This window comes from Lepus europaeus, unplaced genomic scaffold, assembly GCF_033115175.1.
Source record: "Lepus europaeus isolate LE1 unplaced genomic scaffold, mLepTim1.pri SCAFFOLD_29, whole genome shotgun sequence".
Classification (NCBI taxonomy): Eukaryota; Metazoa; Chordata; class Mammalia; order Lagomorpha; family Leporidae; genus Lepus; species Lepus europaeus.
Window position 1 is genome coordinate 9,633,225 of NW_026909167.1, and position 72,089 is coordinate 9,705,313.

At 38.1% G+C, this 72,089-nt stretch overlaps 1 protein-coding gene and 1 long non-coding RNA gene across 2 annotated transcripts; one reads left to right on the forward strand and one right to left on the reverse strand.

Annotated features, from left to right (window-relative positions):
* Window positions 1-13,338: 13,338 nt before the first annotated feature.
* LOC133754837 (uncharacterized) lies at window positions 13,339-46,930 on the forward strand. The gene is made up of 3 exons (XR_009865302.1): window positions 13,339-13,415; window positions 37,176-37,258; window positions 46,829-46,930. It is a non-coding gene; the product is annotated as an uncharacterized LOC133754837 (long non-coding RNA).
* A 3,856-nt stretch (window positions 46,931-50,786) lies between these two features.
* On the reverse strand, window positions 50,787-60,747 carry LOC133754830 (vomeronasal type-2 receptor 116-like). Its single transcript, XM_062185218.1, is given in 9 exon segments — window positions 50,787-51,430; window positions 51,433-51,699; window positions 53,484-53,607; window positions 55,054-55,121; window positions 55,124-55,280; window positions 57,381-58,187; window positions 59,816-59,976; window positions 59,979-60,106; window positions 60,695-60,747. Coding segments are annotated over 9 exon segments (2,409 nt in total).
* Between the last annotated feature and the right edge of the window lie 11,342 nt (window positions 60,748-72,089).

Consider the following 72,089-nt stretch of genomic DNA (forward strand, 5'->3'; position numbering starts at 1 on the left):
AGTGCTTAAATGGGATGCTGGCATTTCAGGGGGTGGCCTAACCCACTGCACCACAATGCTTGCCCTTTGCTCACACATGTATATGGTTTTTAATGATCATGATTCTTTCCTGTAAGTCCACATTAATATTTTGTATTATATCCTTTCAGTCTGGTGAACTTCCTTTAGCATTTCATATGCAGGTCTACGGGTGATTAATTTAGTAGTTTGTTTTTATCAGAACATGTGTTGTTCACCTCGTGTTTCAGTGTCTATTTAAAAAGGCAGAGTCACACACACACACACACACACATAGAGAGAGGGAGAGAAAGAGAGGTGTCTTCCATCTGTTGGCTCATTCCCGAAGTCCCACAGCTGAGGCAAGCTCAGGCTTTAGCACCATGAAGCTTGACCTCAGTCTAGGTCTCCTGTGCAGGTGTCAGGGATCCAGTGCTTGAGCCCACATCTGCCACCTCTCTTTAGGCACATTAGCAGGAAGTTGCCTTAAAAGCAGAGGTAGAACTTGAACACAGACCCTCAGATAGGATAAATGGGCATTCCACTCAGCACCTGAATGCATTGTACTACAGTGCCCACTCCTGTTCACCTCACATTTTAGAATAGTTCTCCTAGATCATGAATCAGGGATTGGAGGATATTTTCATTCAAATGTCTTTCCATTGTTTCAGAGGTGAAGTCAGACATCAGCATGCCTGGTTGTTCCTGGTGTACTATGGACTATAATTTCTCTCACTCTTTTCTTGTATATGAGATTCCTCAGTTTCTGATTTTTTTAGGGTCATTTTCCTTGTACTATCCAGATTAGGGTGTCACTGAGTGTTTTCAGTCTATAAATTGATGTTTACAAATCATGGGATGTTTGGCAATGGCTAAACATACATTTTGTGATTTACTCATTCTCTTTCTATCTGTAATTCCAATTGCATGTATGAGGATATGTCAAAAAGATTGTGGAAAGTTGAAATAAAAGATAAGGTTATTTTGATGCAAAAATTTTTGTTTGAAATGCTCACACTAGGAGTTTTCAAGAAGTTCATTGAAGGGGCCAGTGTTGTGGCATAGCAGGTGAAGCCACCAACGGGCACACTGATAGTGCCAGTTCAGTTACCAGTGGCCCCAGTTCTGATTCAGCTCCCTGCAATTGGAGCTTTTCCAACCGTGTGAGAGACTTGGATAGAGTTCCTGGTCCCTGGCTTCAGCCTAGACCAATTCCAGTAGTCGCAGACATTCGGTTTTTGAACCAGTAGATGGACGAACTCTTTGTCTAGCATGCTGCCTGTAAAATAAATAGATACTTTTTTTTTTTTTTAACAAAAAGAAGTTTAGGGGTTGACATTATGGCATAGCAGGTAAAGCTGCCACCTGCAATGCCAGCATCCCATATGGTGCTGGTTTGAGTCCCTGTTGTTCCACTTCAGATCCAGCTCCCTGTTAATGTGCCTGGGGAAGCAGGGGAGGATGGCCCAAGTCCTTGGGCCCCTACACCCATGTGAGAGATCTGGGAGAAGCTCCTGGCTCCTGGCTTCAGACCAGCCCAGCTTGGCCATGGAGGCAATTTGGGGAGTGAAACATGGATGGAAGATCTCTCTTTTTCTTTGTCTCCTTATCTTTCTGTAAGCTCTGCCTTTCAAATAAATAAATAAATACGTCTTTAAAAAAAAGTTTAAAAGGTCCCATATGATTTTAAAAATGGTTTTACCAAAGTGAGCTTATGTTTACTTCTACTTTCTGCAAACTTTTTGAAGTATTTTAGCTTAGTATATTGGTTTCGTGGTTTGCTAAAGCTTTCTGCATTTTCCTTCTCTCTTTCATAAATATTAGGACATATCAGGGCTAGTGAGGTGCAATGGATTAAACCACCAACTGCAATGCTGGCATCCCATATCTGAGTGCTGATTTGGATCTGGCTACTCTTCTTCCAACCAATCTCCCTACTGATGCACTGATGCTCCATGTACTTGGGTCCAGCCATCCATGTGGAAGATCTAGATGGAGTTCTAGGCTGCTGTTCTTGTCTGGTTCAGCCCTGGCCATTGTGGCCATCTGGGGAGTAAACTGGCAGATAGTAGATCTTTCTCTCTCTCTCTGTCTCCAACTATCACTCTGCCTTTCAAAATAAATAAACATTTTTAAAAGATTAGAAAGTATGTATTTGTATATTTTGTGTTGTTATAAAAAGGTCATAAAATAGATAATTTTATAATGAAAAATTATCTCTTGTAGTCTGGAGTTAGAGAAGTCCAAGGCCAAGAAGACCCACCTGAAAAGGGCCATATTCCTGCATCCTAACATGACAGACGACATTACATGGTGAGAGAGTAAGAGAAAAATCTCATACCCTCAAACCCTTTAAAAATTGGTGTTAGTCTGTTCCTAAGAACTGAAATTATTGCCTTGGGGATCAGGTTCCTGACACATGCCTTTGGAATCAGACCATATTTCAAATTCTATTAATTTTTTGTTCCTATTCCAAACTATTTAGCCTACAAGTGGATTTTTATTATAGTTACTCTATTTTATAGCTATAGAAATTAAATTGCAGTTTTTTCCTGGGTTTCTTTTCTATGGGTAATCTTGTCTATAACCCTTTATATTATTATTATCATTTTAAAATTCATTTATTTACTTGAAAATCAGAATCACACAGAGAGAGAAGGAGAGACAGAGAGAGAGAACCAGCGGTGGACCCTGGTTCACTCCCTAGTTGGCTTCAATGGCCGTAGCTGCATCGATCCAAAACCAGGAGCCAGGAGCTTCTTCTGGGTCTCCCATATGTGTGTAGGGACCCAAGGGCTTGGGCTGTCTTCTACTGCTTTCCCAGGCCACAGCAGAGAGCTATATCAGAAGTGGAGCAGCCGGGACTTGAACTGAAGCCCTTTTGGGATGCTGGCACTGCAGGCAGTAGATTTACCTGCTATGCCACAGTGCCAGCCCCCCTTTATATTATATTTATATCGCTCTTTAAATACTGCAATATATTTAAAGATAGTTTAGGCATCTTGTAAGATAGTGTAATCAGCAAACAGATGATTTTACTGCTGTGCACTTTCATGTGGTTTTATTTCTTTTTCTTGCCTAATCATTCTAGCTAGAAATTTAAGTACTATATGCAATTGATATGATGAGAATGTATATCCTTGTCTTTTTAAGTCTTAGAGGAAAAGCTTTCAGATTTTCACTATGACTCTGGTGGTAGCTGTGGGGTTTTCATTTATGACTGTCATTGTGTTCAGGTGTGTTTCTTAGACATCTAATTTTTTTTTAAGATTTTATTTATTTATTTGAAAGGCAAAGTTACAGAGAGACAGAGGCAGAGAGAGAGAGAAAGAGAAAGAGAAAGAGAGAGAGAGAGAGAGAGATGTCTTCCATCTGGTGGTTCACTCCTTAAATAGTTCCAACAGCCAGAGCTTGGCCTATCTGAGGCCAGGAGCCAGGAGCTTCTTTCAGACTTGGGCCATCTTCCACTGCTTTCCCAGGCCATAGCAAAGGGCTGAATTGGAAGTGGAGCAGCCAGGAATCTAAAAGGCACCCATATGGGATGCCAGCACTGCAGGTGGCAGCTTTACATGCTATTCCACAGCGGTGGACCCTGGATACTTAATCTTGAGAGTCTTTTTATTCATGAAAATGTATTGAATTTCATCAAAACGCTTTTTCTCCATCTGATGTGATGATCACGTGGTTTTTTTTCCCAGCTTTATATTTTAGGATTTGATATTTTTAAATATTTTTTCTTGTTCACTTCATATGTAGATATTATTTACATACACATATATGCTTTTGTCCTTTGTTCTGTTAATGTGATGAATCATTTATTGATTTGTATATATTTAATCATGCTTCCATTTTCCCACTCAATTGTGGTAAATGATCTTTTTGGTTTTGTGTATATAATGTTATGTTTTCAGCAAACAGAAAATTTCATCTCTTCATTTCTATTTCCATGTCTTTATATCTTTTTCTTCCCTAACTGCTTGGACTGGAGGTCATGTAACTAGATGCAGTAGAAGTGGTGAGAGTGGGTATCTTTATCTTGTTTTTGAATTTTGAGAAAGTTTTTAACTTTTCACTGACCATGGTGTTAGCATTGAGCTTGTTAATGGCATTTATTGTGTTGAGATATACTTCTTCTATAGCAAAATCTTGAAAGTTTTTTTATCATTAGTATGTGTTTGAACTTCACCAGATGGGTTTTCTGCATCTCAAGGATGTGCTATAGTTTTGTTCTTCATATATTATTGTGGGTCATATTTACCAGTTTGTAGACGCTGAACCATTTTTGCAACATAGGGACAAATGCCACTTAATTGCGGTAAACAATCCCTTTAATGTGCTCTTGAATACTGTTTGCTAGTATTTTCCTGAGTGATTTTCCATCTGTTTATCTGAGATATTGGCCTGTCATTTTCCTTTCTTTTAGTGTCAGGGTGATGATAGCCCTATAAAGTGAGTACAGAGGTATCGTTCCCTCAAGTGTTAGAAGAGTTGCTGGATTAGTATCATGACGTTGTTCAAATGTTTGGTAGACACCAGTCATACACCCCCTTGGCTATGGCTTTTTCTTTGAGGGAAAACTTTGTGTTACTGACTCAGTCTTTTTACTCATTAAGATCTGTTAGTATCTGTGATTTCTTCAACTTTCAGTCTTGGTGGGTTATACGTTTCTAGGAATTGATCCATTTCATATAGATTATCCATATTTTAAAAAATTCATTACTTTTTTTAAACATACAGTTTTTTAAGATTTATTTATTTATTTGAAAGTCAGAGTTACTCAACTCTGCAATGGCCAGAGCTGGGCTGATCCAAAGTCAGACTCCTGGAGCTTCTAGGTCTCCTACGTGGGTGCAGGGGGCCTAAGGACTTGGGCCCTCCACTGCTTTTCCAGGCCATAGCAGAGAACGTGATCAGAAGTGCAGCTGCTAGGACCCAAACTGGCACCCATATGGGAAGCTGGCACTTCAGACCAGGGCTTTAACCTGCTGCACCACAGCACCGGCCCCTAGATTATCAATTTTATTGATGCATAATTATTCATATTAGTCTGTTGTGATTCTTTGCACTGCTATCAATTATAACATTTTTTCATCTCTGGTTTTTTGTTTTTATGTTTTTTTTTTTGCAGTTTTTTTTTTTAGTTGATGTAAGAATTTGTCAGTTTTGTCAAGATTTAAAAACAAAAATGCTTCCTTTCTATTATTTTCCAATCTCTATATTTTTAATGACTGTTTTGATCTTTATCATTTCCTTTTTCTGCTAACTTTGTGTTTAGATTTTTCTTAATTTATTGAGTTATAGATACCATCAGGCTATTAGATTATTTCAGATATTTTTATTTTATTTTATTTTTTAAGATTTTATTTATTTGAGAAATGGAGTTACAGACAGAGAGAGGGAGACACAGAGAGTAAGGTCTCACATCCACTGGTTCACTCCCCAAATGGCTACAATAGCCATCGCTGGGCTGATCTGAATCCAAGAGCCAGGAGCCAGAAACCAGGAGCTTCCTCAGGGTCTCCCACATGAGTGCAGGGGCCCAAGCACGTGGGCCATCTCCTACTGCTTTCCCAGGCCATAGCAGAGAGATGGATTGGAAGAGAATCAGCCAAGACTCGAACTGGTACCCATATGGAATGCTGGCACTACAGGCAGAAGCTTAGATCTGGCCTCCAGGTCTTTTATGTTGGAGTGATGTTGTGCTATGTTTTGCTGTGTCCTATAAGTTTTTTTAATATCATGTTTCTTTTTTATTTGCTTCAAGGTATTTTTAACTTCATTTTTAAGTTTTTTTTTTTGAACCAATAGTTGTTAAGACCATATTGTTTTATTCCCACATATTTGTAAATTTTATAATCTACCTGTATTGGTTTCTACTTTCATATCACTGTGGTTTGAAATGATATTTGACATAATACCAGTCTTATGTTTTTAAGACTAGCTTTGTGACCTAATGGATGACCACATATATTCCATGCTCTTGAATGGAGGTTTTGTATTTTTCTGTTAGACCCATTTGTTCTCATGAATTGTTCATTTCAACTGTTTCTGTCTTTTCATCTTTAATCTGCCAGTGTGCTTTAGAGTGAATGAATCTCTTGTTTCCAACTTATAATTTTGTTTTATTCATTCATCTACTCCATGGTTTTTGTTTTGAGAATTTAACTCATTTAATTTCCAAATAATTAATAGTTAGAGATCTATTACTCAGGCCAGCATTGTGGCCTGGGGGGTAAAGGTGCCACCAATGATGCCAGCATCCCCTGTGGGCACCAGTTTGTGTCCCAGCTGCTCCACTTCCTAGCCAACTCCCTGCTAATAGTCTGGGAAAAGCAGTGGAAGATGGTCCAAGTGTTTGGACTCCTGCCACCTGCATTGGAGACCTGGAAGAGGCTCCTGGATCCTGGTTTTGCCTGGCCTAGCCCTGGGCCATTGTGGCTGTCTGGAGAGTGATCCAACAGATGGGAGGCATCTCTCTCTGGTCTGTCTCTCTTTCTCTGTAGGTCTAACTTTAAAATAAATAAATCTTTAAAAAATAGAACTGTTGATTCACTAAAAAAATGGGATTTATTACTAAGATTTCACTAATGTTTTGTTTTGTAAATATATTTGACCGTTTCTTCTCATCTCTAACCTATGTCATTTGTGACTTGATTACTTTGCATAGTAGAATATTTTGAATATTTTAAAGAAGCTTTTTAAAAAAAGATTTATTAATTTATTTGAAAGGCAGAGTTACAGAGAGGCAGAGAGAGAGACAGAGACAGAGAGCGAAAGGTCTTCCATCTGCTGGTTCACACCCAAAAGGTCGCAATGGCCAGATTTGAGCCAAACTGAAACCAGGAGCCAGAAGCTTCTTCTGGATCTCCCACATGGGGTGCAGGGGCCCAAGGACTTGGGCCATTTTTACTTCTTTCTTCCTCCCTCCTTCTCCCTCTCCCTCTTTCTGTCTTTCTTTTTTTCTCTTTCAACAGAGTTACATGGAGAAATAGATCCAGAGAAATACAGAGAGAGAGAGAGAGAGATCTTCCATCTGATGGGAGCTGCACTGATCTGAAGCCAGGAGCCAGGAACTTCTTCCAGGTCTCCCACATGGGTGTAGGGTCCCAAGAACTTGGGCCATCCTGCACTGCTTTCCCAGGCCACAGCAGAGAGCTGGATCAGAAGTGGAGCAGCCAGCTCTTGAACTGGTGCTCATATGGGATGCTGGTGCTTCAGGCCAGGGTATTAACCTGCTGCACCACAACTCCAGCCCCAAGAGGAGCCAATTTTCAAACTATCTTCATAATAGGTGGCCAAATACTCAGTGAGCTGTAAAATGTGCACCTCCTCCCTGCCCTTGCAAGTCATCCCTCATCCTTTCTTCACTTGTAACACACAGCAGGAATTCTCTACCCTTTTTATGTGTGCCATAGTCCCATTGCCCTCTATAATCTTGCTCCTTGTCTCTGACTCATGGACACTCACAGACACAGTCAGGGGTTGTACCATGCCACTTGCTCATTGGAGCTGCTGAAATTCACTTCTTGCCTCAAACTGTCCTGTGCCCTCCATTGCCTTCCTTCTGTCTGCATTCCAGGGGTTGGGGGTGGTGGAACCATGTAAGTGGCCTAAGTTTCTGGAGGAATCCCTCCTTTTTCAGGACACTCTTTTCCTAAGGAAGCAAAGTGTAGGGTGAGTAGGAGGCCCAGAAGGAAAGGAGTGGGTGTAGTGGTGGTAAAAGGTGTGAGGGCACAGTGGCAGTTTTGGGAAGTTTCGTAAGTCTACACCTCCTTGCCAAGGAGGTGGGAAGTTCAGATCCAGTGCATGGGATAGGGCTAGGGTTCTCTTGGGTACCCTAGAGTCTCAACACCTGTGCTATGCCAATCACTCATGCCACCAAGTGAGGGGGGTCAACATCTCAGCATCATGCTTGTGGGAGAAAAGCCTTTGTGTTAAGCAGCTCTCTCCACAATACTGCACAATTCTCTCCAGGGTGATTATTCTCTGCCCCAACCTTCCCTGTGTCTTGGCCCATCTTCTCAATATTCCCCTTTTGTTCTCCACCCTCTTGTTTAAAAGTGACTTCCCCTATGTCCTTCACGTGGATATCATTAAGATTGTTATTGTGAGGGCCAGTGCTGTGGCATAGCAGGTAAAGTCACTGCCTGAAACATTGGCACCTCATGTGGGTGCTGGTTAGAGTCCTGGCTGCTCCACTTCCAATCCAGCTCCCTGAGAGCAGCAGAGGATGGCCCAAGTCTTTGGGTCCATGCACGCACATGGGGCACCAGATGAAACTCTTGGCTCCTAGCTTTCACCTGGCCATTGTGGCCATTTGGGGAGTGAAGCAGTGGAAGGAATATCTCTCTTTCTCTTCCTCTCTCTGTAACTCTGCCTTTCATGTAAATAAAAATAAATCTTTAAAAAAATTGTTATTGTGCAAGACTGAGTCATGTCATAATATGACTTTAATTGAGGCCCAAGTGTTGATCACAGAGTATGTAGTACACATAGAGTGGAAATCTTCAGACATCAAGTCAAACCACTGGCGACAGCAGTCTGAAGTCACTTGAAGACATCCATGGTGGCCCCTTCAGCTATCAGACAACTGGAACTGCCCTTCTATGGCTCCTTTTCGGGTGACTCAGCCTGCTTTCCTCCACATGTCTTCCAGATATATTTATGAAGTTTCAGGATCAACAGATGTATTATTGCTGATAGGGCTTAGGACATAGTACTCATAAAATATTTGTAGGCAACAAGATTATATCACCCCAAAATATAATGTTTGTCATGTTTTGTGCTGGTTATTATGAGAAACTATACAAATATACAAGGGACTCTAAATAAGTGTGCTTTTTAAATAAAAGCTTACATCTATAAAAAAATTCTACCTTAATATAATCATCTGTATTAGGAAGAAGGATGCTCTGTACCACTGTTACCACTGAAGAGGTTTTGTATCTAGTCTAAGCCTTTAACTATGAGTCAGTTGTTTGTTGTTTCCACTCAGTTTTAATTGGAATTAAACACTTCAAAACAATTTTTTTCTATATTTTGGTCGTAGACTTATGTTCTTTTATTAATATATCCTGTAAAAAAGCAAATGCCAGTTATATTTGTAAATGTGGGATGTACCAAGGGTTATGTTACATATAATGAAGCTTTAATATAGTCTGTTGCTTTTTTAATATAGAGAGAATTTTCAAGGGGCTCCTATTCAAGGTCTTAAGCACTGAACAGCATTAAGTTCAAGACTGAAGTTCTGTGTTTGACTTCCTGTAGGAGGCCTGCTATGGATCTGTGTTTCAAAAGAGCAAAATACATTAAACAATGAAGTGCACACACTTTGAATAGTCCTCACTTAAGCCATAGTCACACTCTTTGTATTTCCTTTAAAAGGAAGATAAATATCAAGAATTTAATTGTTGTAAAGCATTGTCTAATCCTAGTAATATTTGCTGTGAACCTCTGTTAACCTGTTGAGTAATTCTGTGGAAAGTTTTATATTTATAGGAAATTACATCATAATGTATAGTTTTTTTTAAAAAGATTTATTTGTTTGTTTGAAAGTCAGAGTTACACAGAGAGAGGAGGAGAGGCAGAGAGGTCTTCCATCCACTGGTTCATTTCCCAGGTGGCTGCAATGGCTGGGACTGCACCGATCTGAAGCCAGGAGCCTGGAGCTTCTTCTGAGTCTCCCACATGGATGCAGGGGCCAAAGGACTTGGGCCATCTTCTACTGCTTTCCCAGGCCATAGCAGAGAGCTGTATTAGAAGTGAAGCAGCTGGGAATCGAACCGGTGACCGTATGGGATGCCGGACTGCAGGCAGTGGCTTTACTGGCTATGCCACAGCACCGGTCCCCATAATGTATAGTTTTATATATACTTACATACAAACACTTAGCTTCCCACTTAGCTCTTGTTTCAAAACTCAATATTCTGCTATGTTAAGATGATAGACACTGTTTAACCTGAAGTTGTTCTAGTTTTGAGTAGTTTATGCAAAAAATTTGTCTTTTCATAATTCTGTTTGATGAGACCATGTGCATATACATATGTTTTCAATGCATTTTTTACTTTCAACTGGTTAACTTAAAGATTTCTAGTTACTTCTTGGAAGAATTATGCAGTTCTGTTCTTTCATTGCTGCTCCCTGGACTGTTGGGTGGTCCTGGGCCCTTCGGTCTTAGCAATGTGAAGAGAACCAAAGTATCCCCTTCCTCTAGAACTCTGGATGCCTCTTAACTGAAGTCTTCCATTCACCCAGTGGGAAGCTTCTGTCAGTATTGCGCTCACCCATGTTGTCTATCAGTGATCACCCTAAAGTGCTTTATTGTGGGGCATTCTCTTTGGTACTTCCCTCTCACTGTGGAAATGCAATAAGGCAGTGAATACCTTACTAAAGCGACAGACCTCAGATGTATAAGGCAGGGGACTTTGCAGTCAGGTAGTCAGATAGGCTGACTGATAGAATGAAATTAATGTAAATATTGAAATCTATTATTGGATTTGAGAATTTTTAAGATTTATTTATTTGAGAGGCAGAAATATATGTATATATATACATATATATGTATATATGTGTATGTATGTATATGTATATATGTATGTGTATATGTGTATATATGTATGTATATATATATATATATTTGAGAGGCAGAAATATATGTGTATATATATATATATATATATGTATGAGAGATCAATATTCCATCTACTGGTTCACTTCCAAAATGGCTGCAGCGACCAGGGCTGGGCCAGGCTGAAGATAGGAGCCAAGAGCTTCTTCATATACACGCAGGGGTACAAGTACTTGCCATCTTCCACTACTTTCTCAAGTGCATTAGCAGGGAGCTGGATCAGAAGTGGAGCAGCCAGGACTTGAACTGTCACCCATATGGGATGCTGGCACTTCAGGAGGAGGCTTTCTCCATTATGCCACAGTACTGGTCCCTCGTTTTGGATTTTTAAACAAATTTATTCTATCTAAGTCTAATTCTACAGTTCTACCTTAAAAATATGTATTATTTAGAAAAATAAAATGTGATGGCTAGCTCAGGAATGGCTGTTTTACCTCAATTGTTTGGATGGGAAGACTTTGTTACTAACTGGAGCACATCTACTTTGTTTTCCATTATCTACAGGGGTGCTGGAGCAGGTGACATAACAAATGTCAATACCTTGCATGTTTACTTCAAAACTATTGTTTTTGGATGACAGTTCTCTGGGCATGTTTATTCCCTATCCCCACCCTTTTTTCTTTTACATATATATTCCAGGCAGATTATGTTTTGAAGACAATCCTACCAATTATTTTTTTCTAGTCAGGAAAATTTGTCATGCTTAATCCTTTTTAATAGTTTTAAACACTTTGGAGGGGAGAGTGAACCAAAATGATGGCATTAAGTGCTGCTCAAAGACCATGCAATAAAGCGATTGGGTGCTATTTTGAACACTTGGTACATACTAAGAGTTAGTAAAGGAACAGAGGGGCTGGTGTTGTGACACAGTATACTAAGCTGCTGTGCCAGGGCAGTTTTAAGCTGATGGCCAGGAGGGGTTGGGTGCAACCATACAAAGAAATTGGAAAGCCCTATCTATAACTGTTGACCCAGACAAGGGGATATTGGTCATTAAACTACTCACTTAAAATGAATTGTTCTGGCCCAGGTGGGTTGCTTTTAATAGGTGATCAAAATTCCATCAACTTTGGAGTTAATTGGTTGCACCCAATGACTTGAGAGATTTTGACACATAAGTTAAAATATAATTATACTATTTGTAAAAAATACTATATAAATACTTTAATACAAGTTCAATTTCCATCTAAGCATTTATGGAAAATATACATTTTTGAAGTAAACTTTTGAAGCCCCTATTTATATCAGTTGATATTGAAAAAAAAATGCTGTTGGGGTTGGTGCTGTGGTGCTAGCATCCTATATGGGTGCTAGTTCAAGTCCTGGTTGCTCCACTTCCAATGCAGCTCTCTGCTATGGCCTGGGAAAGCAGTGGAAGATGGCCAAGTCTTGGGAACCTGCACTCACATGGGAGACCCAGAAGAAGCTCTTGGCTCCTGGTTTTGGATCAGTTTAGCTTCCGGACATTGCAACCAGTGGATGGAAGACCTCTCTCTCTCTCTCTCTCTCTGCCTCTCTGTAATTCTTCCTTTCAATTAAATAAACAAATCTTTAAAAATATACAATTTTGAAATATAAAGGTATTATTCCTTGCTTAACTCCTTACAAGGATACACCAGATCTTTTACTTCTTTATTTCATATATGAAATTAAGAATACCACACTATCAAAATTGAGTTGTTAATAGTGAAGTTAATCATGGTGAATTTATTTTTAAGAGTTTCTCAATTTGTCTATATTTCTTATGTAAAATAGTTAATTTATTATCATGTCTTTGAAAGGCAGAGTGACAGAAAGATTTTCTAACTACTGTTTCCATCCCCAAATGCCTGCAGCTACTGTGGCTGGGTGAGGACCTAGCTAGGAGCTTGGAAGTCTATCTGGGTCTTTGACATGATTGGCAAGGGCTCAGATGCTTCAGCCAACATCTAACGTACATCAGCAGAAAGCTGAATGGGAAGCAGAGTGGCTGGAACAGGAACCACCACACTTATGTGGGATGCAGGTGCCCCAAGGGGTGGCTTAGCCCACTGTGCCACTCTGTTTGGGCCCACATTAAAATCCATTCTAGTGATAAATTATGAGTGGATTGCAGTAGTATTTGATCAGGGAAGAGTCATCAAGGCAGGAAGCAGTCTTCTATTATTATTACTATTATGCCAGCATAAGGTCCAGTTGGATTTTTTTAAACATTTATTTTATTTATTTGAAAGGCAGAGTTACATAGAGGCAGAGGCAGAGAGAGAGAGGTCTTCCTTCCACTGGTTCAGTCCCCAGAATGGCTGCATTGGGCAGAGTAGGGCCAATCCAGAGCCAGGAGCCAGGAGCTTTCTTCTGGGTCTCCCATGCAGAGAGCAGGGGCCCCAGGACTTGGGCTATCTTGTATTGCTTTGCCAGACCATAGCAGAGAGATGGATTGGCAGTGGAGCAACCAGGACTCGAACTGGTGTCCATATGGGTTGCCAGCGCTCCAGACAGTGGCTTTACCTGCCACGCCACATCGCCAGCCCCCTCCAATTGAATTTTTATCCAAAAGCCTGAGCCCCAAACAAAGAGGGACATTTTCTTATATATCATTTTAGTTTTTTTCTCCCATTTTTGGTTACACAAATACATTTCATTGGATATTCTAATGTTACATACAATATTGTACATGCATACATAGTTGCTAATATTGTTTTTTCTACACAGATACTGAATTATATGCTGTATGGCAAGAGTTAACATCATCACTTTGTGCCAGCAAGAAGAATCCTAGTTACATTGCAATCAGATGTTGATCATTCCTAGGGTAAGACTTTTTTCTATTTGCACCTCAGGAAGGCCTCTACCAAATTCCTCCTTTTAATGCTTAGGCCCCCTCAGGGTCAGAGAGCTTCATCTTGGTCTAAGGCTTATATTTTCACAGCGTCATGACATGTGTAGCTTCTTTTTCTTTGGTCTATTTAGGTTTTCTGTCTTTATGAGTCAGTTTTGGTAGGTTTTATGTGCCCTGAAATCTATGCATTTCTTCTTGATTTTCCAATTTGCTGGCATATAGCTGTTTATAGTAATTCCTGATTATTCCTTTATTTCTGTGTTATCTGTTGTAACATCTCCTTTTTTATCTCTTATTTTATTCATTTATGTCTTTATTTCTTTTGTTAGTTGCACCAATGGTACATCGTTGTTTTTTTTTTCCTTTTTCAAAATTGGTGCTTCATTTCACTGATATTTTATAGCTTTTAAATTTTATTTATTCTCTAATTTTAATTCTTTCCTCCAACTAATTTTGGATTCGGTTTGTTCTTGTTTTTCTAGGTCCTTGAGATGCATTGTTAGATCATTTTTTGATAGCTTTCTAATTTCTTATGTGAGCACTAATTTCTACAGTTTTCTCTCTTAACACTGCTTTTGCTGTATCCCATAAGGTTTGACATGTGTATCATCATCTTCAGTTATTTCTAGAATTTTTTTGATTTTCCCTTTGATTTCTTCTATGACCCCATGTTCATTCAGGAGCATGTTCTTCAGTATCCATGTTGCTGTATATTTTCTAGAATTTTTTAGGTTGTCAAATTCCAGCTTCATTCCATTGTGATTAGAAAAGATAATGCTGTGATTTCAAATATTTTTGAATTTGTTGAGACTTACTTTATGTCCTATCATATAGTCTATCTTACACAAAGTTCCATTCACTGCTGAAAAGAATGTGTATTTTGCAGCTGTGATATGAAATGTTCTGTAGATATTAATTAGGTCCTTTTGGTCCATAGTTTAGATTATCTCTGTTCCTTTGTTGATTATTTTTAGTTGATCTGTGCAGTGATGAAAGTGGGGTGTTGAAATCCTCCAATCTCATTGTACTGAACTCTGTCTCTTTTTTTTATCTATTGATATCTGTTTTGAATAGCAAGATGCCTTGGCCTTGGGTAAATATATATATACTATAGTCACATGTTCCCTTAATCATTATAAATTGTCCTTCTCTGTCTCTGTTAAAAGTTTTTGTGTTCATGTGTATTTTTTCTGAAATTAAGATGGCTACACATACTCATTTTTGCTTTCCAGTAACATGGAATATCTTTTTACATCTTTTCTCTTTCAGTATGTGTGTATCTTTGTTGATGAGGTTTTTTTGTTGTTGGGCCTTTTTCTTTTATTCCTTTCAGTCATTCTGTATCTTTTAATTGGAGAATTTAAGGCACCTACATTCAAAGTTATTATTGGTAAGTAATGACAATTCTGGCATTTTCCCATAAATATTCCAGTTGTTTTCTTTGGATTTCTTTTATACTTTTACTTGGAGATTTTCTGCCTTCACATTCTTTCATAATGATGACTGTCATTCTCTATTTCTGTGTTGAGCACATCCTTTAGTATCTTTTGTAAGGCTGGTGGGATGTTGACAAGTTCTTTCTATTTCTATTTGTTTTGGAAGGTCTTTAATTCATCTTTATTTATAAATGAGAGCATCTCATGGTACAGTATTCTGGGTTGACAGCTTTTTTTTTTTTTCCTTTTGGGACATGACCTGTGTCTCTCCATTCTCTCCTAGTTTGTGCGTTTCTGATGAGAAATGAGCTGTTAGTCTAATTGAATATTCTTGGACAGTAATCTGGCATTACTCTTGTGCACATTTTAGAATCTTTTCTGTATGTTTTACTGTTGAAAGTTTGACTACAATGTGTTGTGGTGAAAATGCTTTCAGATCATGTATAGTAGGAATTTTATATGCTTCCTGTACTGGGTGTCTCTATCTTTCTCCACATTAGGTAAATTTTGTGCTAACATTTCACTGAATAGATCTTCTAATCCATTCTCTTTCCATGCTTTCAGGAACTCCAAAGACATGTATGTTTGGTTATTTGGTAATCTCCCATAAACCTCAAACTCTGTTTTCCATTTTTCTAATTTTTTTCTTCTTTTTTTGAGTCTATTTCCAAGGATTTGTCTTCTAGCTTTGATACTCTTTCTTCTGCCTCAAAAACTCTGTTTTAAGGCTTTCCACTATATTTTCTGTTTGATCTATTGAGTTTTTCGTATCTAGCATTTCAGTCTAATTCCCTTTTTTTAAGATTTATTTATTTATTTGAAAGTCAGAGTTACACAGAGAGAAAAGAAGAGGCAGAGAGAAAGAGAGAGAGAGAGAGAGAGGTCTTCCATCCGCTGGTTCATTCCCCAGTTGGCTGCAATGGCTAGAGCTGTGCAGATCCAAGGCCAGGAGCCAAGAGCTTCTTCTGGGTCTCGCACACAAGTACAGGTTCCCAAGAGCTTGGGCCATCTTCTACTGCTTTCCCAGGCTATAGCAGAGAGCTGGATCAGAAGTGGAGTAGCTGGGTCTTGAACTGGCACCCATAAAGGATGCTGTCACTGCAGGCAGTGGCATTACCCACTATACCACAGCACCAGCCCCCTGGTTCCTTTTCAGTATCTCTATCTGCTGGCAAATTTTTCATCCTTGTTGTGTTTGGATTTCTTTATCTCATGCATTTGGTTCTGAGTTTCTCAATAATCTATGATCATTCTTTTGAAATCATTTTCAGGGATTTCATCAGTCTCTTTGTCTTCACATTCTAATATTGAAAGGTTGTGTTCCTTTTGGGGAATCGTTGTCTTCCTTGTTCTTGTTTCTTATATTTCTGCATTTATTTTTAGGCATTGTGGAGAACAAATGAGGTTTTCTTGTCTGATGCCATTTATCTTTGAAATATGCCTCTGTGGCTTATTGAAGTATCTGTTTCTTCAGTGAATATGCAGGGTCATGTGCTTGGTGGGGCCAAGGATCTCCCATCAGTGCTTGAGGGTGTCAAGAGTTGATGGTGACACCCACGTCAGGCATGGTAGATCTCTTTTGTTAGCAGGGACAGTGTATCATCATGTCAGCTGGCGTGATCACAGCCTCACTTTCTCTTTGCCAAGGTGGTCAGTGACCAGGGCTAGCCTGCACTGGTTGCGCCCTGCATGCACACAGGCACATGGACCACATAGCGGATCTCTGCAGTCCTTGGTGTGAAAACAGAATACTCTCAATGACACACCTCAGGCACTCAAGGGACTGTGAGCCTCTGAAGCCAGACACATCAACTGCTGAGACTTGTAGCTACACCCCACACATGTCACACAACCACAGCATTCCCAAAATTACAGTATGTGGGGCTTCCACAGTCACATGGAGCAGGGGATCTGTCAGCTCTGCAAGCCTGGCCATCCATGGAGAGAGCACAGGCATTCCCAGAGCCAGCTTCCTGTTGGTGCTATGCCTTGGCAGTTTGAATCTGGGCTCCTGTGATAGGTTGTGGGAAGGGGAGCATCTCGCAGTCCTAAGTGGGTGCTCTACCCCCACCAACTCTCCAGGCCAAAGTCAAAGTCAGTGAGGAATAGATTTACCCCTTCAATAAAATCTTGTACTTGTGCACAAGTTATCACAGCATCCACTCATTTATTTATTTATTTTTAAGATTTGTTTTTTATTTATTTGAAAGAGAGTTACAGAGAGACCTAGAGACAGAGAGAGATGTCTTCTATCTGCTGGTTCACTCCCTATGTGGCTGCAACTTCAGGAGCTGCGCTGCTCCTAAGCTAGGAGCCAGGAGCTTCTTCTGGGTCTCCCACATGGGAACAGGGACCCAAGGACTTAGGTGATTTTCTGCTGCTATCCTAGGCCATAGCAGAGAGCTGGTTTGGAAGTGGAGCAACCGGAACCAGAATAGGCCAGGGCTTTAATCCACTGCTCCACAGCATTGGCCCCTCTACTCATATTTTTTTTTTTTTTGACAGGCAGAGTGGACAGTGAGAGAGAGCGACAGAGAGAAAGGTCTTCCTTTTGCCGTTGGTTCACTCTCCAATGGCCGCCACGGTTGGCACGCTGCGGCCGGTGCACTGCGCTGATCCGATGGCAGGAGCCAGGTGCTTATCCTGGTCTCCCATAGGGTGCAGGGCCCAAGCACTTGGGCCATCCTCCACTGCCTTCCCAGGCCATAGCAGAGAGCTGGCCTGGAAGAGGGGCAACTGGGATAGAATCCAGCGCCCCAACCGGGACTAGAACCTGGTGTGCCGGCGCCACAAGGCAGAGGATTAGCCTGTTAAGCCACGGCACCGGCCCACTAATAATTTCTTCTGCAACATCTAATTTGTCTTTATTAATACACATTGTACATTTCTTTTCAGACATAGTTTTCATCTCTAGAAAGTTATATGATGCCTTGTTTCTAATTTACCTACTGCCATTTAAGAGGTTCTGCTTATCTCCTTGAATGGAGTAAATAATTAAATTACTGTCTTTGTAATTTCTGAGTGATTTTCAAAGAGTTGATTTGTCTCCTTATTTTTAGCTATATTTGTATCTTTATATAAGAACATTATTTGTTGTTTTTTAAAAATATTTAATTTATTTGTTTGAAAACAGTTATAGAGAGAGAGGAGGACAGACAGAAAGAGAGATCTTCCGTCTACTTGCTTACTCCCCAGATGGCCACAACTGTCAGGACTGAGTCAGGCTGAAGCCAGAAGCCAGAGACCAGGAGCTTCTTCTGGGTCTCCCACATGCATCCAGGGGTCCAAGCATTTGAGTCATCTTTTGCTGCTTTCCCAGGTGCAGTAGCTAGAGTCTGGATTGGAAGTGGAGCATCAGCATCACAGGCAGTGGCTTAGCCCACTGTACCACACACTGGCCCTGGGAAATTACTCTTTCTGTGCTACAGATTTTACTATACTTATAAATGTTCTTGTGGTTCTCCTGTTTCAAAGTGTATTTGGGATACTTAGAATTAATTCGATCCTTTCAGATCTTGCTTTTAAGACTTGTTCAGTGATGCTAAATCAGTATTTTGGAACTATTTTCCCTCTCTGGTAGAGACCTTCTAACTATGCTAATCAAAGCCTCTTGAATTATTGGTTTTCTACTCTGGTTCTTGTCAACAGGAATTATTTCTCACCTTATCAAGCCTTGGCCACTGCTCTACCTTGCTATTTTCAGTGCTATATACCGCTGCCTGTGTTAGTTTCCTGAAACACACGGACTGATAACCCTTGACAGGGACCTTTTGCTGATCTCCAGAATTCAGTCTGCACTTTTTCCTCTGTCATTCTGTGTTGTGAGTTTTAGTTGACTTAGCTCCCCTGAGTCCTAACTCTACCTTCTAGTCAGAGAGACAACTGGAGTATGTCTGGGCCCCTCATTCTGGAATTGAGGCCAACTGTATGTCTTGCTTCATCTGTTTCCCGGATTACTTTCAGTGTCAGTGTACAATGATTTGAGAACTGTTGTTTACTGCATGTTGTCTGAAGTTCTTTCAGGTAGAAGAAATTCAGTTCCTGCTATTATCTCAATTGGAAGTGGACTAGATATGTTTTGAAAGAACATTCTTACAGATTTTTGAATTACTGTAAAAATTACAATATTTTTAATTAATTAATTTGAAAAATATAAATGTTTACAGGATTTATTAACATTGTAAAACTTGTATCTAAATATTCTTGATACTTATTCTAAAGGAAGAAAGACTATCTTCACAAGTAGCTATCTTTTCCCTGATCTTAAATCTCCAAGACCTGTGTACTATGATACTCTTTTTTAAAATTAATGTATTTACTTAATTTTCAAGTTGAACAAATTCAGTGTACATAATATATACAGACTTAGGTACATAGTTGTACTTCCCACTCTACCCTCCCTCCTGCACATACTGCCACCCTCCCTCCTCCTCCTTCTTTTTATTCTTTTAATTTTTACTGTGATCTACTTTTAACATTTTCAATTCTGAATGAAGTTGTCAGTGTTTGAAAGAAAACTAGAGAGGAATCAGAAGAGAAAGAGGGAGACCAAATGAAAGAAACTGAATTTTCTCTTTATCTACAATATTTTTAATTAATTAATTTGAAAGGTAGAGTGACAGAGACAGACAGAAAGATAGAGAGTGAGGGTGAGGATGAGAGAGATCTTTCATCCCCAATGCCGGGAAGAATCAGAACTGAGACAGGCTGAATCTGTGAGCCAGGAACTCCATCTGGGTCTCCCACATAGGTGGCAAGCAACCCAAGTACTTGGGCCACGATGTGCTGTCCCACATGAATATTTGCAGAAAACTAGATTGGAGGAAGAGGACCCAGGACATGAACTGATGTTTTGGTATAGGATGTGGGCATCCCAAGCAATGTCTTAATCTGCCACGGCCCTCTTTATCTACATTTTGTTTGCTGAATTATGAAAGGTACATATTATTGCAATGAAAATTTTAGAGTAATTTATTTAGAAGTCCTATTACCAGGCTAGGCCAGCACAGCAACTATTGATAAAGCCCATGCCCTTTAACAAGTGTAATTCTCATCTACAAAAAGATATTTCAGGGGCCAGCTCTGTGGCTTAATGGGCAAAGCTGCTGCCTGCAGTGCCGACATCCCATATGGGCTCTGATTCAAGTCCTGTCTGCTCCATTTCCAATCTAGCTCACAGCTATGGCCTAGGAAAGTAGTAGAGAGGTTCTTGGGCCCTTGCATCTGTGTGGGAGACCCAGAAGAAGCTCCTGGTTCCTGGCTTCAGATTGACCCAACTCCAGCCATTGTGGCCATTTGGGGAGTGAACCAGAGAATGGAAGACCTCTTTCTCTCTATTAAAAGAGATCCTTAAAAATAATAGAGATCAGGCATCCTGCAAACATGGGACAGAACATTGAGCCAGAGAAACAGTTTTTGGTTGCTTTAATGCTAGCTTATATTAACCTCAGGGACTTGTGGCTTGGGTAGACACAAGGTGATGACAAACTCTATTTTTAATGTTTACTAATGTATTTCATAGGTATAGTTCTAGAATATAACCATACTTCCCTCCCTCCATCCCTCAGTTCCTCCTCTTTCCATTCTTTCTTTTGTTCCTTTAATTTTTGCAATAACATTCTCAATTTACTTTATAATTACAGGCTCCATGCACTACTAACTATAATGTTCAACAAGTAAAAAGTAGAAAGACCAGTATTCCATAGGAACATATCAAGAGCTATAAACAATAATAAAATCATAATTTGTTAGTTTCACTCTTATACTCTTTTGTATTCTATATTAACTATTGCATATCAGAGAAAGCATGTGTTTGTTTTTTGTGACAGGCTTATTTCACTAAGTATAATGGTCTCTAGTTGTATCCATTTTAATGCAAAATGCAGTATTTCTTTATTATGACTGAGTAGTATTCCATAGTGTGCGTATACACACACACACACACACACACATATATATATACATATATATATGTATATATATACATATATACAGTCATCAGCTAATGGACATTTGGGTTGATTCCATATCTTGGCTATTGTGAACTGAGCTGCTATAAAAGGGGATCCAAATAATTCAGGCTGATTTCTTAGTATTTACTATCATTAATTTTACCTGAGTATTTACCAGATCAGTTAGGAAAATGAAAAACAATATATGGTTTCTGGCAAAAGAACTGCCATAGGTAGGGACAGATGGACTGTAAATTCAAAAAGCCTAGAGCCAGCATTGTAGTGTGTTAAGCTGTGGCCTGTGACACCAGCATCCCATATGGATACCAAGATACCAAGTAAAATCCTGGATGTTCCACTTGTGATCCAGCTCCCTGCTAATGGGCCTTGGAAGATTTCCCAAGTACTTGGACATTGCCACTCACATGGGACCCAGATGAAGCCCCTGGATCCTGGTTTTAGCCTGGTCCAGCCTTGGTCATTGTAGCCATTTGGGTAGTGAACCGTTGGATGGAAGATTTCTCCCTCTCTCTCTCTCAATCTGCCTTTCAGATAAATAAATCAATCTTTAAAATTAATGAAGCTTAACCTCTAGGCTTGTCCCTTGCCTTTGGCACCTTACAAGTCTCACCATGCTTGTCTCAGGTGGCACAGCATCAGTCACCTACTAGGGATCCCCTTGATACTCTGATCTTTGGATTGAGAGCAGGATGGTGGGTAGCCAGAATTATTTCCAAATTGCCCTGTGCCCTGGAATACAGATGCCATCATTGATTCCAAGAGAAGGATCTGAGACAGTCTGCTTTGCTCCTTGCCTGGAACACATACAATAACATAGGCTCTTAGTTTATCAATGGGTGGGTTGGGAAATTCCTTTGTTCAGGTGGATCAAAGAAAGAGGTTTCCCAAAGGCTTACATGGGCTGAACAGAGAAAAAAACGGTATGCGAGTTGCAGGTGTGGCAATACCAATAATTAATATAAAGCTGAAAGAAACTAAATCATCAATAATAAAAGCCAAATTTCCACCAACCTTTTTATAGGAGAATCTGATTATCTTTCTATATTATATTTAGAAAATGGCTTTACACAGTTGTTAACGTGAAAAGAAGATCAATAAATATGTAGCTAATATAAAGAAAAAAAGTATTGCAGATATCCATGAGACAGTTTCATAATAGTAATGCCATTTTCTGTATTTTATAATAACCATATTTACAGTATTTGCTTTTTCTCTTCACATTCAAAGTCAGTCTTAAATTTCTTACTTGATTTTCTATTTCTTTTCTTAATGGGCAATTTCCAATTTGTATGTTTTAATTCTCACAAAAGCTCTAACTTTGATCACAGACAAAACTTGCAGTAACTAAATACTAAAACTTCTCTGCATGTGTTTCTTCATCCTTTAAAATGAAGATGGGTAGGTGAGGTGATATCTAAGATTTTTTTTAAATGTTAAAATATGTAAGAAAAAAGAAAAAAAATATTAAAATATGTAATTATCAGCATTAGATTAATTTACCACATGATAGAGTGTTTAATAGGTAAGAGAGACAAAGCTGATATATAGAATCTGAATAAAATGATTCAGAAATGAAGATAGAAGATAAAACATTAATGATTACATAATAGATATCCAGAAATTACATCTTTTTAATATATTAAAATTGGATGTGGCCATGTATGTGTTATATAAAGTAATTTTAGGTCTAAACCTCACTGGTACTCTTTTTACAGGAATTTCAGTTATATTATGTGATTACTCATAATCCTCAATTACATAGCTTTTTTTTTTTAAAAAAGGACATTTTTAAAAAAGATTTATTTTATTTTTTTGAAAGACAAAGTTACTGACAGAGGTAGACAGAGAGAGAGGTCTTCCATCCCCTGGTTCACTCCCCAGATGGCTGTCAACTGGAGCTGCACCAATCTGAATCAGGAGCCAGGAGCTTCTTCTGGGACTCCCAAGTGGGTACAGGGGCCCAAGGACTTGGGCCATCTTCTACTGCTATCCTGGGCCATAGCAACACTCTGCTGGATTGGAATAAGAGCAGCTGGGACTAGAACCGCCACCCAAATGGGATGCCAGTGCTTCAGGCCAGGGCTTTAACCGGCTGTGCCACAGTGCCAGCCCAATTACATAGCTTTTAAAAGACATTGACTCTTTTGAAAAATATTTGTAATTTTGGTTAGGTCTTAAATAAAACTGTTATTAGATAAACACATTAAACTGGTATTAGATAAACTGTTTCAATAGTATCATTTTCAGAATTTTAAATGTTTTGGTCACTAGTGCAAGAGAGCACAGAGGTGGAGCATAGGCTTGATTAGAGTTGGTGATCTAGTGTGTCCAGGCTGCCATAACAAAATACCACAGACTGGGCAACTTAAACATGGAAATTTATGTCACAGCAGTGAAGGTCTGATTAAGATGCCTATAGATTTGGTGTCTGCTGAGGGCCTGCTTTCTGATTCATAGATGATGTTCTTGCCATTACATGGTAGAAGGGGTGAACAAAAGCTCTAGGGCCTCTTTTCTAAGGACACTAATGCTATTCATGAGGTTCTGCCCTCATAACTTAATCATTTCTGAAAGTCTCGATTCCTAAGATCATCTCTTTTGAGTTTTTTCTTTAATATTTTAGTTATTTATTTGAGAGGTAGTTACAGATAGTGAGAAGGAGAGACAGAGAGAAAGTTCTTCCTTCCATTTTTTCACTCCCTAAATGCCCACAACGGCCAGAGCTACACCAATCCGAAGCCAGGAGCCAGGTGCTTCTTGCCCGTTTTCAATGCAGATGCAGGAGCTCAAACACTTGGGCCATCTTTTACTGTTTTACTAGGGCACAGCAGAGAGCTGGATTGAAGAGGAGCAGCTGGGACTAGAACCAGCACCCATATGGGATGCTGGCGCCACAGGCAGAGGATTAACCTACTGTGCCACAGTGCCTCCCTGGAGTTTGGGTTTTAACATGGACAATCACTGTTGGGCAAATCCTGAATCCTATTGTGTGCCCACACTGTGCTGAGTGCCAGCCAAATAAAGAAACATAAGAGACAGATCTTGTCTTCTAGTCTAGTAGAGGAGATGGTCATTTGTTGTGAAAATATGATATTCTGATGTCTGCAAAAACTGAAGAAAAAATAAACAAAAAGATAATTGAGTAGTATAAGAATAATTTAAATAATGACATAAATTTATAAAACAAATATACACATTTAAGGAAGTATAGTCTTATTGTGATAGACTACAAGGGAGCTATCGGTCAATGTTTAAAATAAAAAGGCCAACCAAATGCAACAGAGATGGAGATTTTTGTCAGCACTGGAGTGGAGGATTAAATAGGATACAGAGTCAGATAATACAGAAGAGCTGAACATGGCAGCAGGAGAAAATGGAATATCTTGAGTGTTCTCTCGTGTCATTACTTGACTAATAATACAAAATAACATCTTATACATGGTATTATCATCATGTTTCAAAGAAGCAAGTCCCATATCTTCTAGACATCATGCACAGATCTGTCACTTTACTTTTAGCTCCTTCTCTGATCCATGGATATGGCTGAAAGAGAGCCTCATTTAAAACAATTCATTTGAAAGAGAGTTAGAGTTAGAGTTTTAGAGTTAGAGTTAGAGTTAGTTAGAGTTAGAGAGTTGGAGTTGGAGTTGGAGTTAAAAAGAGAGGGAGAGAGAGACATATCTTGTACCTGCTGTTTCACTCACCAGATGGCTGCAATGGCCAGGGCTGGGCTAGGCTGAAGCCAGAATCCAGGAACTTTTTCCGGGTTTCCCACATGGGTGACAGGGGCCCAAGTACTTGAGCCATCTTGTGCTGCTTTTCTGAGGCCATTAGAAGGGAGCTAGATTGGAAATGCCCGTATGGGATGCCAGCCCCAAGATCCTCATTATTAAAGGAAGAAATTAAATGCCTTTAAGGGTAGCCATTCATACCTATATTCTTTACTAGAAGCTAGTACCTTCCTGTTAAAAGCAGCTTTTGTAACTTTAATCCCATAGAGATTCCTAGATGAAGTGTTTGACCTTGATCCAAGAGAGTCTGCTAGGGCATGGACCTGTCTGCCTGGGAGCACTAGGTCATCCCATCCTCATCTGTTCTTTAGTGAGCCCATTGACGGGAAACTCTAATAAAAATGTTTTCTCATTTATCGCAATTATCTATTCTTATAGATGGAATTATCTTATTCTTATCTATTCTTATCTTATGCAATTGACAAGGAAGTGCAAGTGATGAGAACATGTAATTAATAAAATGAAAAATATATTGTATGTAGTTCATGAAACAACCAAGTTTATATGTTCATTAGCTGAAAATTAACTTAAGAGAAATCTGGTATATTGGTAAACAGTTAAAGATTTTGAAAACTGAAGTTGTTAAAAGTTCTATCACAAGACCACATATATGCCACAGTCTGACACAGTAGAGCAATCCATGTGTGAATCTATATGGTTGTACCATATATCTAAGACACCATTACTAAGATAACAGATGTTGGAGTCAAAGACTGTAGAAGACATCACCAAATCTGATTTATACTTCTATTGTCACACAAACATGACAAAAGTGACACTTTTTCAAAAGCTACAGATGCTTTAATTTGTTTTAAAATCATGAAACAATGAACTATAAACCTGTGAGGGAACTGATAGGTCTCTGAATCAGATGTGTAATTGACATGACTGATTATTCTTTACATATAAGGGTTATTAAAGTTTCTACATCAAGGAGTACTTGCATGGATGGCTCATGCTTTACTTGCAGCACTGTTCAAGCACATTGTACCCAATAATTCAAGATTTGATTTAACAAAGTAGCTGAAATGAGAGCAACAGTGCTATTTCACAAGGAGGACATATTTCTAATCTTCCAGAGTTTATTAAAATAAAATTAATATGTTTTATTTTAGTTTTATTTTGAGTAATTGAAAATGAATCCCAATTATAAACTTGTTAGGGGTAAAGATTTTCCCACAGAACTGAACATATCCCTTATGTAAAACTGTGACTATGAAAAAACCTATATCTACAAAATTAACCTTATAAAATTTAACCAGTATAAAACTATGTATGTACCCAAATACTTACATTACCAATGAAATTCTCAGCATATTATGTTGCTTGTTAGTTCACAAAATGGTTGCTATATTTATGTTTTTTAATACTGTTCTAATTTTAAAAACCACTGTCAGTTAAGCGGGGGGGCAGAGCCAAGATGGCGGATAGTGAGGACGTGTGCCTTAGTTTGGGAAAATAAACTTTCATAAAAGTGGAATTACTGTAGCCTCAGGAAAAGACTCAAGAAAAAAAACTGCAGAGGAAACGCTTCCGGATTTTGTGGATGAGACACAGAGGACTTACAGGGAACCCACCGAGTGGAAAACCAACCGAGACGAGCCGAGCGGCAGTGGCGGGAGAGGAGCCAGAGCCACAGAATCTCGCCAGCGCGGGAACGGAGGAGGGTAAGACCTGAGAAGTCTGAGACATTGGGGGGAGGGGGAACAGAGGCCTCTCCCTTCACTCACCAAGCAAAACAAAGAGCACCGCGATTTTACATATGTAAAGCTCAGCCAAACTCAGTATCTTTAGTGAAACTGGAGAACACATTGAGGGCTGCATAAACTCTGTGTATGGTCCCAGGGGTAGATCAAACGAATACTCACAGAGGCCAGATTTCAACTACCCTCATCTCCACTCCCAACTGAGTCAAAAAAAAAAAAAAAAAAAAGAGAGAGAGAGAGAGAGCGTCCCAGCAAGGAGCAAGTAATCTGGGAGAGTCGCTCTTTACACAGCCTTAAACCTCAAGAAACAAGAAAAGCTCTCTGGCCACACCCATCACAGCCCCTAAGGCTCCAACAAAACAGACAGCTCATTTAGAGGCATAGTATAACGAGAGAAAAAAACAAAAACAAAAACACCACAAATTATCTCTAACATGCCAAGCAAGAAACATAGAAGCGGAGGTACCAAGAACAAGGAAGGCACTATGACGCCCCCAAGTGAACAAGACACGCCAATGCAAGATTATGAAGATGAAGACATAGAGCAAATGCAAGAAGCAGATTTCAAAAAATTCATAAGAACATTAAGAAGTTCTCAAAAACAAATTCTTGAACTACAGAAATCCTTAATGGACAAGATAGAAAATCTCTCCCGTGAAAATGAAATATTAAGGAGGAATCAAAATGAAATGAAAAAACTAGTGGAACAGGAAACTGCGATAATGACAAAAAACCTCAATGAAATGAAGAACTCAATAGATCAAATGGCAAACACATTAGAGAGCCTTAAAAACAGAATGGGTGAAGCAGAAGAGAGAATATTGGAATTAGAAGACAGAGAACAGGAAATGAAACAGTCAAATCAAAGAAAAGAAGAAGAAATCAGAAATCTAAAAAATACTGTCAGAAATCTACAGGATACTATTAAAAAACCCAACATTCGGGTTCTAGGAGTTCCTGAAGGCATGGAGAGGGAGAAAGGATTAGAAGGCCTTTTTAGTGAAATACTAGCAGAAAATTTCCCAGGTTTGGAGAAGGACAGAGACATCCTAGTACAGGAAGCACAGAGAACCCCTAATAAACATGATCAAAAGAGATCCTCACCACGACACGTCGTAATCAAACTCACCACAGTGAAACACAAAGAAAAGATCCTAAAATGTGCAAGAGAGAAACGCCAGATTACTCTCAGAGGATCTCCAATTAGACTTACAGCTGATTTCTCATCAGAAACCCTACAAGCCAGGAGAGAATGGCGAGATATAGCCCAGGTACTAAGAGAGAAAAACTGCCAGCCCAGAATACTATATCTTGCAAAGCTCTCATTTGTGAATGAAGGTGAAATTAAGACCTTTCACAGCAAACAGAAATTGAAAGAATTTGTCGCCACTCGTCCAGCCCTGCAAAAGATGCTTAAAGATGTGTTACATACAGAAACACAGAAACACGGTCACCAATATGAAAGAAGGTAAAGGAAGGAAACCTCAGAGCAAAAGATCACAGGAATCTCAAACCAGATATTAGAAAATATCTTTGGCAAATGGCAGGGCAAAGTTACTCCTTCTCAATAGTCACATTGAATGTTAATGGCTTGAACTGTCCAGTTAAAAGACACCGATTGGCTGATTGGGTTAAGGAACAAAACCCATCCTTTTGCTGCTTACAAGAAACCCATCTATCCAACAATGATCCATACAAGCTGAGAGTGAAAGGCTGGAAAAAGATATACCACGCCAACAGAAATGAAAAGAGAGCGGGCGTAGCCATCTTAATATCGGACAACATAAACTTTACCACAAAAACTGTTAGGAGAGACAAAGAGGGGCACTATATAATGATTAAGGGATCCATTCAACAGGAAGATATAACGATTATCAACGTATATGCACCTAATTACAGGGCACCAGCTTATTTAAAAGACTTGTTAAGGGACTTAAAGGGAGACTTAGACCCCAATACAATAGTACTGGGGGACTTCAATACTCCACTCTCAGAGATAGACAGATCAACAGGACAGAAGATCAACAAGGAGACAGTAGATTTAAATGACACTATAGCCCAAATGGATCTAACAGACATCTACAGAACATTTCATCCTACATCTAAGGACTTTACATTCTTCTCAGCAGTACATGGAACCCTCTCTAGGATTGACCACATACTAGGCCATAAAGCAAGTCTCAGCAAATTCAAAAGAATTAGAATCATACCATGCAGCTTCTCAGACCACAAAGGAATGAAATTGGAAACTGGCAACTCAGGAATCCCTAGAGCACGTGCAAACACATGGAGCTTGAACAACATGCTCCTGAATGAACAATGGGTCATAGAAGAAATTAAAAGAGAAATAAAAAATTTTCTGGAAGTTAATGAGGATAACAGCACAACATACCAAAACCTATGGGATACAACAAAAGCAGTGTTAAGAGGAAAGTTTATATCAATAGGTGCCTACATCAAGAAATTGGAAAGGCACCAAATAGATTAGCTTTCAAGTCATCTCAAGGATCTAGAAAATCGGCAGCAAACCAAACCCAAACCCAGTAGGAGAAGAGAAATAATTAAAATCAAAGAAGAAATCAACAGGATTGAATCCAAAAAAAACATTACAAAAAATCAGCTAAATGAGGAGCTGGTTTTTTGAAAAAATAAACAAAATTGACACCCCATTGGCCCAACTAACTAAAAAAAGAAGAGAAAAGACCCAAATCAATAGGATCAGAGATGAAATGGGAAACGTAACAACAGATGCCACAGAAATAAAAAGAATCATCAGAAATTACTACAAGGACTTGTATGCCAGCAAACCGGGAAATCTATCAGAAATGGACAGATTCTTAGACACATACAACCTCCCTAAATTGAGCCAGGAAGACATAGAAAACCTAAACAGACCAATAACTGACACAGAAATTGAAACAGTAATAAAGGCCCTCCCAACAAAGAAAAGCCCAGGGCCAGATGGATTCACTGCTGAGTTCTACCAGATATTTAGAGAAGAACTAACTCCAATTCTTCTCAAACTATTCAGAGCAATCGAAAAAGAGGGAATCCTCCCAAATTCTTTCTATGAAGCCACCATCACCTTAATTCCTAAGCCAGAAAGAGACGCAACATTGAAAGAGAATTACAGACCAATATCCCTGATGAACATAGATGCAAAAATCCTCAATAAAATTCTGGCCAATAGAATGCAACAACACATCAGAAAGATCATCCACCCAGACCAAGTGGGATTCATCCCCGGTATGCAGGGATGGTTCAACATTCGCAAAACAATCAACGTAATACACTACATTAACAGACTGCAGAAGAAAAACCATATGATTCTCTCAATAGATGCAGAGAAAGCATTTGATAAAATACAACACCCTTTCATGATGAAAACTCTAAGCAAACTGGGCATGGAAGGAACATTCCTTAATACAATCAAAGCAATATATGAAAAACCCACGGCCAACATCCTATTGAATGGGGAAAAGTTGGAAGCATTTCCACTGAAATCTGGTACCAGACAGGGATGCCCTCTCTCACCACTGCTATTCAATATAGTTCTGGAAGTTTTGGCCAGAGCCATTAGGCAAGAAAAAGAAATTAAAGGGATACAAATCGGGAAGGACGAACTCAAACTATCCCTCTTTGCAGATGATATGATTCTTTATTTAGGGGACCCAAAGAACTCTACTAAGAGACTGCTGGAACTCATCGAAGAGTTTGGCAAAGCAGCAGGATATAAAATCAATCCACAAAAATCAACAGCCTTTGTATACACAGGCAATGCCACGGCTGAGGAAGAACTTCTAAAATCAATCCCATTCACAATAGCTACAAAAACAATCAAATACCTTGGAATAAACTTAACCAAAGACGTTAAAGATCTCTACGATGAAAACTACAAAACCTTACAGAAAGAAATAGAAGAGGATACCAAAAAATGGAGAAATCTTCCATGCTCAAGGATTGGAAGAATCAATATCATCAAAATGTCTATCCTCCCAAAAGCAATTTATACATTCAATGCAATACCCATCAAGATCCCGAAGAACTTCTTCTCAGATCTAGAAAAAATGATGCTGAAATTCATATGGAGACACAGAAGACCTCGAATAGCCAAAGCAATCCTGTACAACAAAAACAAAGCCGGAGGCATCACAATACCTGATTTTAGGACATACTACAGGGCAGTTGTTATCAAAACAGCATGGTACTGGTACAGAAACAGATGGATAGACCAATGGAACAGAATAGAAACACCAGAAATCAATCCAAACATCTACAGCCAACTTATATTTGACCAAAGATCCAAATCTAATCCCTGGAATAAGGACAGTCTATTCAATAAATGGTGCTGGAAAAATTGGATTTCCACATGCAGAAGCTTGAAGCAAGACCCATACCTATCACCTTACACAAAAATTCACTCAACATGGATTAAAGACTTAAATCTATGACCTGAAACCATCAAATTATTAGAGAGCATTGGAGAAACCCTGCAAGATATAGGCACAGGCAAAGACTTCCTGGAAAATACTCCAACAGCACAGGCAGTCAAAACCAAAATTAACATTTGGGATTGCATCAAATTGAGAAGTTTCTGTACTTCAAAAGAAACAGTCAGGAAAGTGAAGAGGCAACCAACAGAATGGGAAAAAATATTCGCAAACTATACTACAGATAAAGGATTGATAACCAGAATCTACAAAGGAATCAAGAGACTCCACAACATCAAAACAAACAACCCACTTAAGAGATGGGCCAAGGACCTCAATAGACATTTTTCAAAAGAGGAAATCCAAATGGCCAACAGACACATGAAAAAATGTTCAAGATCACTAGCAATCAGAGAAATGCAAATCAAAACCACAATGAGGTTCCATCTCACCCCGGTGAGAATGGCTCACATTCAGAAATCTACCAACAACAGATGCTGGAGAGGATGTGGGGAAAAAGGGACACTAACCCACTGTTGGTGGGAATGCAAACTGGTTAAGCCACTATGGAAGTCTGTCTGGAGATTCCTCAGAAACCTGAACATAACCCTACCATACAACCCAGCCATCCCACTTCTTGGAATTTACCCAAAGGAAATTAATTTGGCAAACAAAAAAGCCATCTGCACATTAAGGTTTATTGCAGCTCAATTCACAATAGCTAAGACCTGGAACGAACCCAAATGCCCATCAACAGTAGACTGGATAAAGAAATTATGGGACATGTACTCCATAGAATACTATACAGCAGTAAGAAACAACGAAACCCAGTCATTTGCAACAAGATGGAGCAATCTGGAAAACATCATGCTGAGTGAATTAAGCCAGTCCCAAAGAGAAAAATATCATTTGTTTTCCCTGATCGGTGACAACTGAGCGCCAAAGAGGAAACCTGTTAAGTGAAATGGACACTATAAGCAACAATGAACTGATCAGCTCCTGTCCTGACTTTAGATGTACAATGTAATACTTTATCCTTTTTAGTATTTGTTGTTGTTGTTGTTGTTCTAGTACTATTGGTTGAACTCAGTAATTAACACACAATTATTCTCAGGTGTTTAAATTGTAACTGAAAAGTGATCCCTGTTAAACCTAAGAGTGGAAAAAGAGAGGGAGGAGATGAACAATTTGGAACATGCTCAGTCGGACTGGCCGCAAATGGTGGAGTTAGAAATGTGCCAGGGGATTCCAACACAATTCCACCAAGATGGCATGTGCCAATGCCATCGCACTAGTCCAAGTGATCAATTTCAGCTCACAATTGATAGCTCTGATAGGTCTAAGAGTCAAAGAGATCACACAAACAAGACAAGTATCTGCTAATACTAACTGATAGAATCAAAAAGGGAGAGAAGGATCCAACATGGGAAGCAGACTCATAGGATGGCAGATGTCCTAAACAACACTCCGGCCTCAGAATCAGCCCTCAAGGCATTCAGATCTGGCTGAAGAGCCCATGAGAGTATAGCAGGCATGGAAAGCCAAGATATCATGGAAAAAAAAAAAGACCTAAATTAATTATCTCTGTGAGTGAGATCCCAGTGGAAAGAACGGGACCATCAAAGAAGGAGGTACCCTTCTCCGAAGGGAGGAGAGAACCTCCACTTTGACTAAGACCCTATCGGAATAAGATCAAAGTCAGCGAACTCTAAAGGCTTCCATAGCCCTGGCAACTCATGACTAGAGCCTAGGGAGATTACTGACGCCATGAACAGGAGTGTCAAATTGTTAAGTCAGCAACAGGAGTCACTGTGTACTTACACCCCATGTGGGATCTGTCCCTAATGTGTCATCTAAAGCCAAGTGATGCTATGACTGGTACTGAAACAGTATTTTTATACTTTGCGTTTCTGTGTGGGCGCAGACTGATGAGGTCTTTGCTAATTATATACTGAAGTGATCTTCTGTATATAAAGATAATTGGAAATGAAAAAAAAAAAAAACAACCTGGTGTTAAAATGGAAATGGCATAGAAAATTAATTGTTTTGAAAAAAAAATTATGTAGGATCTCTGTCTTTAATGTGCTGTACATTGCTATTTAATGCTATAATTAGTAATCCAATGGTAGTTTTTTCACTTGATGTTGCTATATGGGCAAAATGTTGAAATCTTTACCTAATATATACTAAACTGATCTTCTGTATACAAAGAGAATTGAAAATGAATCTTTACATGAATGGAAGGGGAAAGGGAGCGGGAAAGGGGAGGGTTGCGGGCGGGAGGGAAGTTATGGGAGGGGGGAAGCCACTGTAACCCATAAGCTATACTTTGGAAATTTATATTCATTAAATAAAAGTTTTTAAAAAAAAACACTGTCAGTTAAGCAACAAGTAATGCATAATCGAGGTCCTACTTATGAAAAGGTTATACTTGCAGTGGAAGCACAGGTGAATATAGCAACAAAAAGGAAGTGACAAGAAAAGATGACTGGTACATTCTCTGAAATGTGCTCCTGCATTTGACAAGGAAGTGCAAATGATGAGAACATGTAATTGATAAAATGAAAAATATATTGTATGTAGTTCATGAAACAGAGTCAAGTTTATATGTTCATTAGCTGAAAATTAACTTAAGAGGAAGCTGGAATATTGGTGAAGAAGTTAACAGTTAAATATTTTGAAAACTAAAGTTGTTAGAAGTTCTATCACAAGACCACATATATGCCACAGTCAGACTGACACAGTAGAGCAATCCATCTGTGAATCTATATGGTTGTACCAAAGTGTAATTGTGAAAAGACTTGACAGATTTTTCAACTGAAATTAAATCATTCTGGAAAAGGATACCCATGGGATATAGAATGTGAGGAGAATAAATATTATTAATGTTTAAAAGGACTGCATCTGTGGAATTTAAGTTAAAACACCCTTATCAGCTGTGCTCTAGAATTTCTCGATAGGAAATAGAGAGAAACTGAGTGGGAAGCAGCATTAATTGATTTCCTTGAAATGCATAGAGATTTTACTTGTTTGGAGTAACACTGGAATAGCTGATAGAACTTATTTCCAGACAGCTGCATTCAGGAATGTGGGCTGAAAGGAAAGAACTTATTTGGGTGCCACTAAAACTCCTATATTGTCGGGGCTAGTGGCCCTGGCCCAACTTGAGGTGCAGCAGGCTGAGGCTGTCCTTTATCTAATCCTGTTTCCTCTGCTTATTGTTCTGAAGCCACAAAACTTTTCGTCCCACATTCCTGCAGGCGGGATGTGACTTCTGATGAAGGTTTATGAAGTTCTTTGCTCTATCAGCAGAGCTTGTACCCTGATCTTTGCTACCTTGTAAACTTGTTTTGTTCCTGTGCTATGCATGATTGCACACAATGAATGTTATCTGTATGGGGCCTGGGGTATATATCCTTGTTCTTCTTGGTGCTCCCTGCTGGAGGCTGAAGAGTTTCCCCAGGGAGACGGCCTCCAGTCCCTCATCGCCAGGCCCCCTACTTTGGCCTGGAACGCAACCAGGCAATAAATGTGGTGATGAATTGACTGAGTGCTGCGTCTCCGTGTGGTTTGTCAGGTGGCCTCCGACACTATATGTTTAACATGTTGAAAATCAGGGAATCCTAAAGAATACAAACATCTGAAAACATCTAAAAATTCCAAATGACCAAATAAACACTACAAATAATCAACAAGGATGAGGCATCAACAACGATATCGCTATTAATATTTTCCTTAACATATAAAATGTATGGCACTTACATAATGTCCTTTTATGTTTAAAGACAATTGATGGCTAAGTGACTGAGGAGGGGTTGAGCTGGTTTGAGCAAGAATGCAAGGGGCTTGGAAGTCGCTCAGGGGTCTGGATGTGCTTTCAGTCATTTAGCAAGGAGCTAAGACTAATGCTTATGTCCTTGCTCCATTATTTGTGACTGCTGCTATTTTTAAAAAAATTCTTATTTACATAAGGTGAACACATTTCATGTATTTTATATATACAGACCCAACAGCATAGTGATACTTCCCACTGTATCCTCCCTACCACTTATAGTCCCACCCTCCCTCCTCCTACCTTTCTTAATCTTTCCTTTAATTTTTTCTTGACAGGCAGAGTTAGACAGTGAGAGAGAGAGAGAGAGAGAGAGAGAGAGAGAGAGAGAGAGAGAGAGAGAGAGAGAGAGGTCTTCCTTTTTCCGTTGGTTCAGCCCCAAGTGGCCGCTATGGCCGGTGCGAGAGAGAGAGAGAGAGAGAGAGAGAGAGGTCTTCCTTTTTCCGTTGGTTCAGCCCCAAGTGGCCGCTATGGCCGGTGCATTGCAGCCGGCACGCTGCGCCGATCCGAAGCCAGGAGCCAGGTGCTTCCTCCTGGTCTCCCATGTGGGTGCAGGGCCCAAGGACCTGGGCCATCCTCCACTGCACTCCCGGGCCACAGCAGAGAGCTGTACTGGAAGAGGAACAACCGGGACAGAATCCAGCGCCCCAACCGGGAATAGAACCTGGTGTGCTGGTGCCACAGGCCGAGGATTAACCTAGTGAGTTGCAGTGCCGGCCTCTTTCCTTTAATTTTTACAATAACATAGTTTCAGTTTATTTTATAATCATAAAAATTATTTTTTATTTAAAACAATTTTCAAACTAGACAATGGGAAAGTTTATATTGCTCTTTTACTAGAAATAATGTAAGTTCTGAAATTCTCTAATATTTTAGTACAATTCACTTTGATTAAAGGCAAATGTCAGCTAATTGTGGATGACTGACCAGAGTTACAAAATCATAGAGTAAAATTTTGGGGCTGAGCTGATTATTTTATAGAATGGTAAAATTTAACATGAACTAAAACTGCTGATGTCAGCTGACAGACATAATTTTTAATCCCACTTAACATTCTCCCCCCTTCTCAGAGGCTGTGTTAGTAGTCCAAACTTCTTCTAACAGGGGAGTGAGGGTTTTGAACATTTTTTTGGATTAAGATATTCCTCTATTTTCACCCAATCTCCTGCCTCCTCTTACTAATCATCTCTGGATGGATATTGGTTCACTTTGGATACCAGATTTATTCATACTTTTAAGAACATATATTTTTTATGGTTTTTTTTTGAGACACAAAATTGAAAATTGGCTTTGAAGTTTTCAATAAGCTAGATTGAAATACTTGTATGTTTACTTTTAATTGTTTTATTAGGTAATAAGAATTGTTTTCGATTTATGTTTCTACTTTTTTAGTATTTCATAAATGAAATTTTAGTGATGTTTTTCCAAAATAATTCCATTATCTGCTTGAAGTTCTATGACTTTTCCATGCACTTTTCCCAATGCTTCTCTTAGCAATCCAAATGTAATGTATAGCATTATATTTGAATTATTCTTTATATTTTAGTTTGTGTTTGAGTTATATTCTCTGTATAACATCAACAACTTGTCTTATGCCATCTCTAGCACAGGGAGCTTGGGCCCATTCTAGCTTGTGCTTTCATTTTGAAGTCGTCAACTACTTGTTTATTCTGGAAGTTGTCCCTGCAACTTTCCCATTCACAACTTTTCAGAAGCTACTAGGCCCTACTATCATAATGCTCATTTCCAGATGATATATACATAATATTAAATATATTAAACATGATATACAGATTATATATTGTATATAATGTATATGTTTTCCTGGTTTTCACAGAATTGAAATATTTTGTTAGATTTTTAAAATTCTCCAATTATAATTCTCTATACCATATCTCTATGCCAGTATTTTCTCCATCAAATACTGGTCCTATAATATAACCCTCTTATTCAAGGGGTTTTTTTCATTGCTGTATGCATCCCATTTGACCATTTATTTTCTCTCATTTTATTCCTCTCACTTGTTTATATCCTCAGTATCAAAGTGTGAGTTAATTCCAGCCCTACAAGCATACTGCCATTCTGGCCAGCATTTTCATTATGACATCATGAAATTGCTAAAACTTCACTAATATACCCTAGTAACGTCCATGTACATGGTCTTCAGAACCATGGTTTCTCAGAACTGTGCTGGGACACTGGACAGTTTTGTGATTTCAATGTCACATATTTTTCTAATTTCTTGGTTTTTATGAGACTTTAATGTAACCACTGGGTTTTGGAATTTTCCACACAGTAAATTGAGACACTTTGGATGTTAGAGTCAAGAGTATTGTATCAAGCACTATATGTTTCCTAGTTTAAGTTCCTCCAATTTTTCTGTATTTTTTTAGCTAGTAAATTGGGGCTATTTTCATGAACATAAATACACTTGTGATTTTAGTTTTTTCTTTTACTGACAAATTGATCATTTCTATATCCAGCAATCCAAATATCATGCATATCATAAACTGTACACATTACTATGATGTTTATTCTAATTTTGACTTTATTCCTATCACCTTAGGTTTTTTCCAATTGGCAGTGTGGCTTGTGCCAGTCTCAGCACACGTTGCCTGTGCTCCACTTGGTTTACATTCTATTTCTAAGGTAATCAAGTATATGTAAATTATAACAGTTTTCTCATAATATTCATGCCAAAAATTACATTGAATCATCTAGCATCAGTGTCATCACTCTCCTTGGCAGGTCATATGTTTTATTGTTTTGTGAACTCTGTTGAAACTCCATATTTACCTTTGATTTTGGAAATTTTCAAAAGTCAGTTATTTAAATAAGTGTTATTTCTCAAATGTATTCAGCCAAGGTACTTGAAATATTCTTGATTTAACTTGTGTTGACTTTATTATCTTGTATAACTTTATATGTGAAGGTCTATTTTCCACATAATTCCTGTATACTGTTTTGTCACTCACATTGCTTCACTTCTCCCAATAGCAAAATGCATGCCATGATAGTCCTAAAAACATTTGCTCATCCTAGCCAGCATTTTCATTTTGAAATCATAAAGTTGTTTACATTTCTCCAAGTTGTGTTACTCCTTCCATGTACATTGTTTTGTGAAATTATGTCACTAAAGTTGACACTTTCAGGTATTCATGTTAGTGTATTATCTTTGTATTTTCTTGCTTTTTTTTTTGTAGTACTCAAAATTAAATATTATCTATAAAAATTTCCTGGGTCAAGGTTTTGTATGTTAGCTAAGAGATTAAATTTTAGGCAGCATGATCTTTTCTTGCTTTAAGCTACTGAAATTTTGTTGTTAGATTTAACTGTAACTTTAAGATTTTATTCATATATACCCTTTCTGCACGATTGTGACTCTATTATTGACTCTACCAAATCACTAGTTTCCACGCCCTATAATCAAAATTAAATGCCTTAGAATTTATTACTATCACCTAAATATGTAATTAATAATCTAGATTTTTACAACCATAACACAGAAAACTATGGGTACCATGGTTTGATTTATCATTGAGTGGTCATCAACTTGCTCTAAATGGTAAAAGTTGTCCTAATGCTGTCACATTTAGTGGATTTCAGCACATTTTAGGGACAGCGCCTTCATTCTCATCAGCAAGGGATATATGGTTCATTTTTCTGGATGTTCCTGGAACTGTTAATTAACTTCTGATCTTGGAAATTTTCCAAAGCCCATTTCTCTGTCATGCTGCAATTTTTCAAGTTTATTATGGACTCTTTTTCACCAAATAACAATCTATATATTTGTCTTTTACTTACAGATCACATTAAAATACTCATTCTTTCTAACAGCAATTTAAGCAGGATTTTTTTAAAAGATTTATTTTATTTATTTGAAAGACAGAGTTACAGAGAGAGGTAGAGACAGAGAGAGAGGTCTTCTATGTGCTGGTTCACTCCCAAGATGGGCACAATGGACAGAGCTGTGCTGAACTGAAGCCAGGAGCTAGGCACTTCTTCAGGTCACCCACACGAGTGCAGAGGCCCAAGGACTTAGGACATCTTCTAGTGCTATCCCAGGCCATTGCAAAGAGCTGAATCAGAAGAGGAGCAGCTGAAACTAGAACCAGCACCCAAATGAGATGCCAGTGCTTCAGGCCAGGGCTTTTTTTTTTTTTTAAAGATTGATTTATTTATTTGAAAGTCAGAGTTACACAGAGAGAGATGCAGAGGCAGAGAGAGAGAGAAAGTCTTCCATCCACTGATTCATTCCCCAGTTGGCCGCAATGACCGGAGCTGGGCAGATCCAAAGCCAGGAAGCTTCTTCCTGGTCTCGCACGTAAGTGCAGATGAGCAAAGACTTGGGCCATCTTCTATTGCTTTCCCAGGCCATAGCAGAGACCTGGATTGGAACTGGAGCTGCCGGGACTCAAATTGACAACCATATGGTTTGCTGGCATTGCAGGCGGCAGCTTTACCCACTACGCCACAGCGCAGACCCTCAGGCTAGGGCTTTAACCCACTGCACCACAGCGCCTGCCCCTCAAGCATGATTTTACCTGCTCTGTGCGCCAGATTTCTATCTTTTTTGTTTTGTCTTTCATTTTATTAGCTTCAACTGTGTGTATCATCAATATCCATGTGGAAGCCAATCTTAGCACTGTAAACTTATGGTCATTCTTTTGGATATTTACATTATAATGTAATGAATTCACTCAAAATTTTTCACATTGTCCTAACAACCTCCATTTTTGTGGTCTATTAAAAAAATTTTAGACAGTACACACACATTACTGAGGACACACATTTGATTTACAGTTTCATTCTTTTTAGAGACTCAAAATTGATCATTCACCTTAAAATTCCCATTCATTGAATTGACAGTGCTGTCTAAGCTTTAAGATTATTAAACTGCATAAGATTTCCTTATATTTTTCCATATTTTAAAACATAATTTTATTACAATTTTAATCTCTATTACACCTCCTTGAGCTCCTATTTCTGCATCTACCAGATTTCCCATTGGTACAGCCAATAGTCAGAATAAAATGTATGAAGAGTGGCAAGATGGTGGAATAGGAAGGGAGCACACTATTAGTCCGGGGGGAGACAGGTTAATAAAAGTGGAGATACTGCGGGGTCAAGGAAGAGTAGGGGAAGAAACAGCAAAGGAAACTTTTCTGGAACTAGTGATTCACAGTGGACCTGCGTGGAGAGCGTGGGAGCTCAAGTTCGGGACACCAGCGGCAGACTCAACACACCAGCACTGGAACGCGAGGTGAGCCGAACCTCAATAGCTCAAGACACCAGCGGGCAAGTGGAAAGAGGAGACTAGAGGGAATGAGGTTTGAAACTTCGTGGGGAAAAGTTCACCAGGCTAACTAGAAGAGAGAGAGAGAGAGAGAGAGAGAGAGAGAGAGAGAGAGAGAGAAAAGTGACCGATACGGACACGAGTTTCTCTCTCTCCGCTCACCCCTCAAAGGCTAACAAGACAAAGAGCAGGCGCCATTTTGGACATACGTCATAAGCAGGGCGACCTCAGGTCTGCACTGGCCCTGAGCCTAGCAGAAAAACCTGACTCTGGGGGGAGGGGTGAAATAACAGGAGATTAGAATCTAACTTGGCAATCCAGTGGGAGACTGCAGGAGAATTGGAGCCCACACCGAGGGCAGCAGAGATTCCCTGTGTGGTCCTTGGGAAAGAGCTTCCTATCTCTGGCTCCTGTGGGTATATCATTTGCCTGCTAACTACCTCCAATTACGTTCAGCTGTGCGGAATTACTTCCCTTTTGAATCAAAAAAAGAAAGAGAGATTTACCACACCTAACTTGGGAGTGTCATCTTTGACACACCCTCATCCCTGAGGAACCAAACACAGCTCTCAGTCCATACTCATCTCAAGCCTCTAAGGCTCCACCAAAAGCAGACAGTCCATTTAATATAGAGCCATAGTGTAACAAGAAAAAACACCAGAGTGAAAAAACCAAATATCTCCAACATGCCAAACAACAAACGCAAAAACCAAGATAACAAGAACAAGGAAGACATTATGATGCCCCCAAATGAAAAAGACACCCCAATTCAAGATTATGAAGATGATGAGATAGAAGAAATGCAAGAAGCAGATCTCAAAAAATTGATAAGAACATTAAGAAGTTCTCAAAAACAAATTCTTGAACTACAGAAATCCTTAATGGACAAGATAGAAAATCTCTCTCGGGAAAATGAAATATTAAGGAGGAATCAAAATGAAATGAAACAACTAGTGGAACAAGAAACTGTGATAGTGACGAGAAATCATAATGAAATGAAGAATTCAATAGATCAAATGACAAACACATTAGAGAGCCTTAAAAACAGAATGGGCGAAGGAGAAGAGAGAATATCAGACTTAGAAGATAGAGAACAGGAAAGGAAACAGGCAAAGCAAAGACAAGAAGAGGAAATTAGAAATCTAAAAAAATATTGTCAGGAATCTACAGGATACTATTAAAAAACCCAACATTCGGGTTCTAGGAGTTCCTGAAGGCATGGAGAGGGAGAAAGGATTAGAAGGCCTTTTTAGTGAGATACTAGCAGAAAATTTCCCAGGTTTGGAGAAGGACAGAGGCATCTTAGTACAGGAAGCTCATAGAACCCCTAATAAACATGACCAAAAGAGATCCTCACCACGACATGTTGTAATCAAACTCACCACAGTGAAACATAAAGAAAAGATCCTAAAATGTGCAAGAGAGAAACGTCAGATTACTCTCAGTGGATCTCCCATTAGACTCACAGCTGACTTCTCATCAGAAACCCTACAAGCTAGAAGGGAATGGCGAGACATAGCCCAGGTACTAAGAGAGAAAAACTGCCAGCCCAGAATATTATATCCTGCAAAGCTCTCATTTGTGAATGAAGGTGAAATTAAGACTTTTCATAGCAAACAGAAACTGAAAGAATTTGTTGCCACTCATCCTGCCCTGCAAAAGATGCTTAAAGATGTGTTACACACAGAAACACAGAAACATGGTCACCAATATGAAAGAAGGTAAAGGAAGGAAACCTCACAGCAAAAGATCACAGGAAGCTCAATTTCTCTTTGACATAGAATTAAACTCTGATGCCCTGTTAAAACAATGTGTTAAAGTAATCTATTATGTTCTCTTGATGTCTGTTAAATTCTAATTGTTCAAAAACAGCTGAATTTTTATTAAGAGCTGTGGGTTATTTAAATATGTGTTTATTTTCAAAGATTTGAATAATCACCTTGTAACAATGATCAAATATGGTCTATGTTATGTCATGATTTTAAGGAATCTTATTTCAACCAGATATTTTGGATTTTGAGCCTTCTTGGCATTCTTGACAGGCATTCAAAAAATCAAAGTTCCAAACAATCTGGACTCTAAAATTTCCAGTAAATCCTGGACTTTGGTTTTTCCAGTTTGGGCCCAACTGAAAAAATCGAAGGACCTATGTCTCTCATCTTATAGAGACACCAACTAATCAGGCTATTTGGAGTATATTAGAAGTACTGTCAAGATGTGATGTGGTACCAAACTTTAAGTTTCTATAATGGAAAATGCTATTAATACAAATGTTTGAGAATTAAAAAGTCTAATGATCTTGTGTTACTAGACATGATAGTTATCTTAATGAGAAAGCCCCAGAGGCCTAAAGGGTTAAATACTTGTAAAATCCTACAGGTGCTTTCAAAAATACTGTGAAGTAAGCAAGTGCCTCTTGTTGGTTGATGAGTTTATAATTTTAAACATGGCGACTTAAAGTCTTTTGTCATCCACAGTTATATATGATCTGCTGCTCATAAAACTAAAGTGTTGCTGGTTCTGTGTTTAGCTGTCCTCCTATAGGTTCCTATGGACTTTTTCCAGCCACTTCTATTGTAGTCAGTACTTTGGGATGGCTCTGTAAACAGATGAAGCCAATAATGTATTAACAGTACCAACTGAGAGAAAGTATGGTTAACTGAGGGTACTAAAAACAAAAAGCAATTCAAATCAATTGGCAATCTACAAAAAGAGTTAAAGATTTTAAAAGCTATTATTAAAATTGCTATCTTGGTCTACTATGCTATGTTATTTGTGTGTACATATTGTATGTCCACATGGGAAAATTTTATTAAGAGTTTTATCTTAATTGTCTTATAGATAAGATTGTCCATAAATTTAAGCTGCTAAAATCAATCAGATACATTTTAATTTGTTTGACCTGAATCTCTGTATCATATGTTTTATACTTGTTGGTAGAAACTAAAAACATTTTATATGTTTGTGCTTAAGTTTAACCAATAAACAAACTACACAATGTTAGATATTTAAGAGGTGTTTTCAAATACATGATTCTTAAAATTTATAGAAGCCATTGGAGCTTCTGGTAAATGTTTTCTTAAGTTGTTATCTAATGTTTGAAACGGTGTGCTAAGTATTCATGTGATATTGCTATTGTCAGCAAGCGATCTAGGACTTGCTCCCTCATTTCTCTATTCTAAGCCCAACTTGTTCTTTCATTTCTCTACTCTTCAAGGTAGGAAACTAATTCTATTATGAAGAAATCTGTAGGATGCACAATTTAATCTTTAGACCTTATAAAAGAGATGGCTAACATTTTTCTGTAATAGCATAGCCAAAATAAGAACTTAAATAATAATCTCATAGCTAGATTCACTTCGCCATCAGTGAAGTATACAGTAAGTAGAAAAAACCTCCCTTTCAGACCAAAGGGAAAGAAAGTTTTAAAGTGAGAATATAATTTTCCTCATGAGCATTGTCTACCTTAGAGAAACTACTACAGAACATGCCTGTGACTATAGACTTGTAGTTCAGGCCACCGAAGATTAGAGATGGGACTTGGGCACTCCCTTGACTTGCATCCTCTGGTCTGCTTTAACACAAACCGGGAGGAAAAGAAAGCTAGGCATCAGGAGCAATGCGTGGCAGGCCTATTAATGGCTGATCTGTACAGTGATCTGCCCTCAAGGAGAACCAACAGGCCCGTCCACTCCAGTGCCTTTCAGTGTGTTAAGCCTGGGCTTCAGCAGAAGTCAGCTTGTGAAGAGCCCTGGCAGCTCTGCCAAGAGTTGAATCACTGGAAATGGACCTACCCTGGAGTCGAAGGATGCCCAGGTCAGAGCCACAGATCTTATTTGCTCTAAGCTGAAAAGCCCTTCACTCAGCCCAACTTCCAAGGTGACCACTGCAGCTGAGGGGATGGTCAAGTAGGGTCAGCAACATTGCAGGCAGAACTGTAAATTTCTTGTTAGAGATGCCCCCTGCCTTTACCTGGCCAGCTCTCCTCCCAGGCCAGCCAAGTAATGAAAGTCAACAGAGTGCCTTCCCCTAGGAGGTTCACACCTCCCTTAGGATGTACCCCATGTGAAGAGATAGATAGATCTGGGCCTCTTAACTTACAAGGCCTAAAGCCCACCAGATTATTAGCAAGCCCCTTCTGTCAGGTTCTATTTGCCTCTAAATCAGAAAACTTAATTGTAGCTTAGACAGCACCTTTCTTAGCTCCTCTAAGAATGACTCTGTCCTTTGTTCTAGACCCTGTCTAGTACACTTCGGCCTCATTCCTTTGTAATCATAACCTCTACCACCAATGGCTCTACTCCCAACCTGTGTGTACTGATGGTCCTCTTCCCCACTTAATGCTGTATAATTGTTCAAACCTGGTTAATGCCACTCTTAGGATCATTGGTTACTATCCTCACTCTGTCTTTTATGACCTTGTCTAAATATGATCAGAGTCGGCAAACTTGGAAGGCTTCCATAGCCTTGGCAACTCATGACGACAGCCTAGGGTGGTTACTGGCGCCATAAACTAGAGTGTCAATTTGTTGGGTCAACAACAGGAGCCACTGTGCACTTGCTCCTCATGTGGGATCTCTGTCCTTAATGTGCTGTACATTGTGATTTAATGCTATAACTAGTACTCAAACATTATGTTTCACTTTGTGTTTCTATGTGGGTGCAAACTGTTGAAATCTTTATACTAAATTGATCTTCTGTATATAAAGAGAATTGAAAATGAATCTTGATGCAAATGGAAGGGGAGAGGGAGCGGGAGAGGGGTGGATTGCGGGTGGGAGGCAAGTTATGGGAGGGGGAAGCCATTGTAATCCATAAGCTGTACACTGGAAATTTATATTCATTAAATAAAAGTTAAAAAAAAAGAAAAAAAAAGAATGTATATGGGAAGGGACATATTTTTTATATTTTTTCATGTTGCATTTGAATGTATTAAAACTATCAGAAAAAAATCAATAACCTAATTTATGCCAATTCTAGCACTGAAAACTTCAAGAAGACTCAATTTGCTTTATCAATGTTTGGAAATCAATTTTCTAAAATCTGGAACTTGTCCAAGCAAATTTTAGTTCACAGTATCTGAGTATAATCTTGGGTCAGGTCCATCTCTCTCATTAGCAGGGACTTTTAGTTTTGTTTTGTTTTAGATTTTAAGGACTTTTAGGGAACTTGATATTGTTTCATTTCGGAAATTTAATTTTCTGTTTCATCTTTAAATTCATTGAGCTCACTTCTTTCACTAATCATCTATTCTAGACCCTTCCCAGCTCTATGAACTGACGGCTATGATGAGTTAAATTTTCATTGTGAGATCATCACCCACAACATTCTATAGGTGTCCTGGAAACCTTCATATACATAGTGTCTTAGTGCTATCCTAGTCAAGGTTAATCATTCTCTCTCCTCAAGGTAATATATGCATACATATATAAATATAATATATGTAAAGTTATATATATATATATATGCATTACTGGATTTTTATAAAACTCTGAATCATTGTTTCTTCAATTTTTTTGATTAGTCAAGTTTTCCACTGTGGGTCTAGATACTGTACATGTCCTAGCAATTATGCGAGTAAGTGGTAAGATCTTGAAGTGATTTTTGATCCTAGAATTATATTTTTAAATTTAATTTTAAAAAATAAGTATGGAAACCCAGAGGGACAGACAATGTGAGTCACAATCTAGTGCTTCACTCCACAAACTCATAAACAGGAACTGGATTATTAGGGAACTCTAAACTATATTTTCCTGATGATAAGTAATATATAAGTGTGTAGTTAATATATATTAGTATATGTTTATGTATATATAAATTTTGAAGGTCTAGCTCTAGATACAAACATCTGCTTTAAAGTTCTTCTGGTTGGTTGAATGATCTTTGGCCTATTTCTATTCCTTAATTTGCTCTTATTTTCTTTTTAATGTAAAAGTGATGGAGTAAAAATTCACAAGAATCTCTTATATTTGCTTGTTACATTATTATTGTCATTATCAAGTAGCTGAATTATATTCACAGTAAGGAAAGTATAATTTTTTATTATAACTGGTACACCTCTTTTGAAAATTTTGTTTTGTTTTTCAGTTTATTCTTTTTTCTTTTCTTTTTTATTTGAAAGTGTTACAGAGCGAGAGGGACAAGATTAAGATTTTCTGGGGCTGGCACAGTGGCAAAGTGGATAAAGATGCCTCATGCAGTTCTGGCATCCCATATGGGTGAAGGTTCAAATCCCGGCTGCTCCACTTCTGATCCAGCTCTCTGCTATGGCCTGGGAAAGCAGTGGGAGATGCCCCAAGTCCTTGGGCCCCTGCACCCACATGAGAGACCTGGAGGAAGTTTTTGGCTGTTGGCTTTGGATCAGCACAGCTCCGGCCATTGTGACCAATTGTGGAATGAACCAGCAAATGGAGCACCTCTCTCTCTCTCTCTCTCTCTCTCTCTCTCTCTCTCTCTCTCTCTCTCTGCTTCTCCTTCCCTCACTGTGTGACTCTGACTTACAAATTAAATAAATAAATCTTTAAAAGAAAATTTTTTTTCTAACTTCTGGTTCACTCCTCCAATGGCCATAATAGCTGGAGCTCAAGTTGGTGCAGTCCAAAGCCAGGAGCCAGGTGATTTTTAGGGTCTTGGATATGGGTGGTAAAGGCACAAGTACTTGTGACATATTCAACTGCTTTCCCAGGCTATTAATAAGGAGCTGAATTGGAACGGGAGCAGCTGGGTCATGAACCAACACCAAATGGGATGCTGGTGTCACAGGAAGTGGTTCAATTCACTATGACAAAATGCCATCCCCTCTTTGAATTTTTTTAAAAGATTTATTTTTATTTATTTGAAAGACAGAGTTACAGAGAGTGGTAGAGACAAAGAAGAGAGATCTTCCATCCATCCACCATTTTTCCTTTCTTTTCATTCCACAGATGGCCGCAGCAGCCAGAGCTGCACTGATCCTAAGTCAGGAGCCAACAGCTTCTTCCAGGTCTCCCATTTGGGTGCAAGGGCCCAAGGACTTGGACCATCTTTTACTGCTTTCCCAGGCCACAGCAGAGATCTGGATCAAAAGAGGAGCATCCAGGACTGTAAGCTGTGCCCATATGGTATTCTGGCACTTCAGGCGAGGGCTTTAACCCGCTGTGTCGCAGCACCGGCCTCCCTCTTTGAATTTATTCTTATCACCTGTGTATATGATCAGTAACCTAATGGAAGGCCCTTCTGTGACTAAACCTATCAGTATGTTGCTTGACTTTTACATTGGAAGGTCTTCAACATATGCAAAATTGTGATAATTTTCTTGTCCACTTTTATGTATACAGTTCATCAAAAGGATTTTTGGCCCATATCATTCTCTTTTTCCATGTGATATAGTTTTAACTTTTCTGGTGGTTTATAAGTATAAATAGACTTTTGATAATTCATATTTTTAAGAGTAGCTATAGATGTGAGTAGCTTTCATTAAAGTTTTTCTGGTAAAGGACTCAATATTTTCTTTACTTATCATTGTTGATCTTTTCTTTCAGCTATGAAGTTTAGTGAACACTTAAGACACATAGGTTCACACAGTTTTTTGTATACATTTGTCATGCTATTGCTGCCCCTACATTATTGCTCACTGCTACTTACAGTAATCAGAATATAGGTTAAATACTAACATGCATATTTATTTTTTTATTCTGTATTATATTTGATTCTGTATTTTATTTTATTGTATCTTTGCTTTTTATTCTGTATTGTATTTGATTCTTTATTTTATTTTTTATTCTGAATACATGTGTATGTGTATATATAATGATGTAGTGTAAGCCAATCCTTGTACAGAGAACCATAGCCTATCATGGTTAACTTTTTCATCATGGCTTCATCAACTTATTGATGTTATAAAATATACATTGTTTTATTGATGATGCATTTTAATTCAGTTGTGTGATTTGTTAATGTCATCAATATCCTATTATAAGCCAACCCTACTACTATTAAATTTAGGCCTTCTTGTGTGGCATTTTTTTGGTGATATCAACTTGATGGAAATCATCTAAATTCTCTTTACAGCTATTTTATGTCCCCAAATTCTCAGAGCTATCGTAACCCATTCAGTCATTCTCAATTCTCAGTTGTTATGCTATTGAGCTTTTCTGGAATTCTAGAGAACTATAACTTTAACTTTAACTTTGAAGTTCTAGAGTGTAGCTATAGATTTAAGTATCTTTTCTTCAGGCTTTCTTGGTAATTACCAAGATATTTGCTTCATTTCCATCATTTTTCCTTTATTTTATATTTTAAATGCAAGTTAATGTATTCTTTTTCAAATACCTTTGTATATGCTCATCACTTTATTATTTATTTATTTTTATCTTTTTAAAAAGGATCTACTTATTTATTTTAAAGGCAGAGCTAGAGAGAGAGAAAGAGAGACAGAGAGAGAGACAGAGAGACAGAGAGAGAGACCTTTCCTAAGTTCATAAACTTCTCAACTAGCTGCAAATCCTGGGGCTGGGCCATGCTGAAGCCAGGAACCAGGAGCTTCCTGGAGGTCACCAAGGTAAGCAACAGGGGACCAAGCACTTGTACCATACTCCATTGCTTTTGCAGGCACATTAACAGGGAGGTGGATTGGAAGACCAGTCAGGACTCTACCCAGTGCCCATATGGGATGCTGGCATTGCAAGTGGTGGTTTAGCCTGCTGCAGTGCAATGGTGGTCCCCGTGCTTAAACTTTATGATTACTACACAAAATAAAAGTTCTACTCACAGTAATCACAATATAATCTATACCTTAATATGAGAAAAATTTAATATTTACTTTGTGTTTGAATATATGAATATTACCTTATTTTGCCATCAAAATAAGGCTATTGTTTGCTAGTGCCAGCATTGTGAACATGTGGCCTTTTTGTTGGCTCTTTCATTATGTTGACAATTCACTAAAGTTTTTTTAGGAAACCCAAGCAATTTTTATCTTTGAAGCTTTTAGAGCCATCTAGGGCCATGGTACATTTTTACTCTTACAAGGGCTTTTTTTTTTACCCTTTTTGGATTTTTATGTGATTATATTTCCCATTAATGTTGAAATTTTCAGTAGTGTATTTCTAGATGCTGGTGTTGTTTGAGATAATTTTGTCAGAGTCCTGATATTTTCTGGATTTTATTTCCTGCAATTTTTATGACTTTACCTGAAATATTAATGGATAATTATTCAATAATTAGGCTCATATTTTCTTGATGCTCATTGTTCCTACCAAAATGCTCTGTTTGCTCACAGTTACCACATCATTTTATCATAACATTTACATCCCTTTATTCTTTTCCCTTTGAATTCAATACTATTCCCTATATATAATTTCAGTTTCTTAGAGAATCATGGTCCTAACATCATGATTCTGTAGACACTTTGATTATTTTTTTTCATTATAAGATTATCAGCCCTCTGAAACTTTTTAAGTTGTCTTGGAAGGTTTCCTGTAAACAGTATCTGAACAGTCTGACAAAAATGTATTGTTTCATGCTATTGAATCATACACTTTTTGAAATTTTGGAATTTTTAGGGAACTCCAAATTTATCACTGGTGTTGAAATTTTCTATTGTTTCATTCTACATGAGGGAATCTCTCCATTTGCATTCTTCTGTAAAGTGGTATTTTCTTTTCGTAAGTTCCTATAATATGTAATAGTTTTTAAAATATAATTTTACACTGTTTTCATTAAATTCCTTTATATTTGTTTGGCAATTTGTAATTATCCCTACCAAACTATGCAGCTCCAAACAAAGTGATCACAATTTACAGTGATATGAATATCACTTTATATTTTTCTTTGATTTTATTACTTTCATTAGTGTATCAGTAACTTAGTGTATGCAAACAGCTAGATTGTTGGTTACTATCTGTATTAAAAAAGTTTATCAACTCAATGAAATCATGTTGATTTTTCTGGCCATTTTAATGGCATTGTTTTTCAGAGCTATCTATGCATAGTATTCTCTGTCACCCACTCAAGTTGAATTTCTTTTGCTATTTCTGCATTGTGATAAGATTCACTTTAATGATGGTTTTGAAACATCCCACAGTGTCATTCTAGACAATTTCATCTTTGTTTTTGGTTTTCTATTAAGTTAAAGAGTGAAGTTTGTTTGATTTCAAATGCAGGAATTTTATATTTATTCTATATTTTTAATTTTAAAAATGTACATACAGAGAACACATTTCATTTATTTCACACAGTTTTTTTAAAGCTTTTAGTTAATGAATGCACATTTAATAGGTACAACTTTAGGAATATAGTGGTTCTTTCCCTCATACCCACCCTCCAACCACTACTCCTGTCCTACCTTCTACTCCCTCTCCCATCCAATTCTTCATTAAGGTTCATTTTTTAGTTTAACTTTATATACAGAAGACCAACTCTATACTAAGTAAAGATTTCAACAATTTTCACTCATACTCACACGTAATATATAAAGTACTGTTTGAGAACAAGTTTTGCAGATAATTCTCATAGTACAACTCATTAAAGCCAGAAGTCCTATATGGGGGTAAGTGCACAATGAATTTGGTTGTTAATTTAACAATTAGCACTCTTATTTATGACCTCAGTGATCTCCTGAGGATCTGGCCATGAGCTTCCAAGGCTATGGAAACCTCAATTCCTGAGCCATCATCATTGCCTCCTAGGGTATACATTTTTCAGCAGCTGGGTCAGGAATAGGGGCCAGGAACCATGGGATGTGGTCATAAAATTGTTAATACTAAATTACCACATTCAATGAAATTTTTAGGAGAATAAGCTTAATTAACTTTAGTTACTTTATAGTATCAGAGTGCTACTTTAATGTGGGTTTTTGGTTACAAACTCTGAATGTGTGGTAGATACTCTTGAGAAAGAACTTCAGAATATCTTAGAACATTTTCTGTTGTTAAAATATTTTAAAGTATTCATCTCAGGTCTCATGCGAATAATGTAGCACTTGGGGACAAATATGCAGCCCAGGAGCCCCACACTAGAGGCCAAGATAGAGAAGACCTCCACAGCCACCATGACCTTCCCCTTGGTGCTGTAGTTGACAGGGAGGAAGGTGACCCAGACACTGCAGAATACCAGCATGCTGAATGTCAGGAACTTGGCTTCATTGAATGTGTCAGGAAGATTCCTGGATAGGAAAGCCACGATGAAGCTCCCCATGGCCAAGGTGCCCAGGTATCCTAGGACACAGCAGAAGGCAGTGACCGAGTCCTTGTTGCACATAATGATGATGTGGCCATGCTCAGAGTGTGCATCTTTGTCAATAAAAGGAGGAGTGGTTCCCAACCAAATACCACAAAAAATCAGCTGGATCATGGAGCAGATAGGAATGACAGAGTTAGAAGCTCTTGATATCAGCAACTGCCTCATTGTTCTTCCAGGCTTCAGAACCTTGAAGGCCAGAATCACAATAATTGTTGTGGCCAGCACGGTAGAAACAGCCACTGTGAACACAAGACCAAATGTTATTTGCTGGAGGATACAAGTGGCTGTGTTGGGACGGTCAATATGAGTAAGGAACAGAGGAAGCACAGGAGGAGGGAGATGAGCAAGATGTAGCTGAGAGACTGGTTATTGGCCTTGACTATGAGAGTGTCTCGATGCTTCATGAAGGCACCCAAAACTGCAGCTGTGATGACAGAGAAGCATAGGGCCATGCAGGTCAGAGCCATCCCAAGGGATTCCTCAAAATCTAAGAAGGTCACCAGCTTGGAGAGGCAGCGATTTCTCTCACTGTTTGGGTACTCGTCCTCTGAACACTGAATACACTGCTCTGCATCTGTGGAAAAGACTCAGTGTTTCAATTTCACAAATTCTTATTTTTTTCCCCTGTTGTGGAAAATGTGAGTACAATTTCGCAATGCCTTTGTGAGTACTGACTGCCTCTGATGTAAAATCAGGCCATACTAAAGCATGTTAACTCACTCCTTACTCAGGGAGAATGATCATCTTCAGATACAATCAACACATCCACTCAAACAGCAACTTTGGCAAATGGGGTGATAGGTGGACCCTTCTTATGACTCAGTTTTATCTCTGAGGACATGGATCCTCTCAATCTTTTCCTCTACTGTCTGCAATATATTTTTCATGAGAAGTCTCATATTGCCTTGAGTTAGGATATTTATCTAGGGTAATCAGATTTAAGGGTTTCCTTAGTCCTATTCAGTTGGATAAATAAATTGCCTAGACCTCCGAGGACATCTTACTATCAATCATATTCTAATTTCTAGAATTTTCTTTTTGCAAACTACTTGATATCTAGTAGAACAAGTCTTTTGTCATTTTACATTTTCACTTCTCTAGATTCCTCTAGTCATTTTTTCCATATACATGTTGAAAGGCTATGTCTGACTAGAAGACATTCAGATTTGAATGCAGTCGTGTTGGTTTTATATAATGATGTTGGGAGTAAATTTTTTTTACTAACTTATTCAAGTTAAATTATACTTTTTAAGTTTTGCACTCATTAATCACTGAAAGCATGATGACTTGTTAACTTTTTTTGTAATGTGACACATCAGAATAACTTGAGGCCTGCACTCTTGAAACATCTCACTTCTGTGATAATATCATGAAAGAAGTCATAGACTGCATCTCAACTAATGGGAATGTCTCTGTTTCAATTACATTTTACTTAAACACAGAAATCAGTATTCATTTGGCTACTTCTGCTGTAAGAGTCTGATTCAGTTTTTAGGGGTGGCACTCATGCAACAATACTGGAGGTCATTAGTTTTTTTATTATCTTCATACCTAAAAATACCTCTGCTCTCTCTGAAGTGATTGAATCAAATGTTTATGTTCAAAGATGATGGTAATTGAGTGATACTTTTGAGAATTTAAAACATTACAAGTCTATTTCTTGTATTTTGAGCAATGGAAATATTTTTTCATTAGGCCTAGTACGTTTCTACATTTTTCAACAATTAGGTTTTTGATACATAATTCATTAAATAGTTATTGAATACAAAAGCTTAAAAGAAGCTTAGGGATACCAAATTGTCTTTTCTTAGGATGTTGCATTTCCAGGTTTTCATTTTGTCTCTTTTCCTTATTGCATTATTTCAACAAAAACACAATGTTGTAGTATTAATTATATGTACTTAATACAATGCATCATGTTACATTTATGGTGCAAGAGAAATAAAATGTTTTCTAGTACTTTGAGTGCACTAGTTCTTGTTAAAATACTTGTTTCCAGGCTTCTAGGGACACATTGATTACCTTGATAATTACATATTCTCATTTCATGATGAAACTTTTGCATGGTTTAATAGATGATCTCAAATTAGTACTATCTCTCACTGGATTCTAAAGACAGATGTTTGCTAGCATCGTTTCCAAAGTTGAGTTTAATAAGCTGAATACTGCCAATAAACAATCTACATATATTGGAGTGGAGGTAGTGATCATAAAATAGATTAATTGAAAAAAATGGGTGAATGTGTGCTTTGAGAACAGTAATACACTATGATCCTACTGAAAATATCTTTGGCTTCCTTTATTTTTTTAACAGTTAAGCAGTGCAGTTTTCAATGGGGGAAGTTATGTATTTTCTACCTGTATGATTAGAAATATCTCTCTCTGGACAAAGAACACATGTATAACAGCAGAGAGGTTTTCCTTCCTGTGGCACTTTTCTAAATCCAGGAACACAGCTCTGGCTACACACAGATTTGGGAATCTGAGAAGAAAAGAGAAGCATTTGTCAAGATTTTGCACATCATCAGTTACTTTGCCAGGATGTCAATATTTCCCCCCTCACAACAGAAACTTGACATGCAATTTCAGGTTGCCAGTACATCTCATAACCCATATTGTGCTGATATTACTTAGACATATAATAGAGGTTTTTATGATCAAGTTTCCTGCTTTATCAACATTTTACCAAATATTATGAAGGTACCTGATTAATTTCTTTTTTTTTAAAGTATGTTATCTTTTTTATTTATTTGACAGAGTTAGACAGTGAGAGAGACAGAGACAGAAAGGCCTTCCTTCCATTGGTTCATCCCCCAAATGGCTGCTACAGCCGGAGCTATGCAAATCCGAAGCCAGGAGCTAGGTGCTTCCTCCTGGTCTCCCATGCAAGTGCAGGGGCCCAAGCATTTAGGCCATCCTCCACTGCCTTCCTGGGCCACAGCAGAGAGCTGGACTGGAAGAGGAGCAACTGGGACTAGAACCTGGTGCCCCTATGGGATGCCAGCACTGCAGGAGGAGGATTAACCAAGTAAGCCATGGCACCAGCCCTGATTAATTTCATAGATCACCACCTTCATTCTGAGTATTTGTCCCCTCTTATTGAACCATTTCATTCAAAACATTTTCAGTGAAGGTTTTTATGTTGTAATGATTAAAAGAACTTGAATGTCTTAGTGTATTTTCATCATGTTCTCACTGGTGTTTGTATAGAAGATTTTATATTGTCTATAAAAGCATAAGACATGTGCACACACTTTCAAATTCACTCAAAGCAAAAATCATGATATTGTGTTGTAAACTATGGATTTGTTTTACTTCTGGGCTTCTTAGTTTAGAGAGAGCATACATTCTGAAAACTACTAACTCATTTGGGATGCAAAAAATGATGTTATATAAATCACACAAAATATTGTCTGGAATAGTCCAGTTGTGAAAAGATGACAGAAATGCTCAAAGCTTTGAGATTTATGTACAACATATATTGAAGACTGAATGGCATGCACAATTAAAAATCAAAATTGTAATAATATATACAGAGGTAATAACATCAACTCATAATTCAATTGTGCTCATAGTATATTAAAATAATGAGTACCTACATCATATATGATTAAGGATTTCAGAATATAAGGAGAACATACTTAATATCTGTAGGTCTATATTTTGATCTCTACTCATTAATTTCGTGTATTCCTTTTGCTCAGTTGTTGTATGAATATGTATGACCCAACCAAAAAAAAAAACCAGTAGCATATTTATATTTACACTTTCTATATATGTTAGCTCAGAATATGTATAATACCATATATTTTGAATCTGAGGTGTGAAATGGGAATTATATCCTAGTTTAAAAGTGTCACATTTAATCTTGTCTCAATAATCTATTCAGATCATCCAGTATGTGCTCAACATTGATACAGAATCTTACCTCTTTGAATGCAAGAGGCCATTCTATCATCTCTTCACTGATGACCAAGACTTGTTCATGTGGACTTAGGAGGAAAACTCTCCAGTTTTAACCAACAATTGAAGACCACCAGGAAAATTTCCAATGTTCTGGACATCATACTGTGCCATATGGTCTCTTGATTCATGAAAGGATATGTCATCCCCAGCACTGTTAGTAAATTTTATTTTCTTTAAAAATGGATGAAGCTGAAGGACAAACATAATTGGAAAGAGGGAGATAATTCAAAGGAGTAGCAGGGAATACATATGTACTAAGGAATCGTTTTCCTCCTCCCTAACATTTTTAGATTTTTATAGAGGCTTACATTTTGTTTGGTTTGTCACCATCACATGGGTTCAATTCGTAGATGGTTTTTACTTCACAAACCCAATAGAGAGTATTTATTCCAATCAGAAAAATTGTAGAGTGTGGCCTAGAGAGTGACTTTTGGGATCTTTGGCAAACTCCTTCATGGAACTTTAGTTGAGACTTTGTGGAAACTAACCCTAATTCTTCCATTTGGGCACAACATGGATTTATATGTTAAATACCTTCATTATGGTGGTGGTATAACAGGTATATGCATATGTGTATACTATTTGAAATGTAATATAATTGAATTAAATATTAGTGTCTTTCATATAGGTTAATTGAAAATCCATGAAAAGATTTTCATAATAAATATTTTCTAAAAACTAGATATTGCTGATAGTTTAAGTAGGTCCAAAGTTATAAAATTCTATGATATATATGTCCATATGTTATAATTTTTATGCATCAATTTAGCTTGAATATAATGAACAGAGTTTTTTTTCTCTCTCTCTACCCTTGAATTGCTTTTTGTAGAAAATAGGCATATCTTTTGTTGTTACAGAGTACTGTATGATCAAAAACAAAATTTCAAATCTGTTGATGATAGGATATTATTAATGTGTGTTTTCCTTTACCTTCTGGGCCTCATGACATATGCTACAGGATAAAATTAATGTCTTATTCTTTAAATATTATTATATCTTCATTAAATTGGAGTAGATGAATCCCAAATAATCTATACTTTATCTTTGAAAGACCACTTGACAAAGTCACTTACTTTTCTAAGTAATATACAAGCAAAGTACAAATGGTATATGAAAGATTATTATTATATGTAAGCATAGAAATTATATGGAGAAGTACTGTTCATGATGTGAATTTTTACATATGCCTATTTTCTTTTATACAGGCTTTAAATTCATTTGGTTCAACAAATTTGATAAATTTATTTTTCCCTTCTATGTTCAGGCAGGAAATTCTAAATATATTTTATAAGTAGGTAATGGATTCAAATATACAGGACTAAAATCCAGACTAGTTAATCTGTAACCCAAGAGGCATACCTTGTCCTTAGGTATATCCTCAGAGTTCTTATATTTAACAATGGGATGTCAGTCTTTGATCCCTGATGGTTGCAGATTTTCTAAATGTAGTCATGCCTAACAGCACTGGATTTCTCAAAATCAATACAGGTATTATCTAGAATCCATTTATATTTTCCCCAAAAATTTCTCATAGAGGGAATAGCTCACGGTGTGTATGTATATATGTATGTATATACACACATACATATACATATAAATGAAGTTGTTGCTGTAAGATATGGTCTGCAGGCCATATTGTCTGGTTTTGTCTGCATTCCAATGAATAGTTTTAATCAAGTTTTTCTTCTTATGCTTTGTCACTAGTTGTATTAGAATATTTTACAGCATATCATCCTGCATAGAAAATATTGTTATAGGGGCATAGCTGATTAAGCTTCCGCCTGTGATGCTGGCATCCCAATGGGCATCAGTTTGAGACCTGGCTTTTCCAATTCTGATCCAATGCCCTGTTAATGTGCCTGGGAAAACAACAGAAGATGGCACTAGTGCTTGAGTCCCTGAATCCATATTGAAGACCCAGAAGAAGCTCCAGTTCCTGGCTTTTGCCTGGCATAGCCCCAGCCACTGGGGCCATTTGGGGAGTGAATCAGCAGATGGAAGATTCTCCACCCCCCGCCTTGATCTGTCTCTCTTCTTCTCTCTGTAACTCTGTCTTTCAAATAAGTAAAACATAAATCTTTAAAATCCTTGTGATAATGTCATTACAGAATTTGAATTCCTAGCCCATTGTCAGAATTCTTCAAATACAAATAATAATTACAGTGATATCAATAACTAGGGTGATATGAAACAATATTTTCTATTATTCCAGATCTTAATGATCTTGACATAAAACCAATCAGATGCCATCAGGTGCTCAATACATGTCCTGTTCTGAGGTATATTTACCTGCCAGGGAAGAAGCATAGGCTGGGCTATATCTCCTGGGGATCCTGTTTCTGCTTTCTCCAAAAGCATATTATGGAGGACATGGGCAACTGCATACACAGCATTGTAGACCAAATAACTGGAGTCAGATATGGTCATCATGTCAATGTCTCCAGGGAAAAATTCAATGGAAGCATTTGGTGGGCACACTCCAATTTTTCCACAAAGTGACCCAGCAGGTAAACAGTCAAAAATGTGGAGCCACAGTTTACTCAGGTAGAAGTCTTCTGGGTATTGGGAAGGGCTCACTGTCTTTAGGAAATGTTTGAAGCCAGGAATTTCTCCCCTGTGGGGAGAAAATGAGAAGCCTCCATGCAAAGAATGTAGCATGTGGTATGTCTCATGTACGACAATATCCCACTTTGCTGCCATGACCCACACCTTCCCTGTGGTTAAAAAGTACGGTCCTGCAATGCCCACATTGATGAGGCTCCTTACTTCTCCATATAGTATATGGACATTTGCAGATGAACTTCTGAGCCTAGTCAAGAAACTGATATCAGTTGATGCAAACATTCTCTTAGTAGCAGGGAGTTTCACTTCAAAAGCCACACAGAGACCTTTTTTTACCATCTCTGCTTTGAGATCTTGAAGAAACCACTCTCCTTTTGTATCATCAGATACAAAGAGTGCCACCCATGTCCAGCCAAAATGCAGCAACAAAGAGATCATTCCATAAACTAGAGAACTATTATTGATAGCCATCTGTTAGAGAGATGGAAACTGGTCTTTGTCATTTAGCATGGGATCAAATGGGCCATATGTTAGCTGAAACAAAAAAAAATAATTATCATGACTATCATTTCAGTGGCATATGGAATTATCTCTGTTGGGGAGGGTGAAAGATATTTATTAAAGAGAAGTATGTGAGCAGAAAATTATTGGGTACAGGGTGACTGCTGTGGAGATAATTCAGTTCTCTCATTCTACACACAGAAAAAACATTCCCAAAGTCAACCACTTTTAGAAGAAATGGATTCTTTATTCAAAGCATTAAAAATGGATGAGATTCCTATGTGTTCTTAGTGACTTGCAGTGGGAATGCATGAACTTTGGATGCAGTATCACTAAGGTAGTTGTTTTTTCCTTATTCTCACCCTGTAAGACTTGTGGACCAGAGCCTACTCCTCCAGCAACTAGTATGGGACATAAACTCCAACAGAGAAATAAATCTTTAGTACATTATTCTCTTAATAATTTGGAGTTAACTTAGCTTTACAACATAACAATTTATTATGAAGAACACAATAAATTGCCGTATTTGATTTTTGGTAAAATAGTTTTAAAGCCCCACATTCTCCTATGCTACTGTGATCTGTGTTCGGCAGGAATACAGAACCTGGAAGGCAGTAGTGGTGGCTTGATTAGATTAAAAACCTTATACTGACGCCGTGACTCACTAGGCTAATCCTCCACCTGTGGCGCCAGTACCACGGGTTCTAGTCCTGGTTAGGGTGCCGGATTCTGTCCCAGTTGCTCCTCTTCTAGTCAAGCTGTGGCCCAGGAAGTCAGTGAAGGATGTCCCAGGTCCTTGGGCCCTGCACCTGCATGGGAGACCAGGAGGAAGCACCTGGCTCCTGGCTTCAGATCGGTGCAGTCGTAGCAGTCATTTGGGGGGGGTGAACCAACGGAAGGAAGACCTTTCTCTCTGTCTCTCTCTCTCACTGTCTAACTCTGCCTGTCAAAAAAATAAAAATAAAAAATAGATCCTTATACCAAAATAAGAGACCTGGATTGATTTCCTAGATTTCATAGTCTGCAATATACAGCTAAACAAGCATTATGGTGAATATTTAGTGAGTAAACCAACTATTTCAGTGTCTCTGGCTGTCCTTGTTTTCTACTTCTCAAATAAAAACAATTTGTGATATGAAGAGTTGCAAATGAAACATTTGCTGTTAGACTTGTGAAGAAATCTGCTTGGGTAGATGTAAGTCAGATTTAGATAGACAGTCAATGAACACTAACTACTCAACCTCAATCACTCGTTAGTATCTTTGAGGAGATCCGATTTTCAATGTTGCCTTTAAGGAAAACCAGATATGGTTGTGCATACCCCTGTAGATAGCCCTATCCTAGGATAGAAGATTCCTCTATGATATGGATAGCTCTTTTGAGGCACAGAGCTCTGAGTGTTCTACAGACAATATTCCTGGATGGATGTATTGGCACTAGAAAGTAATCTGAGTGAAAGATCTCCATAACCACCCCTCACTCCCTTTCTTACTCTCCTTTCACCTGTTAATAATTTCACAACACTGGACATTCCTGGGTATCTCTTTTAAACCATGGTGTGATGTGTATAGTTGGCTTCCACATTTCCCATTCATCAGAGGTGAGAAAATGGTAATGAGGGAGATTCAAATATCTCTCTGCAGAGTTCACAGCACATTTACCTGTGGGATTTTGTAGAGCTCCAACAGCATTCCAATTTCAGCAGAAAATGCTGCTGTACTTCCAGCAATAATTGCAACTGATTTTTCTTGTGTCTGGCAAGTGTAATTAGGGAGAAGTATATTGCCTCCAGAAAGCCAACTCAGAGTGCTCCACAGATGAACTGATCACTGGAAAAAGCATTGTAGAACTGGAAGCCCAAAGACAAATTGGGAAGTAGGTGGCTGTCTTTATTAATTTCCTGGATGGTAAAGTGAAAGGTCAGCACATACTGGTAGTTCTTCCACAACCACCTAGGTAGAGGGGCAGCATTACAGAGAAGGGTCAGATCATGGACTTCAGGGAAGACCCCCAACCAAGCCCTGAAGTTGCAATGAGCATACTCAGGCTTGCATTCAGTGATCCTCCAGCCCTGCACATTGAGATGGCAGGACTTAGGTTCCAAGGTCTCTGGAAGATCTTGAAATGGGATTTTGATTCCTGAGAAACAAAGTGTGTCATGTGTACACTCATCTTCATTAACTCTTTAGAAAAGTCTTTATTTATCAAAATATGGGAACCTATCTCTCCTTGAAGTCAGAAACTAATATAAAAGCATTTTTATTTTCTTTTAGTTCTTGAATAGTTTATATGATACCTACGTTGCTAGTTGTTCAAACACTGGGAAGTGGTATCCTCTGTAACCATACTGAATCATTTTTCAGGGTTACAACCTATAATTTTATATTGTAATATATCAACTGAGGAATGCAGATTTGCTAAATTACATTTACCTTGAAAATGAACATTTGATTCAGGACTTCTAATTCATTGTTAGAGAACTCATGACATTTATTTAGTTTACAGTTTTTCTCTGCACTGAATTATCATCATCAACTCACATTTTATGCTTGAAAGTTCTCTGAATTTTTCTAGGTATCTTCACCAAAATCATGAGCTCGTTTTGGAATTTAATAAGAGTAATCACACTCTATGTGTCCAAGATTATGGATGTCCTATCATTCTCAGGATGATTCTTTTGTATTTTCCTTATAATTGGTCTGAGTATCTTCTATTTTTTATATTCCATCTATAATTTGAATCTTATAAAAACTCTTCTTAATAAATTTTGTCATGCTATACATATTTATCCAATCATACTTTAGTTCATCTGCATTGATTCTTATGCTTTGATGTTGGGATTAATAATATTATGTGATGAAATTTATATGAAATTTTTATGAAACATTTTTATACAGTTCCCAAATGGCAGAATTTTATATTTAGGAAAAATTAGTATTTCTATTGTAAAAAATCTTGTGTATATAATTTTTACATATGAAATTTTAATTTTTATACTTTTTCCTAAAGAAATGTTGCCTTTATATAAATACTTGAACCAGAAAGATTTTTAGTTCCTATTACAGTCATGTTATACCCTAAGTATATCCAGAGCAAAAATTAGACTATTGAGAGCTACCCAATATTTAATTTAATTTAGTTGAAGGGGAAATCAAGAACATTAGTTTTTAAATTTTTCATCATTTTCTCTTATTGTGATGATTTTTCTTTTTGTAGGAAAAATTTTTATTCTCTTCTACGCTATTTGTAGCTCTTGCTGTCAGCTGGAAGAAGATCAGCATAATTCTATTTCCCTAGTAAAGGCATGTAAGGTATTAAACTTTAGATCCTGCACAAATGCGATAGAAAATCTAAGAATCATCAACTTCAAAATGAGATGTGTAGGATTACTTTCCATATTCTACTAAAGCCCTTATATAGGCTGCATTACCAGTATTCATTACTACTATTTCCACTATATATAACTATAATCTAACAAAGTGAGGACTTCTCCAATTACCAGGATCCTCATTTCATCTTAACAGAAATTCAGAGTATAAGAAATTTTCTTCCAAGATCTAGAATATAGCATTTCATTCTTTTATCACCTGTAGAGTTTCTGTTGAGAATTCTGCTGTTAGACTATTGGATTTTCCTTGATACATAGCTTTATATGGGTAAGGTCTCTACAGTATCCTGCTGCTCTTTCACTGCTACTGTTGGCTCTATAAGTCTTGGAAACACCTATGCCTTTCCTGCAGGGTCTGATGAAGGCTCTGTCTCCATTCCACTGCTACAAGACCATGGCTGCCAGTACACAGTCCCAGCATAATCTATGGTTTCATTTTGCTTCATTGATAAGATACCTATCCTGTCTTGCAGATCCAGAGTTGTGACTGTTAGCATTACAATCCTCAAAGTCATTTCTATGTAATCTTCAGAGTCAGGGGAAATCTTGTCTATACTTCAGAGTTCCAGACCCACACCTGTCAATCCCCACAATGACCTGTGTTCACTCTGTAGGAACTGAGCAATGTCTCCTTTTATATTTACAAGAGATGGGGCTGAGGATTTTGGTGCTGTAAGTCCCAGTGTTACTACTCAGTATTACTTCCCATCCACATCACTAATTGCAGGTCTACAATTATCAGTTCCAGAAGCACGTGCATCACTCAGGCTTGTCTGGTGACATAGTAGGACAGCCCTTCTTGTGCATAACAGACTAGAAATGTGGCTACTATCACCACAAACCCTAGTGAAAATGACATACAAGTCTCTGGGGTCTGAAGACATACATCTTTGGAAGCCCTCATCCATTAGAAAATACAACCACTACCTCAATGAACTGTAAGAGACAGGACTATTGTGGGACACATAGAATTACTGATATTGATTAGACCTGTAAAGATCCTTTGGAGGTTAGAGTCCTGGGGTTACCTACAAATAAAGCCAAAGAAACTACACAAGTGGAACCCTGTTTTCCCATGAAAGGTACTCCATAAACTAGAAACTATTCTATTACATGTGCAGATGCCTGTGTAGGAACATAATGCAAGTGAAGAGGCAAAGAAGCATGGAACCTCCAAAAGAACACAATAGCTATCCAAAAGTAGATTCTGATGTGAAAGAAATCTATGATTAACTAAAAAATGATTCAAAATAATGATCCTAATGAATCATAATGAGATAAAAGTAAATACAGATAGTCAACTCAGAAAAAAAAGGAAAACTATGCATGATATGAATTAGAACTATGAAATGGAGAAAAAAATATTAAAGAGTCAATCAGAAATTTTGGAGATAAAAGTTTCTGTCATCCAAATTAAAAAAAAAACACACAATTGAGAAATTTACCAACAAAATAGGCCAAGTCAATGAAAGAATTTCTGATCCTGAGAACTTGAAATTTGAAATAAAGTGGGCAAAAATAAAAAGAAAATATCTTAGACAAAGAAAACCTGTGAAATATGCATAATTTCACCAGGTGAACAAATATTCCTATTATAGTGATACCTAAAGGAGAATAGAAGGAAAATGATGTTGAAACACTACTGAATGAAATAATTGTTGAAAACTTCCTAAGTTTTGAAGGAAATATGAACAACCAAATATAGGAAGCTCAAAAGACCCCATCCAGAATCAACAAATAGAAACTTTCTACAAGGCATAGACACACTGGCAAAAGTCAAGGTTAGTGAAAGATACCCAAAAGCATGAGACAAAATTGTCAAGATATCTATCAGGGAAAATCTAATAGTCTAAGAGCAGAATTCTCAGAAACTCTACAGGTGTGAAAAGAATAGAATGATATATTCAAGATCATGGAAGAAAAGAACTTACAATATTACATCTGGCAAAACTATCTTTTAAAAGTGAAGCAGAAATAAGACTTTTACAAGACAAGTAAAAGTTGAGAGAATTCATAACCTCCAGACCAGACCTAGAGGAAATCCTGAAGGCAGTCCTACATTAAAACTGAAGTCCAACAAATATGAGGGGTTTCATATATTTTGTGAAGCATGAAATTAAAATACACTCATTTTGGTTCAAAATTATTTAAAATCATAAAGAATATGCATGTTTCAAGAAATTTTTGCACTAAATTTAACCTACCATTTATTTCCTTATTACTTGTTTGATATTTACCTAATTCAAATTAATTCCATAGACAATTAGACAGTTAAAGAACTACTTCATTTTGCTTACATGAAAAAATATAAGAGATATATTGATTACCAATTTAAGGTAGAGTACTGCCTTCTAATTTCTCCACTTAGCCTAGGAAAATACCAATTCAGTTATTTTCAGAATATGTTTGTCTTAATACAATACTTCCAAAGATTGTAATAGTAGTTGTGATATTAATTTAAATATTTTTACACCTAGTAAGATGCTGTTATGAGTTTATGTTTTGTTGACAGTAATTATACATATCTACAGGCGACAGTGTGAAATTTTAATCCATATATACAATGTGTAATGATCAAATCAAGATAAGTAACTTTTTCCCTTCTCTGACATTACAACTCATGATCAGAGCATTAGAATATCTTTCTTTTACTTGCTCGTAAAATAAAGAATACATTACAATGAACTGTAGTCACGCCACCAGTCTATGTAACACTAGAAACTCATTCATATAATCTATCTCTGATTTATTACCAAGTACTCGAAGTAGTTTTTACAAGTTCTTAATTAATTAGTTTGAAAAAAAAAGAAACACATAGTGTCTTGGCTTTCCAAAGAAAGACCTAAATGAAAGATCTCAGTGAGTGAGATCCCAGTGGAAAGTACGGGGCCATCAAAGAAGGAGGTACCTTTCTCTGAAGGGAGGAGAGAACTTCCACTTTGACTATGACCCTATCGGAATAAGATCGAAGTCGGTGAACCCTAAAGGCTTCCATAGCCTCAGCAACTCATGACTAGAGCCTAGGGAGATTACTGATGCCATAAACAAGAGTGTCAAATTGTTAAGTCAGCAACAGGAGTCAATGTGTACTTACGTCCCATGTGGGATCTGTCCTTAATGGGTTGTCCAATGTGAAGTAATGCTATAATTAGTACTGAAACAATATTTTTACACATTGTGTTTCTGTGTGGGTGCAAACTGATGAAATCTTTACTTAGTATATACTGAATCGATCTCCTGTATATAAAATAATTGAAAATGAAAAAAAAAAACCTTGGTGTTAAATTGGAAACTACATAGAAAATTAATCAATTTTTTATAAAAAACCATGTAGGATCTCTGTCATTAATGTGCTGTACACTGTGATTTAATGCTGTAACTAGTACTCCAACAGTATTTTTCACTTTGTGTTGCTATGTGGGGGCAAACTGTTGAAATCTTTACTTTATATATACTAAACTGATTTTCTGTATATAAAGAGAATTGAAAATGAATCTTGATGTGAATGGAAGGGGAGAGGGAGCAGGAAAGGGGAGGGTTGTGGGTGGGAGGGAAGTTATGGGGGGGAAGCCATTGTAACCCATAAGCTGTACTTTGGAAATTTATATTCATTAAATAAAAGCTTTTTAAAAAAAAGAAAAAAGAGACACATAGAGAGAGAAAAAGAGGGAAAGAGAATATAATCATTCACTGTTTCACTTCACAAATGTCTACCACAGCTGTGGCGGTACTAGACCTCAACAATGGTTTAGATATGACACCAAATGCACAGCTGGCAAAAGGAAGCAGGACTGAAAAAACTAAAACAAAAATATTTCTGCATACTAAAGGAAAAATTAAAAAGAATGCAAAGAATATACAAAATATTGGCAAACCTAGTATGATTAAGGGAGTAATACAAAGACCATACACAACTCAAAACAAATATAATAAAAAGTGGACAAAGGATCTGCTAAGTTTTTCCAATCAAGATGTGAAAGCAGCAAACAGATATTTGAAAATGGGCTCTGCACTGCTAACCAAGACCACAATTTTATTACCTCACATTTGTAAAAATGGCTATTATAAAAAAAAAGAAAGAAAGAAAGAGAATTTAAGGTGGCAATGAGGGCTCTGGGCTTTGAACTTATGCAAGTATCAAACTGGCACATTTTACCTGACAAATATGTAGAAATTTTATATAAAAAAGGAAATAAACAAAATTAAGGGGCAGGAAACATGACTTTTTCACTGTGATGACACAGAAATTGTCTTAGAATGTTGTTGAAAAAGAAATTCTGAAAGCTTTCAAGCTCTTCAGTGATGATGAAATTGAAGATATGGAGGGACTCGTGTTGTGGTGTAGTTTTTTAAGATACCGCCTGTAGTGCTGGCATCCCATATGGGCTCCAGTTCAAGTCCCAGCTGTTCCATTTCCAGTCCAGCTCTTTGCTATGGCCTGGGAGAGCAGCAGAGGATGGCCCAGATCCTTGGGCCCCTGCACCCTCATGGGTGACCTAGGGGTGGAGGAGCTCCTGGCTCTTGGTTTTGGATCAGCCTGGCTCTGGCTGCTGCAGCCATTTGGGGAGTGGACCAGTGGGTGGAGGACCTCTCTCTCTCTGTCTCTGCCTCTCCTTCTCTGTATAACTCTGACTTTCAAATAAATAAATATTTTTTTTAAAAAAAGAAAAGGTAAGGATCAGAAATATGAATCATTCACACAATCAGGTGAGTGAGAACTTGAATAATGAGGAGCTTCAGAAAATGACTGAGGAACTTGATAGAGGCAGAGAATTCATGGACAAGAGTTCCAGAACAACATGAAAAGGATCAGCCTTGATTAAGATCACCATCTTCTTTTCTATTGCAAGAATATAATGTTAGATTTAGTGCCACTACTGTGAAATTTGGCTTTTGAAAAAACAAACTCTTTTTTGCTCTGCTGCTCACCTATAGAACTTTAGGGGTAACCTAATCTATTTTAGACTTTTGGATGTGTTCCTTGGTATTAAAATCTTTATAAAATGATCTACTGATTAATTATCCAAAGCAGGAGAGTACATTGTAGTGTATAAAGACTCTTAAAGTTTGGACTATCTGCTACCTTCTTTGCATTTCTCCTCTCCTATCATGTGTTTTCACATAGATGAAAACATAAAACAACCTCTTAGACAAGCACACACTGCATACATTGGTCACCATCATCAATGGTCATTCCTTTGGTGGTTCCAATTTTTAGTTTGATCACTTACAATTTTCTTTTTCATAAAACCCACTGAACTCTTATACTGGTCTTGGAGATGTATCAGTGTTATATGTTTTACCTTAAAAATAAAGCCTTTATTAGTTTGAAAGAATACTTAAAAAATATAAGTGGCAAATATTTAAGGAACCAATGATATTTAGTGTTCCTGGAGTTGCTGTGAGATGAGTACTCTCATCTACCAGTGATAGTTCTAGAAACCATTAAAATATTCCCAAAGAACAAAAGCTTTTGACTCAGTAATTTCACAGAGCACTCAAAGACTTTTTAACTTTTGGGGAAAAAATTTAAAAGCCTCAAGTAAGAAACTGGTGATCTCCAAGTTGGATTGCCTAGTCATTAGAAATATATTCAAATTCTTTTGAATGGCAGGGAAAAATGCTTATACCACAGGGTTAAGTAATGAAAACAGATGTAAAACCGTATATACCAATTATACTGTGTATTAACTGTTTTAAAAATAAAACCTTCAGACCTAAGAGACAGAAAGAATATATATACTAAAACATAAACCTTGATTTTTCTCTGGTCTCTGAGAAGCACTATGAATCTTTTTCCCTTCTACACTCTTTCCTATATATAATCAAAGTACTACTTTAAAAATCTAAAAATGGCAGATATTATGGCACAGTGGGCTAAGCCATTAGTTGGAATGTCTGTATCCCACATCAGAGTGCCTGGATTCTCGCTACTTCACACTTCGGATTCAGCTTCCTGCTAATGTTCCTGGGAGACAGCAGATGATGGCCCAGGTACTTGGGCCCCTACCACCCACTGGGTGCCGCGGACCGGCTCTTGCGGAGACACAGACCGAGGGAGAACGAGGGCGAAGGCTCGAGGAGAATCAGGAATTGGCGGGGAAATGACAGACAGACACACACGTTATGAGTATGCTGCTGCGATTTATTATAGTAAGGCTTGGGTTTATATAGTAAAGGACAATGCTACAGGCAAATGTTAAACTTTTATCACAAAGGTTGACAAAATGAGTTTAGTGGAACAATGATGTTATTTGAGTGGTATTACAAGGAACATAGTGGGGGCATTGTAATTAATGTTTTTAGACAATTTACTGAGAATGAGAATTGACCTTTGGGTTAATTTTGTTTTATGAATTGTTTAGGGGAATTACTGCCCAAAGTTTTGCTTGCCTTTTAGATACTTGGAGATAATCCCTGAGCAAACTTAACATTTCTCTGTCACTATAATGGGAACCTAATGATATGTTTTGACTTGCATTCCTAGCTCCCTCGTAAACAGCTTTAGTAAACAGAGGGGCAAAGATTGTTTGATATTCTCCATAATCTTATGGGAAACGTTAACTTCTTTTTCTTGATTTTCTTGTTTCTGATAATTGTGAGAGCAAGCAGTAAAGTGTAAACACAGTAGGTAGATAATGCATAATGAGATCATCAACAGAGCAGGGACACAGTGTCCCCAAAGTCAGCAAGGACAGTCTTGGCTTCCCTCATGTGAGTCGGGGGTCATTACAACCGCGGACTGCACAGGAACCGCCTGAGGCCCCACTCCACAGAGCTCTAACCTCAACCCTGCAGCCTTAGACCCCCAACGCAGCAACATCTTGCTACGCGGGTATCACAGCTGTGGGCGTAGCAACTGGGAGACCTTAATGGAGTTCCTGGCTCTTGGCTTTGGCTTGACTTAATCCTGGCTGTTGCAGGCATTTGGGGAGTGAACCGGCAGATGGAAGGTATTTCTTTCTGTGTCTCTCCCTCTCTCTGACACTCATTCAAACAGATTGTTTTTTAGAAAATCTGAAAAGATTACCTTAAACTCTATTCTATATATGACAAGGCATGGGGTTTGAAATTCAAGGAGCAATTTTTGCCAGTAATTGAAAAAACACACTTGTGAGTGGTCAGTATTTTATATAATTTGGTGCATCATTTTTTTGGGGGGGGATTTGTTTTATTTATTGAAAGACAGAGTTGCAGAGAGAGGTAGAGACAGAGAGGAAGGTCTTCCATCCACTGATTCACTCCCCTGATGGCTTCAGTGGCCAGGGCTGGGCCCATCCGAGGCCAAGAGCTAGGAGCTTCTTCTGGGTCTCCCATGTGGGTACAGGGGCTTGGGCACTTGGGCTATCTTCTGCTGCTTTCCCAGGGCATGGTGGAGAGCTGGATTGTAAGGGGAGCAGCTGGGACTGGAGCCAGTGCCCATGTGGGATGCTGGTGCTCAGGCCAGGGCTTTGACTGCTGTGCTACAGTGCTGGCCCCTGGTGCATCATTTTAAAATAAAAAATGAAGCAATTAACCTTGTTAAAAGAATTCCAGGCATAGTGGACAGTGCATGTAAAGATAAGGAAGCGTGAAAAAGAAAAGAGTACACTCATTCATAAGATGGTATATGTACTTCTTCATTTCAAACCTGGGCAATGGAGTGAGGAGATTCCTTAAAGTTCTTTGTTCCAGAATTCTCTGACAATGCATTGAGAATTTTGGCATGCAATTAGGTGTTTGCCCTGTACAATTCCAAGTGCAACTAACTAAGCAAGGTTAGAAGAATTCAAAATGTGAGAAAAACTCAATACCAAACAAGATTCACTACTCAGGCATGAAGATATGTGATACTTGTGTGAATTTTTGCAATGATCTGAAACTCAAGGTATCAAAAGATTATTGAGTATCCACTGTTCTTTTCATTATGTTATACTAAAACTCCTCTTTATCACTATTAAGGTAGTTTATAAAGAGAAGGAATATCATAGAATAATGATGGGGGGCAGTGCTGTGGTGCAGTGGGTGAAGCTGCTACCTGCGGTGCTGGCGTCCCATGTGGGTGCCAGTTCAGGACTCGACTGCTCCACTTCCAGTCCACCTCTCTGCTTTGTCTGGGAGTGCAGAGGAGGATAGCCAGGGTCTTGGGTCCCTGCACCCTTGTGGGAGACCTGAGGGAGGATCTGGGCTCCTGGCTTCGGATTAGCCCAGCTCTGGCTGTTGCAGCCATTTTGGGAGTAGGCCAGTGGATGGAAGACCTCTCTCTCTATCTATCTATTCCTCTGCCTTTCTGTAACTCTGTTTCAAATAAATAGATAAATCTTTAAAAAATATAATGACAGAGAGAGGTAGATAGAAAAATTAGGGTAATTCTCAGAAATTATTTTAATTACTTTGAGAATTTTGTATTCACAGAAGAAATATATTTATTGTATATATTTAGAATATTTAAAACTATATTTTAATATATTTATTGAGAAATAATTCGTACTACTTAAAATATTTTAAATTATTTCATTAAAAATTAAAATAATTAAAAAAGTAAAAAGATAACAAATATTGGACCAGATGTGGAGAAAAGGGAACACATAAATTGTTTGAGGGAATAGAAATTGTTACATTCACTATGAGAAACACTGTTGAGGTATATCAAACAAAATTAAGAATGGAACAAATGACAAAGGAATTCCACTACTGGATGTGTATCCAGAGTAAATAAAATGACTGTCTCAAAGGTACACTTGCCCATCCACATTCATATGAGCATTATTCACAAGAACAAGATATGGAAAAAACATTGTCAACAAATGAATAGAGAAAAACCAGATAAATCATGGAATCACATTCAATATTAAGAGAAATTCAGGGATTTTGTCATAACATGGATCCAAAAGTATGAATGTGGACATTAGGTTGCTTGAAATATGACACAGAAAGACAAATACCACACAGTCTTCCCTTATTTGAGGAATCTAAGAAAGTCAAACTTAATCATGGAATAGAATAGTGGTTGTCAGGGGCTGAGATTGAAAGAAATAGGAAGATGTTAGTTGAACCACACATATTTGCAGTTAGGAGATAAATCAACTCCTTGATACCTAATATACAAGCCAGTAATGATATAAATAAACTATTAGATACTCACAGCTATTTCGTATCCTACATTCTTTTAAAAACTATGTAAGGAGGCCGGCGCCGCAGCTCACTGGACTAATTCTCCAACTGCGGTGCCGGCACCCCGGGTTCTAGTCCCAGTCAGGGTGCCGGATTCTGTCCCGGTTGCCCCTCTTCCAGTCCAGCTCTCTGCTGTGGCCCAGGAAGGTGGTGAAGGATGGCCCAAGTGCTTGGGGCCTGCACCAGCATGGGAGACCAGGAGAAGCACGTGGCTCCTGGCTTCGGATCAGTGCAGCATGCCGGCCATAGTGGCCATTTTGGGGGGTGAACCAATGGAAAAGGAAGACATTTCTCTCTGTCTCTCTCTCTCTCACTGCCTAACTCTGCCTGTCCAAAAAAACCAAAAACTATGTAAGGTGATAGATAAGTTACTTTGATTGTCCTGATCATTTCATAATTTGTATGTACAAGGGGACTCCAAGAAGTTTGTGAAAAATGGAATTAAAAGATAAAGTGAATTTTCCATAAACTTTTAAAAAAATGTTGGAGGTTTTTATTTAATGAATACAAATTTCACATGTACAACTTTTAGGGATATAGAGTTTTTGCTCCCCATTTCCAGCCTCCTCCCCCATCTCACATCCCACCTCCCGCTCCCTCTCTCACTCCATTTTTCATTAAGATTTGTTTTTAATTGAATTTATATACAGAAGACCAAAGACAGGACAAATCTTTCTGTTTTGACTGCTTGTGGAAAGAAGCAGAGGGTATGTGTGTCACCAGGTGATGGTGAGCAAGGAGGAAATCAGTGTGGTTTGCAGTTCACTGAGCTGGCTCTATCTTCTTCCACTTCATTCTCTTCTGTCCACAAAGCTCCACAGGAGTGATTTTTTTTTGACAGACAGAATTAGACAGTGAGAGAGAGAGACAGAGAAAAAGGTCTTCCTTCCATTGGTTCATCCCCCAGATGGCTGCTATGGACGGTGCACTGCATTGATCTGAAGCCAGGAGCCAGGTGCTTCTCCTGATCTCCCATGTGGGTGCAGGGCCCAAGGACTTGGGCCATCCTCCACTGCACTTCTGGGCCACAGCAGAGAGCTGGACTGGAAGAGGAGCAACCGGGACAGAATCTGGCACCCCAACCGGGATTAGAACCTGGGGTGCCAGCGACGCAGGCAGAGGATTAGCCTAGTGAGCCATGGCACCGGCCACAGGAGTGATTTTTATTGTCAATCAATGACCCAAGAATCCAGGAATTGTGCAAAGATCTCTCCTCATTTTACTTTGGAAAAAACTACCCTATTCTCTAGTGTATCCAGAAGAAAATTCATGTTACTATTGACAAAGAGCACCCACTGAGCCAAACACTTCACTAAGTACCAGCTTATAGGCACAAGGAAACTAATTATTGAGAAATCTTAAGATGGAGCAAGATTTATTATCTGCAATTTGAA